This window comes from Clinocottus analis, unplaced genomic scaffold (genome assembly GCF_023055335.1).
Source record: "Clinocottus analis isolate CAN_PGR_092001 unplaced genomic scaffold, fCliAna1.0.p SCAF_17, whole genome shotgun sequence".
Classification (NCBI taxonomy): domain Eukaryota; kingdom Metazoa; phylum Chordata; class Actinopteri; order Perciformes; family Cottidae; genus Clinocottus; species Clinocottus analis.
The window spans coordinates 505,827-566,774 of NW_027175898.1; the positions used below are offsets into that span (position 1 = coordinate 505,827).

At 41.9% G+C, this 60,948-nt stretch overlaps 5 protein-coding genes across 9 annotated transcripts in view; 2 read left to right on the plus strand and 3 right to left on the minus strand.

The window, feature by feature from the left end:
- Positions 1–1,152, plus strand: part of daam2 (dishevelled associated activator of morphogenesis 2) — a 97,680-nt gene extending 96,528 nt beyond the window's left edge. For all 3 annotated transcript variants that reach the window (XM_068579760.1, XM_068579758.1, XM_068579759.1), the window contains one exon: positions 1–1,152. This exon is cut by the window's left edge and continues 2,478 nt beyond it. The gene's annotated coding sequence lies outside the window, so the exon portion shown is untranslated.
- A 792-nt stretch (positions 1,153–1,944) lies between these two features.
- On the minus strand, positions 1,945–12,994 carry mocs1 (molybdenum cofactor synthesis 1). Of its 2 annotated transcripts, none has more exons than XM_068580242.1 (11): positions 12,708–12,994; positions 10,806–10,917; positions 10,442–10,609; positions 9,575–9,739; positions 9,338–9,399; positions 8,304–8,415; positions 7,932–8,041; positions 7,540–7,650; positions 4,529–4,649; positions 4,389–4,436; positions 1,945–4,181 (listed from the first exon to the last, which is right to left on the minus strand). In XM_068580242.1, the coding sequence occupies exons 1-11, from the start codon at positions 12,912–12,914 to the stop codon at positions 3,115–3,117; spliced, it is 2,283 nt and encodes a 760-aa protein (XP_068436343.1). In that variant the 5' UTR covers positions 12,915–12,994; the 3' UTR covers positions 1,945–3,114. The 2 variants fall into 2 exon arrangements, with proteins under 2 accessions (XP_068436343.1, XP_068436344.1); XM_068580243.1 differs by having other exon boundaries at positions 4,050–4,181; positions 4,374–4,436.
- Positions 12,995–33,783: 20,789 nt separating this feature from the next.
- On the minus strand, positions 33,784–35,286 carry kcnf1b (potassium voltage-gated channel, subfamily F, member 1b). Its single transcript, XM_068580823.1, has one exon. It carries the CDS (start codon positions 35,189–35,191, stop codon positions 33,833–33,835), a length of 1,359 nt encoding a protein of 452 aa, XP_068436924.1. The 5' UTR covers positions 35,192–35,286; the 3' UTR covers positions 33,784–33,832.
- A 1,402-nt stretch (positions 35,287–36,688) lies between these two features.
- Positions 36,689–42,475, minus strand: LOC137787823 (V-type proton ATPase subunit C 1-B-like). 2 transcript variants are annotated; one of them, XM_068580560.1, is made up of 13 exons: positions 42,433–42,475; positions 41,985–42,188; positions 41,378–41,445; positions 40,817–40,902; positions 40,300–40,394; positions 39,361–39,443; positions 39,181–39,276; positions 39,015–39,083; positions 38,037–38,129; positions 37,848–37,935; positions 37,664–37,761; positions 37,449–37,578; positions 36,689–36,930 (listed from the first exon to the last, which is right to left on the minus strand). In XM_068580560.1, exons 2-13 carry the CDS (start codon positions 42,138–42,140, stop codon positions 36,841–36,843), a joined length of 1,152 nt encoding a protein of 383 aa, XP_068436661.1. In that variant the 5' UTR covers positions 42,141–42,188; positions 42,433–42,475; the 3' UTR covers positions 36,689–36,840. The 2 variants fall into 2 exon arrangements, with proteins under 2 accessions (XP_068436661.1, XP_068436662.1); XM_068580561.1 differs by lacking the exon at positions 39,015–39,083.
- Positions 42,476–43,064: 589 nt separating this feature from the next.
- nol10 (nucleolar protein 10) lies at positions 43,065–57,524 on the plus strand. Its single transcript, XM_068580392.1, has 21 exons — positions 43,065–43,240; positions 43,596–43,641; positions 43,738–43,836; positions 43,940–44,017; positions 44,105–44,142; positions 44,389–44,525; positions 44,635–44,700; positions 44,843–44,903; positions 45,382–45,467; positions 45,677–45,755; positions 46,408–46,557; positions 46,644–46,710; positions 47,919–47,971; positions 51,205–51,331; positions 53,156–53,235; positions 53,372–53,470; positions 53,642–53,734; positions 54,186–54,362; positions 55,148–55,455; positions 55,600–55,702; positions 56,827–57,524. The coding sequence occupies exons 1-21, from the start codon at positions 43,175–43,177 to the stop codon at positions 57,034–57,036; spliced, it is 2,223 nt and encodes a 740-aa protein (XP_068436493.1). The 5' UTR covers positions 43,065–43,174; the 3' UTR covers positions 57,037–57,524.
- The last annotated feature ends 3,424 nt before the right edge of the window (positions 57,525–60,948 follow it).

Here is a 60,948-nt window from a genome sequence, read left to right on the forward strand (position 1 = left end):
CACCAAATCTATTTAAACTTCCACACACAGCCCTGAGGAGGGTGAAATGTGATTGCCTATTCTTTAACCTGCATCTCGTGTATTTTAGGAGCTATTTGTCTTTACAATTAATCCTTTGCTATCGCACGAGACTTCTGCAGACTCCTGCTCCAGAGCTTTGGCCACGCAATCGCAGCACAGACTCGTCCCTGAGGGCCGGCGCCACATTGTCAGTATTATCACGCTTTTGTGTTGTTTCATGTTTGGATGTTTATTTCAGCCATTGACTGGCTGATTCGCAGAGTGTACAGATGGAAGTCCAGAGGGATGAAATGAGTAGCTTGTTTGATGCACTTTTATTATGGGACATTTTAATTTACAGCGCCACTATGAGGGTCTCAACCCCCCCACTCTTCCAGAAATGAGATGGGTACAACGAAACGAGTGGCGCAAACCAAAACCTAAAGCCCCATGGTGTGAAGAAGAAAGAAGGAAAACAGAGCCTGCTGAGGTTGGGACACGTTTCCTGTCTGTTGGACAGGATGGTACCGGTGGGGACGCTCCTGTCCTCACAGTCTGTGTCACTTGCTTCGTTTAAAAAGACAGAAATAAGGGGGAGGGATTTGAATCCACATTTCCGTCATATCATGCACTCTTCGTGGACCTGCACGTCTGCCGAGTCGTGCAGGTCGTGTGACGCGTTGACACACCTGTTGCAGGACAATTTGTCCCACTTGAGAGAAGCTGCACCGGGTCTCACAGGCTGTTAGTGCGAGGAGTCAGTATTTTTATGGTTGGAAAAAAAAGAAAAGAAAAAAGATCCGCCACCGAAAGATGTACAGTTTAAAAAAAGAAGCATTTTGTACACAGTTCTTGATGTTTGAGATAAGATTAAAAAGAAAAAAACAATTCAAACATTGAGGAATGTTCCATTTTCCTGTAAATTGTACCTCTATTTATTTGCCTTATTTACTTTGCTATATTTTGTATGTACACACAGCATTACAACAAGATGTTATATAAAAATATGAATAATTAAACTGTGGTCTGTGTGTGATGGATAGTTTTGAGATTTTTTTTTTCATTTCTATAACTTTATTTTAGTTTTGTATTTTTTTTTCTCACCCTTTGTCTTTTATAGGGTTACAATAAACTTTTGTTTCTTACAGCTGATTTTGTTCTTGCTATTGATATTTTATTGATATGCTTGGTGTTGGGGTCATCGCAGCTAAAAAACGGTTCGCCCATCACATGCAGACGCATGTTAGGAAAGAAAACATTCCGCTGCTTTTTCACTCTTTTCAAATCTTTTATCTACCAAACACTTAACTGCATATACTTTTTTGGAATATGTATTAACTAACTATTTTTAAAGGATTTTTAAATGAATTATAATTTTAAATGTATTTAAAATAAGGCTATTGCACCACCTTAAGTGCCTTCAAATACCCCTATTTGAGAACCATTCCATTATCCAAACCGACTTATCCCGATCCCAGCTGTCATTAACCGATGTCGCCAGCCTATCGCAGGGCCATTTGAGAAGCAATGGTCGAACAAATACTAAATAATCATTCAAATGAGTGTAGCTCGACCATCCCGAGGGTGCCGAGTCACCATTCAGCTTTCAACTTTCAACTTAAACATCTCAAATGTGTCCTAGTTTATTTTATATCTGAGTTTTTTTCCTGTTCTTTACACAACTTTATTCCAAAATGCACAGCCTGTCGGGCACAAATAAATACAGTGCTAAATAGTTTTAAAATGTATTTACCCATAAATGTTAATAAAAGGTTTAAAATCAAATATAACATGAACAGTAATTTAAGTAAATGATTCATTTAAAAGATGAGTTATTTAGAAAATGAGAGTAAATAAAATTACTTTGGGTTTAATTGACAGATGGTTCATCCAGTTCTGCCATGACAGACAAGTTAAAGACGACACAGGAGAAAGATTGCAGAATGTTTTAATTTTTATAAAAAATAAGTGCCACCAAGCCTCCGATAACCTGGTTGGCGTGTGTACTTTCTGGAAAAATAAAATAAGAGTATTGTAATGAAGTGAGCTATGATACAAACATAGCAATACAAGGACATCTGTTGTCATTTCACTAGGAAAGTCACATGTTCATATACATCTGGAGTCAAATCAACAAACGCAATCAACCAAGTTAATTCCTAGGGGAAACTGAACTTCACGAGTGTGACGAGTTGTTTGTTTTAGCCTGGACATGAATACTAAGTACATTTTTATATTTAAAGTGGCCTTCTGCTCATCCTCCGCTGGGACAAATATGCAGTGTTTCCAGTAAACTTTTACAAGGAAAACAATCAACGCTTAAGTGGAATACAGTAAATGCAGAACATGAAATTGAATTCTTCTTCTGCTGCTGATGATCTTAATTGTTGATGAACTGCATTAACCAAAACCTCAAACAAACACATTCAGAGTCATGGAACTGAAACCTCAGCACCTGGGCCTCATTCCACATGAACTCCTCTTAGAAGGTGTTAAAGAAAAGATGAATATCAGAGGTGTGAATAGCATTGAGTAAACCCTCAGTTTTGAGGCGTGAGCACCCTCTAGTGACGTGTCTTGTTCTAAACTCTTCCCCTTGGTGTGCTTCTGTCACATGTGTGCAATACACTGAACTCGGGGAGGGGACTCACATGAGTGAGTCCACACATAGCGAGTCCACACATAGCTGATACAAAGCTTTGGTAAAAGGCTACTGGAGGAGGTGTAGTGAGCTACTGCTGGAGAAGGTGTAGTGAGCTACTGCTGGAGTATGGGGGTGAGCATGAGACGGGAACCTTTCAAATAATTTGGGTGGCGGAAACTGTAAAATATGACGCTTTGGTGGAAGGGGTGTGGCCTACATTACACCGACACTTCATTAATGCCCCGTTCTTCATGAATGTTGGTAAACTGCAGTATTCACACATGATCGCTATCAAACCGTAGCTTATCCTTTATATTGTGTGGATATCAGATTTTATACAATTGTAAAGCTCACTGAAGCAAAATTAGTGATTATTTATTATTAATGATATTATTGCGACACAGTGCACCGCGATAGTTTGTGACACTGTTATCGTACAGGGAAATCTCATTCAACAACCCCAGTTGAAGTTAAAAAGGTGGGTGAGGGGATGACGTAGGACAATGAAAGTCCCTCTTCCCGCCCGTCTTGCTGAGCAGTTTCACATCTGTAATGATGATGTCATGGCTCACCGCCTTGCACATGTCGTAGAGGGTCAGTGCGGTGATGGAGGCAGCGGTGAGAGCCTCCATCTCGACACCCGTCCGGCCCGTACAGCGGCACGTTGCCGTCACAACGGCGGCGTTCCGTGGCTCATCAAGCTCCAGGGTGACGGAGGTGTGGTCTAATGAGAGCGGGTGGCACAGCGGGATGAGGGCGGAGGTTTGCTTTGCGGCCATGATGCCAGACAGCTGCGCCACGGCCAAGGCGTCACCCTTGGCAAGCTGGTTGTCCCGCAGCAGCCGGAAGGCGGTGGGGCCTAAGAGAACGGTGGCGCTCGCCATGGCCGTTCGACGTGTGGGCGCTTTGCTGCCAACGTCCACCATGGTGGCTCGGCCCTGCGCGTCTGTGTGCGTCAGCTGAGCATCAGCGATATCGCTGGGACGACCGTCGCAGGCGTCTGTGCCCGACGTTTGTGTCCGATCACTCGCGGGTTGCCCGGAACTCTGGTCATGGCACAGTCTCATGCTGTGCAGTTTAACATCTCTTTTGGCATTCATTAGCGGTGTGCAAAAAACAGGTGGGGTCCTGAGTGAGCGGCTGATCAAAGCACTAGGAGCCCTAGATTGTGGGTAACTGAGGCGGTCTTCATTGATGTGGCTCGTAAACTTTGTGCGTGCAGTCTTGGTGTGACCGCTGATCTTAAAGCAGGGATGGGCTGCTGCCCTGCGGGGGTCCGTGTCCTTATAGTGTTCAGTTTGGATATGTGACCCAACACGGGTTCCCTCGCTCTTTACGGGTCCGGAGCAGCGACCACGGGCAGCCTGTGTTGAACATGTGCAGTCCCAAAGGCACAAGAAACCCGCTCGGTGACTAAGGGCTCTGCCTGAAGATGCTGCAGAGAGGGAGGTGTCGGTTGTAAGAAGGGAAGCCATGGGGAAAGCTCTCCGGCTGTCTGGCAACCTTGCCGGAGACGAAGGCCTTTGGGGCGGAGCGCCTGATGGAGGAAGAGAACATTGGTCAGGGAAGCTGCCGATGACAACGGAAAGAACAAAACACATCGAGATGAAGATGCATTCTTTGCAGTTCAGAAGGAAGTTTCTAAATGTGCATCCAACAGGTGAACGCAGGACAGACATGATGAGCCTAACATCACAAATGGATCACGAGCAGCGAGGTCTGTACGTACAGTTAAGTCACCCACCAATGTGGATCATGGGCCTGTTCTTCATCTTCGCAATATTAAACATGCCTGAGGAGAGAAAACGGGAGAAGAAAAAGCCTCAATGATCTGCGGGAAACAAACAATGGTGTGCACGTGACCCGACTGAACACGCAGTTTACCTGCGTGCTGTTTCTTCTTGCTGCCCACGGCAACACCAATTATTTGCAGCAGCTCCTCATCCGATGCCCCCGAGCGCAAGACATCTCTCAGAGACACCTCCGAGTTCCCAAACAAACACACCTGAGAATACAAACAAAGGTCAGTGCTACACTACCAGTGTTTCCCCTACACAGTAAAATCCAGTCTATGGACTCTTTCAGAGTCATTTTAACAACAGCCACATGTACCACAGGTGGTGTCAGAAGTACTCCCGCCCTCCTCATTTCTAACCAATCTGGATTTTTCCCGGCGCCATTTTCTTAACGTTAACAGACTGCAGTAAGTGTCTTTTAATCACATAGCTAATATTTACAGACAAGCTAAGTACACGGTACTTAGTAGTAGTACAGTGTGCTTAAGTCGATACATCAGAAAACCGCCTTGAGAGCTAGAGAACAAGTAAGTGTGTTTACTTTAAACTTGCTCCTCCTGCTGTAACGTAAACCATCAGGCTAACTGTGTGAGCGGTGTGTGTTTAACAAGTAAATAACCAACGAGACTTTTAACTGGCAATTGTGCTGTTTACAGGGATCCTGCTGCTAAAAGCAAAACTTGGTGGTTTCCAAAAAATGTTGACCCTTACTCTAAGAATGGCTATGTGAATTAAACACAGTAATGCTTGTGGTTATGTTGAATGCTGTTTTGAAACATTTTTAATTCTACCAGAGCATGTTATTCCAATTTTAAATGTTACTACTGAAGTGTCTGTTTTGTTACCCTCCAGGAAGCATTATTATGATGGAAACAGTGAGACAGGGTACCTTGCCTGGAGGATTAAAACTATTCAGTGATGCACATGTAAAGACAAACGATCATCATTTGGAGGTAATTCTGTAGTAATACTGGAAGAATGTATGTAGAATAAAGCAATCATGATTGCCTTTTGTTGTACATGTTTCTCCAGCCAAAAATAAAAAAAACATTTTTCTGAAAACTTAGGTCAAATCTAAGTTACCTAAAGTGTTTTAAAAATGCACATGGTTGTGATCAGTATTGATAATAAAACTAAATAACTATAAATAACTAAAACTTTTATATTATGGAGAATCAGCCAAAGCAGTGGTCCGTGGGTCTCTTGCTACCGGTCAGAAAAAAGTTTTATTTTGAAAAAAGACCGGATACATCCGTCTGCGCGTAACCTCAGACGTAACCGCTTGACACATGTTACCCCAAAAATGAAACTTAAAAGTCTGTTTCAATTTATTGTTCTGGATTAAAACAACGCAGAGTATCCTTGAGATCACCACAAAACCTGCCTCCATTTTCAACATCCTGTCTTTAAGCAGGTTTAAATTAAGCAGTAGACTAGACATCAAGGTCTAATTTATGGAGTTAACAGGACATAAACACTCGTCGGGTGATGTTTTCTCCCGTCACACCGAGATGGGATTGGCTCGTAGCAGAGAAACCAGCTCAGGACTCCCACTAATTCGGCGTATTTTGTCCATCGCCGCAACATAATCCTTGACCCCCACCAATATTGCACATAAATGATCTGTTTTACTTTAAACTATTGGATCTTCAAATGCAGTATGGAATGGCAAATTCCTTCTTGTACATTGTGCCTTATTGTCATTTAATGCAGAAGATCATTGTTTTGATTGCTGGTCTGCACAATAAAGAGATGTAAGATGCATTATTTTGTGGTTACTGATGATTTTTCTTGTCAATTACTGGTATGTTTCAAAAAAAGCTATATTTAAAACACATTTGATGTAATTTGACACTGCAAATTTGTAAACTAATTGTACAATTACGATGAGTATTAAGTTCAAGTGACACTGCGCAGTATCAATGGATAATATCATTTTACACTATCAGTCCTGTGTTTTCACTGTCCATCCATCCATTTTCAGCTGCTTATCCGGGGTCGGGTCGCGGTGGCAGCAAGCCCAGCAGGCCAACCCAGGCTTCCCTCTCACCTGCAACATTTTCCAGCTCATTCTGGGGGACCCCGAGACGATCCCAAGCCAGCGAGGAGATATTGTCCCATAGAATAGAACATATTATCAACACAGTAGTGTGTAACATCAACACTCACCAGAGTTAGAGCTTTGAGTGTCAGCTTTTTACAACTCCATACAGTGTTAATAAATTGTGGAATTTACTTGATTAGAGTTGATTTGCTATCAAAAAAGTTAAATTATCAACACTAATGAGAATATTATTTACACTCTGCAGAGTTATTTAACCTGTAGTGTTAAATTTGATTAACACTATACAGTGTTAGGCAGTGTTACATTTTACTCTATATAGAGTAGATTTAACAAACAAAAAATTCAACACCTGAAAAGAGTTAATTTAACAGGGCGCCCCCCTGAAGAAACCTCCCCGTATCTCCACGACAAGATGTCTTTTCTGTTGGTCACACGTAAAGGGGACGGCACGCTGTGAGCTTGTGCATGGGCGACTCATCGATTCGTGGCATTTTGCGAAAAGCCAATTTCTGTGAAGGCTCAGTGAGGTCGTCTTTTCTGCTGTTCCGTCTCTCAAAACATGATACAGATCTATAAGCTCAACATTGAGCATGAATTGAGAGCGGCTGTATCAAGTCTATAACTCTGTGTTAAAAATATTTGGAGAGGAAAGCAGCTCTTTGCAGCTAATATGTATCAAACTTGATGCCTTACATATCTGCACTAATTGTGTTTTGTTTTGCAAAAAAATAATTATAATATATAGATAGATATATAGATAGAACTTTATTTTCATTGTTCTAAGTGATTGCAATTTTAGATTTTTGGTCTGATGGAGCAATCTGATTTACTTGAAAGTAATTGCAATATTTTTTATTCTGTTATTTATAAAAGCACAAACGGAGTCACAAAATGATCTAATTTACAGAAAAGGTTTGAGAACCACTGCTTTAAATGTTTGTGTTGGTGTCGTCGTCATCGCCATCCTCCCTGAAGTTGTAAACCTAGGGGAAACACTGACTACGTTTAGGTTAGAGAAGCGACTGTTACTTTACCTTGAGGCTGCCGTCTGCTGTGATACGCAGGCGGTTGCAAGAACCACAGAAGTGCTCAGACATGGAGGTGATGAATCCCACCTGCCCTTTGAAGCCAGGCACTTTAAACGTCTGTCACAAGACAGTGAGGAGAGTCAAACTATTATCCCTGTGAAAGGTTTCTTAACAAATTAAAAAAGGCACAAAACCAACGTCCAAGATCTTGAGTTAAATTTGTAAAAGTTGACTTTATGGTTATTTACCAACCACATCTTCAATACATTTCGTTTTATCTTCTTAATATGACAATAAACATCCTTATCCTTATTTAATGAATTGAGAATTCCAGCACAAGTAGCTGTTGAGCAACCGAGGTAACGCTTGAGAAGTATAGTGCAGGTGGAGATACTGACCTTGGCCGTTGTGCGTCCGTTTTCAAGCCTTTCCAGGTCGGGCCACTGCTGCCTGATGTCTTCCAGCATCTCCTGATAACTCACCATCTTCTTAAAGTTCCACTTGTTGCCTGCAGAGAGAAGCGAGGGGGTCAGTGGAGGTGCAGCACGACACTAGCTACGACACCTGTCCGCTCAGAGGCTATAATGATTGTTTATTACATGCATTTTATTTGTGTAACTGGATTTTTTTTAAAGTTACCTGGCCATCGTAAAAGATTTCCCTTTCATTTTCTCATTTGAACGTGTTTGATTGTCTCAACAAATTCCACATACTGCATGAAAATGGCCCAGCCGTGTAGCAATAAGGCACTGTGGGACGGAAGCACTCACCATCGAAGGGCATGTATTCGATGAAGCGCACCTCTAGAGGCTTCTTCTCCGTCAGCGCCACGAAGTCGCGTAGCTCATCCTCGTTGAGGCCTCGCATCACCACAACGTTTACCTGAAGAGGGCAGCAGAGCACAACAAAGGGACCCTGAATAGCGAGGAGAGTCTCTTCTCGAGCAAAACTGTGTAGTGATTAGTCACATCCAACAGATCAGGAAGCAGCTCCTGAGTCTCTAACATCTGTGGGCAAAGTGTCCGGACGTGGAGGAAATGTTACATTCAGCTGTTCAGTTGCAACATGGTGCTGCCACAGCACTTCTGGCATAAAGAGGAAGTTCACAAACATATCCAGAAATATTTTAAACAAAGCAACTATTATTACGATTATTCAGAGAGCTTTCTGACAGTCACTGAAAATAGTTGAATATAAAGAAGATAGAAACACAATATTAGATTTACACAGAACGCCTTAAAATGTAAGCAAAAATGACCCCAGCAGATCCGCTCTGTGTACCGAGTGTCAGTTGGGAACTTAAAGACACAGTTTTAAAGACCGTTCCAAAAATCGCTATGTTCTGGCCATGTATAGCAAAGGAGTCGAGTACATTCGTGAATTGTAATATCTATAAAAATGCAGACAAAACAAACTTTCCTTCCTTCCTTCCTTTTCTTTCCTCGGAAGAAAATGCATACTATATAACTGGATCCAAAAAAACAAACATAACATTGGTAAAAAGAACAGTTCAGAATACTTTTGTGAAAAAGACTAAAACACAAAATAAGAGCAGCTTCATACATGTACAGCAGACGCTGATAAAATCATTAAACCAATGATCCATGCGAGTTACATAGAAGTGTCACGTTGGACTGGGAAGCTCCAGAAGTCCTCGTACAATTGCCTTCATTAATGATTTACACGTAAACAATATGGCGAGAGGAGCACATGTTGGAATGGTCTGTCAAATGTCGGACTCTGAAGGCTCAGCTCTGTTACAAAAAGATGTTACTATGAAGATTTAAATATCATAAACTTATACCTTCACTGGATTAAAGTCCATTTCGATGGCCTTGTCTATGCCCTCCATGACCTTGTGGAAGCCTGTACAAAAAAAAGAAAAGATTTGAAATTGATGATTGAAATGTTTTGCCCTGTACTGCACTCCACTCCACTACAGGCTCCTCCTGTAACCGAGTGGGAACGGCCCACAACAACTGCCAGCACATTGATTTAGTTCGTCCACACATCCAAAATTGTACGTCCATACTGGTTTTACCTTTCCGCCTGACAATAAACTCAAACTTGGCAGGGACCAGTGAATCCAGGCTGATGTTAATCAGGTCAAGGCCAGCGTCTTTCAGCTTCGGCAGAAGTCTGACCAAGTTCATGCCGTTGGTTGTCACCGCGATGGTCTTCAGGCCCTCCAACTTTTTCAGTTCTTCTGCAGAGGGAGAAAGAACCCAAGACAAGGAATAGAAAGAAAGGGGGAGAGAGTGAGAACGGTAGACACGCACAGGAAGGTTTGAACAAATTGATGCAGCAGAACCAGAGGATTTTTCATTCTTCGCAAAATGTGACTTTATTGGTATGCAGCACAAGAGCTCATGATCAATGTGTGAAAAAGATTTACATGACTCACCCCACTAACATTATGAATTCACCATGACATTAAAAAATGGTACATATAATACATTCTTTTTAAAAACTTAATCTATTTTTGACAGTGAGCTGGATCCGGTTTCCACTTGATGTGAAGAATTTACTCCAGGGAACTCCAGTCAACAGAAACCTGTGAACTTTCTTTAATTGCGCACGTCGCGCTTTGATATTGCTCACACTGAAACCGAAGCGGTCCATCAACAAATCCGGCTGTAAAATTGAGTCATCAGACTGAGCACATAGCGGTAGGGTAGCGAATCATTTTCCCTTCCACAAGTGTGTCTGAACTTGAAGCCATGCATGAAAGACCCGTCCTGTTCCTCTCTTCTTCCTGATGTCATTAGCGCCTTGCTACAACACATTAGCTCTGATGTTTTTAAACAACCTGAAGAAGTAGTGGTCACACCGTGAATACCAGAATTACAAGGGACAACACACCGTAACAAACTTCAAGCTGAAACACAATCTTCCACTATTTCCTTACTGATGATATCCAGCACGTCAGGTTTGATGAGTGGCTCTCCTCCGGTGAGGCGGATCTTCTTCACACCCTCGCGGACGAAGAGGCGAGCCAGGGTCAGAACTTCCGGGGTGGACAGCAATTCGCTCCGTGGCGTCAACTTAACCCCCTCGTCTGGCATGCAGTACTGACCTGATCATGAGGGGAAGGTGATAGGTGAGATGGTTCACATAGTTTCTAACAGTCTGCCGCCAAAAAGAAAAACACGCTGAAGGGTGATCAAACATGCTGGCGTGACCGGTGGCGGCCACTAGCCACCATAGTAGCACAGGTTGCACAAACATTATCCTAGACAACAAGGACCCCTTTAATTTGTAGCTCTACTCACAGCGCAGGTTGCATTTCTCCGTCAGGGAGATGCGCAGGTAGCTGTGTCGCCGGCCAAAGTTGTCAGTCAAAAATGCTGAAAAGGGAAGTATGCTGTCATCTCTCAGCCTCTCCTGGGGATGAAGACAACAGGTCAAACGACGTCGTAAAACTGATAACTCACATCAAAACAGCCAATAATAACAGGGACATCTATGTTCTTGCAGAAACATTTATTCCATAAACATACCGGTACATTTATATTTCCCTATTCATGTTTTGTTGAAAAAGATAAGCACATTAGTCTCAGGCTAATTCGGTGTCCAGAAGTCAGAAAACAATTCAACCATTTATAATTTTTGGAAGATATTAAATGTGAAAGGTAGAGTAATTTGCCCATAGACTTCTATCCAATCTGACTTCTTTCTGCAATATATATATATATATATATATATATATATATATATATATATATATATATATATATATATATATATATGTATATATATATATATATATATATATATGTATATATATATATATATATGTATATATATATATATATATATATATATATATATGTATATATGTATATATATATATATATATATATATATATATATATATATATATATATATATATATATAGTGTTGAGGGTGAGAGGGAAGCCTGGGTCAGCCTGCTGGGCCTGCTGCCACCGCAACCCAACCCTGGATAAGCAGCTGAAAATGAATGGATAAAAGTATAAGCGCAAGCGAAACCCTCGGATACATTATGGAGAGTCATTGACGATAATACAAACAGTATTTAAATTTAGTATTTAGCCTGAAACAACACACACATGCCTGAGGGACCCGCCAGGGCCTCTCAGAGTGAAGTGCATAATGTAAAGTACATCATGTAAAGTACCTCCAGCATGCCGGAACAGGTTAGGGTAGCGTAACCAGCTCGGCGTTACTCTAACAAGGACATGCTTTATGTGTATCTGTAAGAAAAATTCACTCGACCCCTCAGAGTAAAATCATTAAAACAGAAACATTTATTCGTAGCAAAGAAAGAGCAGAGTCGTACTTTGAATACGTTGTACTCAAAGTGATAGACAAATTGCATATCCAAGACTGCTCAAAGATCTCTCAAAGAACCACCTCTTAAATACTCATCATGACCCACTAACAGGAACCCTCTTGACGTCTTCGGCCTAACCGTGAACCTTTCCCCTCGTCCCATAGAGCGGTTTGCAAGAAATGGTTTCTGATAACAAAGGAACTGCACGTTCTTTCAGACAGAAACATACACATTCCCCAGTCTCATTGCAATCAGGAGACATGCTGAGTTTGTGTGTAAGATTAAACAGAGACAGTTCAACGAGAAGTCTGAATTTAACAGTGAAACAGTAACTGATTAAGCGTAAGTATTTTTTTCTTCCAGCAGTGTCCTTGACGCTACAGTGTATGTCTGTACGTTAAGATTAGCGGGGCATACTTACGGAGGCTGTGCAGTTGGGTTAGGGGGACATGTATACTGTTTAACTTTGTGTATCAAGACAAGTTGTTACTAAATTTGGGGACTTTTTTGGTACATTTTAAGTGTTTAGGGACGTTTCTTTCAGAAGGAGGGGAGATATGTAAGCTATATGATATTATATCGTGTACATAAACAGCTCTCTAGGAAACAATATTTCTGGGGGGTTTATTGTAGAGGGGGAAACGGAAAGAGAGAAGAGGAGGATTGGTTCGAGTGAAGAGGGAGCCAATAATAAAGTGGTTGCCGTCTTGTCTAACCTAACGGAGCGTGTTCCTATTTTACTATTATTGTACAAGTATAGGCGCAAGATGAACCGTCGGCTACAACTATGTTTAAGTAGCCTGAGAACAGACAGTCTCAGTGGAGCAAAGCCTTGGCACCGAGCACACAACTTGTTACCTGTCTCGACCTGGTTTTCAGGGATGGGGAGAAGTTGGCGGCGGATGAAGTCGAGTCTCCAAGTTCAACCTCGCTTCTCTCGTGCGTAGCTCTGGAAAACAGTCGCCGAATGTCCCCGTTCACGCACTGGACAAAGAGTTTCCTGAAATGCGGTAAAGTGTTGTGTCTCTCAAACAGACGGCACCACGAGCCAGCGTGCGCAGCCATATTTGTTGTCCGCTGACAGCCCTCGAGGTTCACTGTACTTTACTGTTTTAGCGGCTCTTGTGAGCTCTGCTCTGCAGTATTATGTCATTCAAGCCGAAAGAGGTGGATATCAGGGGCGTGGTCATATCAACCAATCGTGCCGAAGTACGCAACCAGCGCTGGTGCGCCCTGGGTAGTGTAGTCCGTGGTATTTCGTGACGCTATTCAAACGTACAATGTTAATACGATGTTAATAACACATATAATAATATTGCGAAAATAATCCAGCGCCTCTTGAATCAGGCTTCTGTACAGGTGAGGTGACTCACTCCTCCCCGCCACAAAAAAGAAAAAACTAAATGCACAAAAACAAAATTTGAATGATGGCGTTAATATTTACATACATAAATACATTCATATTTATGTGCATACACATATACACTGCACATACTTTGCATGTTTGCAATTTCTTTATTTTTCAATTTGCTAAATGAATATGCCCTATTACTGTTTTGTTGTATATATTGAGTATTTTACATTCCTGATATTGGTTGGGTCTTTATTGTGTCTTCTATGTAAGTTGCTTGTTACTGCGACAAACTAATTTCCCCTCAGGGATAAATAAATAAATGTATCTGTCTATTTTGTTTTATTTAACATTGAGAGGATGACAACATTGATGTGGTGAATTGATTGGCCTCAATAATTGTGTAGTGAGATGCCGACAGCTCATTATCAAGAAGAAAAAAATACACAATATTATTTTCTGAGACATATGTAAATTGTCTCCTGACCCAGAAGCCTATCTTAGATATAATTTAAATTATGTATGTACTGCATAGTGGCATTTATGTGTACAAATATGTAGCCATTCAGAATGCAGGTACCATTTAAATATGATAGTATTGTTGGATAAGTTGTCACATGGCACAATAGAAACAATCTCCTTCAGGGTAAGTATCTCCGCCACCAATGGTTTAGATATAGTACACTTTTTTTTCCTTCCCAGACCTCAGTTTTTCCCCATGTATTATTTGAAAACAAAGCAAACCAGTCCTGATGTAATCCTGATATCACGTACATGAAGTATGATAACTACACATGACGTTACGTAACAATGACTGAACAGTCTCCATGACAACTCAGCAAACTCCTAATGCTGATAAAGGCCAAAACATGTGTTTTAAAACTGGTAGTAGTGAGTGGACCAAACTAAGGAAAATCTCTTCCACAACACTATGTTTTTTTGGGGTTTTTTTTACTTTGAAAGGTTTTCTCAGAGATATTCATGACTGTTTGTACTTCCTGCTTTTGTGTTCCCCACCTATGTTCTCCCACACCTGTGTTTCATAAAGTGACAAGCATCTTGTGTACCTAGTCCATGTGTTTCCATGTTTCAGCGTCAGCTCATTTGTCTTAGTTGCATGGTTTTTGCAGTCCCGCCAAAGTGTTCTTTTTCTTTTTTAGGGGATTGGCACCTGTTCCTGTCTGATTTATTTTAGACTTTCAGCTTTAAATTCTTCTCTTCATTAAATTCCTTTATACAAATCTAAAGATGAATCTAAAGATGGGCAGTTAAAGAAATTAAGGCTGCTAAAGACAACAAGCAAGGACTGAATAGTACGCAGACCCACATGCTTGTATCGCTAACTTGACCCACAATTCTCTGCAGACCAGATATACGAGCCAAAGGATCAAAGTTCAAAGCGCAATGTAGAGAGTCCCAACTGAGTGCATACTGCATGCAACTATATGTTCTCTGTCGAAAGCGGCAGACCCTTTGTGATGCGGAGTCTGTGTGCAAATATGCTCAAACATACAGCAAAGGTCTATTTTTAAATTTGGATGAATTTGCAAAACATCCTGGCACAAGCAGTTATTTCATTCTATAGAGGCGAGCCAACAAAAAGCGACTCTTCTACTGTTTGCAATGTTCAGTGTATCCACTAGATGGCAGTGCACTCTTGATTCTCTTTTTCTTGTTTAAAAGGCTCCAGGGAACGCCAGAAGAAACACATAAAGACTGCAGGTAATCTATTTGGAAGAACTCACATCCGTCACACATATTATGATAGAAAATGGTGAGGTGAATAAACATTTAAAAGAGGAGGACATCAGGCTGGGTGCTATGGCTTTTAAATGCTTTCATGGCAATTTTGGCAAACACAACTGCAGTAATCTCCCGCTGCGCAGAATCCAGTCCATATTAGGGGACAATAACAACTCTCTGCAGAAGCTATAAATAGGAGGACCAACTGTTGGTACTGCAGAGTGTTTTTTTCCTGTTGTGAGGTATCCTCATCAGCACGTCTCCTGAGACTAAACAACTTCACTCACAACTCAGGCCCATATCTCCCTTCTGTGGACAATAAATGAAGCTCTCAGCACATCTCAACATCTGGTGAATCTGTGTTGATGACTGATTATCTGCTGATACGCGATGTGCTTTCCACGCTGTGACCAGAGTGTGAAGGTGGAGTCGTTCTTTGATGAAGTCTTCCAGCAGCTGGGAGTGGGAAAGATATTGTAATTCGTGTCTCATTTGTGGTAATCCAGTTACTTTGACCCACGACAACTGTTTTTGTTTTGTGGAGCAAAACGTGGGCGCTCAACCTGGTTTTCTTTTGGCCATGCTGTCCAGAAAGACACTTCAGGCTCAGAGCTGGTGGTGAAATGGTAAAGACACTTTAACCGTTCTGTTCTGTTCGGTTCATATCTTGATCATCGAACAAGTGGAAATTATTTTTATTTTTTGTAGCAAACAGCCAAACAAAATAAGTTAAAAAAAATACATATATGACAAAACTATGAAGACATTAAAAGTGTTAAAACCATTTAAACATGACAGAATTATAAAAGGTTAATAAAGTCAATAAACAGGGAAAAGAACAATAGGAAGATAAGATGAAGTGCTAGAAGCTGCGCACAGCGTTTAGAAGCTGTTTACGCCTTAAAAGGTGAACAGCTGTAGCTCTGACCAGAGCCTCAGGGAGAAAACATGTACAGATTTTCCATGAGAGCTTTCCATTTCTGATGAAGAGGGCTTCTGGCTAAAGTTGCCTCTTTTTTTTCTACATTCAAATTCCAATATTAATGAACCAGGAGGTCTTTGTGTTAGCATTAAAAATTATTTAAATCATATTCTTTATTTGCCCTTTTTGCACATTGCCTATAAAATACTTCCCCTTACTGTGTGACATATCCCCTTCCATACTAAAGTATCAAAACGTTGAAAGAGATATCAAGGCTCACAAGATTTTAATAGCTACAATAATAACAATAAATCAAACAGCTAAAATATGGCCTTTCATTCAAATGATTATAGATTATTTTTTAATGAATATCAACATTGCTTTTCAATCCTAGCACTGCTTTGTGACAATATATGTAATGCGTGCAGGTGTTTTGGTTGTTGTTTATAAACATTATGGACTTTTGTTCCCCCACTGCATTCGAAATCACATTCCCTCAGCCCTCGCTATTAACTATTACTTTCTGTAGCATTGGTACCAACCCTGAACATAGCAACCCTGAACGTAATTTGTAGGAGTTAGGGTTGATTCGTACACATCTACAACTTTAATTTGTAATTGTATGTTACATATCCTAACTACATGCTGTTTACATATCCTAGCTACATGCTGTTTATGTGTTACATATGCTGTATACACTCATCCAGTCCATGTCTATCCATGTCCACTATATGTGTTTACAAGCTACATAACACTTGACTTTTATATAGATGTTTAAAACAAGCACATAGTAATTTAATGAACAGAGTAGAACATCTTAAATTACAGTCATAAATAATAATAACACATGTTTGAGTCACACGAGTCTAATGGCTCCTTTGATCGAATAAGCAAAACAAGTAATCTTCTTCAGTCGAGATGCAGTTTTTTTAAACCTTCATGAATTCATTTTTTTAGACTCAAGCAGCACATCAAGCTGCCAACACTCAATTGACATTATTGACACATTGAGTGTTTCTGGCTCGGGTGCAAATATTCTCTCTGGGTTTGTTGCTTCGAGCAATGCTTTTCACATTACACATGCTCCTTTGGTTAGATGTCAATATGAAAGTATTGATTGGAGCAGATTCAAAGGTTGAGTGTGAAGGATTTAAGAGGATATACTGGCAGAAATAGAACATAATGTATAATTTCATTATCAATAATGTATAAACACCTTAAACTAAGAATTGTTGTGTTTTTATTAGTTCAGAAAGAGCCCTTATAGGGAGTGAATTCTCTTCACGAAGTCCACTGTGTTGCACCGCCGTGTTTCTATTGTAGCCCAGAAGATACAAACCAAATACTGATTCTACAGAAAGACATTTGTGTTTTCTTTCTTTTTTTTACACTATGGACTGTACATAAAAACTGATGCAGTCACCATGACATCACACATTGGTTTGTGTACTGAGTTTTGCAGCCTTAAATTTGACATTTTGTCCCTCACCATCTTGTTTTTTTAAGTCCAGCTCTTCTGATCGCTTCGACTTGACAAGAAGAGCACGATGTCTCAGCCAGCCTTCTCTTCAGTCTATGTGAATTTATTTTCTGTCCTTCTTTTAGCTCCTTCTCCATCAAACCAAGCACCTTTTTTTTCAGCATATATCTGGGATTTGTCCGCAATGTGAAAGCAGGACAGCTGATGTTGATATGAGCTCATGCAGACTGCCACCCCACCTCAGCAATCACATTTTAAATGTGGGTTTTACACACTGCATTTAAAATATGTGCAGAGGTTCTCAAACACAGCCCCATGGCAACTGCATCAGTGCATTCATTAAAGACAAAATCACTTCAAAGAATATAATTTAAACCTCAAAAATCCCAATTCAAAAATACAGGTTTTGCTCTTACATGCAGTGGTCTTATCGATCAAAATGGTTTTGGTGTGAGTTGGCTAGTTTTGGTGGTAGCAGCCGTGGAGATGTCTGCCTTCTCTTCAATACAATGGGACTAGATGGCACTCAGCTTGTGGAGCTCAAAGCGCCAAAAAAATAAATAATTGAAAAATCTCAAAACAAAAACCTCTCTTGTCAGGAATCATGACCCGGTTTCTCAAGATCTTGTTGTGAGCACTTTTATGTGGGAACTATTTTCTTTCAAGAGAAACACTTGACGACTGCATCACCAGTGCAGAAGGACGCATGCACTTCCTCATGGACGAGAGGCTTGTGCTACGTTAGCCAGCTCAGTGTTGCTAGGTGAGTTAGCGGTATTGGGCATAGACACATGCCTTCTGCACGGTGATCACAAGGGCTCGCAATGCCTCGTATCAGATGCACAGGAGCCTTGTGATCTGAGTGCAACCCTAAACCTTGTGAAAACCATTTAAATGTCTGGCACATGAATCGTGTCAGCGCGCTCTTGCAAGGTGTGAGGACTACATTAGCACCGACGAACAAGTGTCAACCGAAGCTGGAACCAAATCGCTCTGAAGAGGGACACCGCTTCCTCGATTAATGTTCGCGGACTCTTGTGCTATCTTTTACTTTCTCATTGTTTTGCTGCCAACCAACAACCCCAATTCCCTGCAGAACAAGGCAAAGAGTGTTAGGTGCTCTTCCGGCCTGTTAGTCCTCTCCAATGGATGACAGCGGTAATTATCCTGTCGCGACACAGCAGTTAAACAGAGGTATATAAAGCCGGCGCCAATCGTGGAAGAAATTCCTCAACTGATTGGCTTACTTGCGCTCTTTCGCCCGGCAGTATTCTCTCCTGTTCTGTGTGGGCGTGAATTACTATTAAATTAGAGAAGACATAATTTTTCTTTTCGTCCGAGCACTGTGTGATGGAAGATTCAATTTGTGTCTTCTTGACCTTCACTTTATTGGTGAATTGCAAGAGGAAAATAAAGCCTTTTCTCTCTATTTGCTTTTGATACACATCATTAAACATGTACACAGTTTGAGTTACATCGACAATAAGTGAGAAAGATATGAGAGATTTTTAAAACAAAGCTTTTTCATCTGGTTGCTGTAAAACACAGTAATTAAATAAACAGAACATCTTAGATTGGAGTCATTATTCTGCCCTTGCTTCTGTAGGTTGGCTTAGCAGATAGCTAACAGTAGATCCAGGAAATAAAGAACCAGAAATCCAGGATGGCATTTAGGGTTGTTTTACTTGAATCTTTGTTTTTGTAAAACTGTAGAAACAGAACATGAAATTAGCTTACAAATGTGCCATAAACGCAGAGAAGAATACCAAGCTCAGAATAAACATACAATCAATATGCTGGAAAAGCCAAGTATTCATTAACACCAGACTCCCTGGGCTAATTAGAGTTTAAGCTAACTTTAACGTTGTCAACATATTAATGCAGAAGGGACATGTCAATATAAAAATGCTAATCGCGATTAGCATCGCGGTTAGCATCGCAATTAGCATCTACACAACAAAATAGCTGCAGCATGTATTGTCAGTTGAATCACTACAAACTATGGCAAGAGAGGAGGGATAAACGAAGATGCAATTACACTCTACGCCACTTGGCGTCTCGAATGCAACACAAGAAACTGTGGGGCAGAACAGTCATAAACAATATAAACACATATTTGAGTCAATTTAAAGGCTCCTTTAACCAAATAAGCAAAATAAGTCATCTTCTCAGTTGGAGAAGTCGGTTCCACAAACTAAATACCTGGTGATGTGTTTTTTTTGTTTTTTTAAAAGCTTTATGAATACCTTTTTTAGATACTTGCAAGCCACACAACATGCTGCCAACACTCGATTGACATGTCATCACCTGATGGAGTTGATGCCGATGGAGCACATTAGAAAACGGCTGCTTATTGACACATTAAGTGTTTCAGACTCGGGTGAAAAAAAAAATCTCTGTGGGTTTGTTGCTTCGAGCAATGCTTTTCACATTACACATGCTCCTTTGGACAAATGTCAATATGAAACTATTGATTGGAGCAGCTTCAAAGGTCGAGTGTGGAGGAATTAAGAGGATATGCTGGCAGAAATGGAACATGATATGTTCATCATTTTATTCTCATTAGTGTATAATAACCTGAAACTGAATTGTTATGTTTTCATTAGCTTAGAATGAGACCTTTATATCTAAATAGGGAGTGGGTGCTCTTCATGAAGTCCCTCTACAGTAGCCCAGGACAGACAAACTAAACATCAAAATGTAACTACCTGAACTGAAAACACAATGTGAAAAGGTTAAATTTGTGCGATGAAGAAAACAACCTGAATAACAGCATGTTAGCAACCTGTCAATCACAATGCAGCTCACCCTAAACTCTGCTTTATGGTCTGTTGACTCTAAATGGACCGTAATTTACTCTTTACTCTCTAAATTAACATCATGCTGTATTGAAGAAGACTTGAAACTAGAGATTGAGGCATGAACTCATGTTTACAATGTTTACTGAGGGAATAAATCAAGGGAGAAGTAGAGTCATTTTTTCTCAGAGACTTCTATACAATCAGACTTTTTTTTCCAGGGGAATCGCCCCATGATGGCCATCAGAGCGACTTCTGCATTGGTTTCACCTTTCAGATTGATAGTGATGTGAGTTCTCACCTTAACCTAACTGAGTGGTTTTGTTGCCTAAAGCTAACTTCTTGTAAAGACAAAGGTTTATTCAAAACAAATGCACTACATGAAATGAGCGGAAACTGGCACGCTGTCCCATCATGCAAAACTAACGCTAGAGGGGAACCTAGCCTACTGGACAATGTGGGAGTGAGAATGTGTTGGCTGATTAGCTAAAGGGTGCCAGTTAAAATAATTTCTGTCCCCAAGCAGAAACTAATTGTGGTGTTGGCATCAGTAATCCTCGCTCACGGTAAGCAGGTGGTGCAGGTCTGTGAGGCTAAATAGTCATTAGCATTTGTCATCATGCCATTTGGGATACATGGAGCCTCCACGTTTTTTGCTTATGTGGTGGAGGAAGTTGGGCCTCATTCAACTCAAATCTGGCAGATTTGTAGATTTGATGCATTCAGTACACTGAGAACAGTATATAATGGTGGTGATGGTAATTCTATCCTTTCAAGCTGTTTAATAAGTCATTTTAATAAAAAACATAGAGCTGCTTCACTCCGTCAGGTCAAGCCACGCAGCAATTAGATGCTTTATGGTGAGCTCATACTTTTATATATTTCTTTATCTTTAATTTGAATACAAAAATCCATAATCTGTCTTTGTCTAAGGAATTCCAACATGCTTCACTCACGTGGCCACTTACCAAAAAAGACTCCATCATTTTAATGAGAACACATTTTTGTGGCAGAATAAATTATTTAATTGTCCAAAGTAGAGCTCAATTTAACTAAAATCAAATTCCTGGCATCTTTAACAAGAATTAATAATCACCATCATCTTTGACTCAGATATGTGAAGAACACCTGCTTCCCCAAAGGTTGAGACCACAGAACAGCCTTTACTTGTTGTTGTTGTTGTTGTTGTTGTTGTTGTTGTTGTTGTTGTTGTCCTTGTTTTATATGATCTGTCTTAGTTCAGAAAGAAAGAAGCTTGTGTGGCAGCGTCTGAGATATAAAGGATGATGAATGAGTCTGACACAAAGTGTGCTAAATTATTCAACGTGGTTCTTCTTGCTTTAGCATTGGGACCAATGAAAGTGGACATTCACCATTTTCCAGAATGTCCTGTGACCAAGGGAGTCACCACGTTGAGGTCATTTGGACATTCACTTATGTAGGAAGAGATACCAGGATCATGTGTGTAATTACATAATATGGTTGCTGCAGAATGCATGGAAGGTGACTTTCATGTCCACACAGGGATGGAGAGGTCAAACAAACGCTGGACTTGAGACCGATGTTTGTGTCCCGTGCTAAACTAAATGTAAAGTTGATGTGTTGGTCACTCAGAAGCAACATGGCTTGTTAGTCAAGTTTATTTTAAAAACACACTCTGTGGGCACACGCCACCAAGTCCAAAACTGACACTGATAACGCATAATACATTATTTTAACGTTAGCTTTCTAATTTTAAGTTGAGGTATCCTGAATTTCTGATTGATCTTGCATTTGATAAAAACAGGTAACCAACTGGTAAAAAGTCAGTCCGGTCCTACCAAATTTCTGAAGTCAAGTCAAGTGTACTATCACTACGGCGGTCTTACTTTTGGCGTGTCTATTCACACCCTTTAGTCCATACTGACCTCATTGTAAACCCATCAACATTAATATGTTATGCTAATAGCAAGTGATGTGGAATAAAAAGCATCGCTCACAGCAAGTGACGCAATATCATCAGCCAGAAATCCTGCTTATGGAAAGTTGGACTGGTCTACACTATACACAGTTTTGTATCTGTTTTGCTAACAACCAGTGTTTAGTACAATAAGGAATAGCAACTTTAATCTATGGTGTGGCTAACAGGGGAATAGCAATGGAAATAACACTTATAGGAGGTTTTCCTGTTCTTCCCATTCTGACAAATGAAATGCAGAATTGGGGACAAATAGCTTTCTATAGAGAAATACTTTGAGCTATATTTTCACAGTATGTATTAGCTTAAGCGTCTCACATCAAATGCAATGACTGGGTTCCTAGTTTGTAAAGACAAACTAGAAAAAGTATAATTTAGAAAAAGATGTTGCCTAAAAGCAAGTGATCGCTATGTGTATAATGTGGTATATTGTCATTACATGTCAAGGCCAGGATGCAGCGCATCAACCGCTCTGTCGAGAGAGTTATTGGCTGCAATCTGTGTCCCTCCAGAACTTGTGCTCTTCAAGGACTCTGAAGCAGGCAAGGAAGATTGTGGCTGACCCCTCTCCCCTTGGATATAAACTCTTTGAATCCCTTCCCTCTGGCAGGAGGCTGAGGTCCATCAGAGGTCCATTATCTGTATATATATTTTTTATTTTATAGGTAAATGTCCATTGCTATTGTTTGTGTTGTGAAATGTTGAGCACCTTTTGCCAGGACAAATTCCTTGGCAATAAATGGTTCTGATTCTGATACTGAAACTGCATTTTACAGAGGTGTGGTTGAAGATAAAAAGTGTGTATTGTGAACTTAATGCAGTGGAAAATGAAATTCATCTTATACATATACAATACATAATATACATAATACATTCTCTGGGTTTAAGACAGTTTATTTTTTAAATGAATCAATGTTGAAACAATATTGTAATTGACATACACATGCATAAGGGGGTTTTGTTACTATTTTTGGGGCGACTGTGGCTCAGTGGTTAGCGTGCCTGTCTTTCCATGAGAAGAGAGGTGGTTTAAGCTCTGGCGCTGATAGTTCTTGTTGTTGTGTCCTTGAGCAAGACACTTAACTCTGAATTGCTCCCTGTTGCTGTGTCTACGGTGTCAATTAAATGTACTATCATTTTTGTACGGGTTTATATATTTAATTTATGTATCCTAGGACAATATATTAAGCCTGTTCGTATTTGTACGAGGACCATATATTGTGCTGTTACATGCTGTTTGGTTTTATAGTGCAGAATATTTAGTTGGTTGTTAATTAATGCCTCTGAACTGTTTTGTGAAGAATGAGTAAAGAGAAGAAAATGTTTCGTTCATTCATTCATTCCTACCAGAACAATTAAGGCCGTAATGACAACATACCTATGTGTTAAATCAAGATTTACCACAGAGCTGCGTTCTTTGCCATCCAGCAGCGTTCAATTCAATGTGAGCAAAGATTTGTCCTTTGTTGACTCTATGCTTCAGCTGAGGGACTTAGGGACTCACAGCACATGCGGTGCATCTCTGAAATTAATCCTCAAGCCCTTATCAATTATCTGCCAGAGTGGGTATTAGCCACAATAGAAAGCACTGACAACATTAGGACAAAAAGGGGGGTTTCAGAAATAAGAAGAGGAATACCTTTGAACATCAAATGATAAGAGGAATCTCATGGTTTGGAAAAAAAGGGTTTTCCTAGTGATGCAATGCTGCAAATGCACATTGATTATAAACATTGATTCTTTAATCACAGGATACAGTTTCCCAGGCACAAGAGTTTAATGTGATCATGCACACTAAGATTTACAGTCAATAAACTTTAATTTGTTTTATCTGCAAATGTAGATAGGGTCCTTCAGCTAGGGATCTTTCCTGCTTGCATCTTGAGTGCTATAATGATCAGGGAACTGCAGACCCGCAACAATTCAAATTGAATTTCTTTAAATGCATCAGAAGAAAACATCTTGTTCTGTATAAATATATTCTATATAGGTTGTTCTGGACTAAACTTTTGCAATCAAATATCTATGGAACTCAATTATGTGAAATTTAAAATGCAATTTCGAGAATTGATCTTGAAATTTGTATTGAATTACCTTGAAATTGAAACAATTTAGTTTTCACATGTACAGTATTTAAACACAGCAGCATGTCCCGGACATGTGGATGGATTACTGATCGGGCCTAGCGGGCACAGGCCCATGGGCTCTCAGTGTCAGGGCCCCTCCTGGCCTTCACCTCCCAAATGTCCCTTAAACAGATATGTATCAGCCATGAAGAGACTTAAAATGACCATAAAGAAACAAAAGACAAGTACAAAGAGATGAAAAACAGCTGCATAGAGACGGAGAGTCACAACAACTATGACACGTAGCAAAACAACTACAAAGAGACACTTAATGACTACAACAAAAGTAAAATTGAATAAAAAGAGGCACAAAGAAACCATAGAGTGTCAAAATAGCCACAAAGAGACACAAGGCAACTTCAGAGAGAGTTGATAAATTGACAAATGACCACAATAGGTAGCAGGGCCTTTTGTACCCAAGAGCCCATTATCGACAGACTCGTTTTGGTTTATGGTTCTAGTGCCTTTTCGATCCGCCAGAACAGTAGGTGGCGCAACGACTGTTTAAAGTCAACCTGCACACTGACATTCACTGATATCTTCCTCCAGGAATTTACCGCCATCTGCGTGTCCTTATACTCCGTCAAAGACGGGTTATATTAATGCTCATATTTGCGGAGCTCTGCAGCCAAACGTTCTTCAACGGGGTCTATTGTTCGTGTTTCTGCTATGGCTTTTAAAAATAGCGGTATTATGCTATGAAACCGGAAATGCAAGACACAGAAAGGATGCGGTAAGCAGACCAATTACAGTCTTGCGGGCTGCGAACGGCTTGCATAGCTTTGTCGGATAGTCAGAAATTTTGGGCGATGCACGCAAGCGCGCAAGAGGGCTGACGGGTCTATGCAAGGGGGCCCTTGCGTGTCTTGCATCCTTGTGTCTCTGCGTAAAACCCAAGTATAAATGACCCTTAACCTTTCCATGTCCTTAAGGTGAAGGGCCCTCGTTGACTGGTATTACACCAAACGTCAGCAGTTGGGACTCCCTTGCCTCTTATACTTCTTTAGAGGAACTATTATTAACTCATGCAGAGCTGAAGCACTTTCTACTCCTCAGAGATTAATGAAAAGGTAGTCAGCACATGCATAATTTAGGTTTGTCCTCATTTATTGCTGAACTTTGGACACCTAACCCTGCAGTTTCTCATCCCTTCAGATTCAATTTGGCCAGGGATTTATTTGTAATGGTGACATTTTCAGGACACAGATTGCTCTATTTGCGGTATTAGTGTGCTTGATGCACAAATATGAAGGTATGAATAAATTATGAGTGAAACCTATATGATAATGTGAGGGGAATGACAATTATGTGGGAGACAAGAATGCCAGCAGTTCAGCACTTAGAATAATTACTGAGAAACCGTTATTTGCCACTTGCTTGCTCCATTGCTTCTTTGAATCATAAGTTGTATAATATAATTTATAGAACTGCTTGGAATGCATTATGTTAATATTTGTAAGCACATTCAGCTGTTTTCTTAACTTGGTTACATTTTTCCTGGCGAACTCAGCACAACGGGTTCATTTAAATGCTGCAGTACATCGGGAGTCAAGCTTGTCAGAAAGTTTACGGCGCAGTCATCAGTTTTCAAAGTTTTCCCTCTGCAACCTGTTACAGCAGGTCCTCATGCACCCCCACAAGTAGTATTGAGACTGCAGGATCAACTCTCACCATAGATGGAAAGAAATGTTTTAAGCCTAACCCAACTATTATACTATTTAATAAAAATGTCTCCAAGTTTAAGAATGTCACAATTAGCGTGAATTCTGCATCTGTCTTTGATTTGAAGTATATTCCACATTTTAAACAACATTCAAAAACTTTTCACATTCTGCAGTTACAGCCAAGTTGGATGTAACATCTCCTGTACAGAGACATTTCAGGATGTTTTGAGTTTGAATGTGGGAAGTTAATCTCGTAGCTGCAATCATGAATATGTTATGTTCATGAATGAAATGACTATTGAATATGGGAAAGCAGTCACTTGCAGTGATGAACCGACTGACTGCAATTCTGTGTTTCAGTGTAACATGTAAAAGTAGCAAATGCCAGTGAAGAAATAACTTGTTAAAAGTAAAATGATTTATTATTAAGTATTTTAATTGAGCATTTGAATTAAAAATAAACTGTTTGAGTATTTTAATATTACTTCAAATACATCACACAAAATAAATCAATATTGGACTAAATATTGGGCGAGGGACTAAAATATTTCCTCCTTTAAGGAAACATGCATGAACTGGCTTTGAAGCCAGGTGACATTTTAAAGAACAATTTGCAAGAAAGACATGGACGTGACATAAGATTGAGTTTACCTCACGTCCTCAACAATATTTAAAAAGAAGTACAGACTAGTTGTGCTTTTACCACATTATCCTCAGTTGGTTTCTCCGACCGCTTGTCGAACCTCGGATTCAAGAAGAGCAGTCGGATTCCATCCCGGTCGTGTAACAGTGGACCAGCTCTTCACCATTGCAAGACTACTGGAGAGGTCCTGGGAGTTTGCCCAACAAGTCTACATGTGCTTTGTGGACTTGGAGAAGGCTTTCGACCGGGTTCCTCGGTGGGTTTTGTGGGGGGTGCTGCAGGAGTATGGGGTGCCAGAACCGTTGGCACGGGCTGTCCGGTCTGTGTACGCCTGTAGTAGGAGTTGCATTCGTATCCTCAGTAATAAGTCAGACACGTTTCCGGTGGGTGTGGCCTCCGCCAGGGATGCCCTTTATCACCGGTCCTGTTCGTGACTTTCATGGACAGGATTTCTAGGCGCAGCCAGGGCGCAAAGGAAATCCGGTTCGGGGGCCTCGGGATCGCCTCTCTGCTGTTTGGAGATGATGTGGTCCTGTTTACCTCCTCGGACCGTGACCTCCAGCATTAACTGGGGCGTTTTGCAGCCGAGTGTGAAGTGACAGGGATGAGAGTTAGCGCCTCCAAATCTGAGGCCATGGTTCTCTGCCGGAAACCGGTGGATTGCTCCCTCCAAGTGGGGACAACATGCCTGCCCCAAGCGAAGGAGTTCAAGTACCTCGGGGTCTTGTTCACAAGTGAAAGTAAGGTGGAGCAGGAGATCGGCAGGCGGATCAATGCGGCTGCAGCAGTAAAACAGGCGCTGTACCGGTCCGTCTTGGTGAAGAGGGAGCTGAGTCGGAAGGCGAAGCTCTCCATTTACTGCTCGGTCTACGTTCCAACCCTCACCAATGGTCACAAACTCTGGATAGTGACTTAAAGAACGAGGTCGCGGATACAAGCGGTTGAAATGAGCTTCCTCCGTAGGGTGGCCGGGCTCAGCCTTAGAGATAGGGAAAGGAGCTTGGACATCAAGAGGGAGCTTGGAGTTCAGCCGCTACTCCTTCATATCAAAAGGTGTCAGCTGAGGTGGTCCGGGCATCTAATCGGGATGCCTCCTGGACGCCTCTCATTAGAGGTTTTCCAGGCACGTCCAACTGGGAAGAGACCCCGGGGAAGATCCAGGACACGCTGGAGGGGTTATATCTCGCGGCTGGCCTGGGAACGTCTCGGGGTCCCCCAGAACGAGCTGGAAAATGTTGTGGGTGAGAGGGAAGTCTGTGTTGGTCTGTTGGGCTTGCTGCCACTGCGACCCGACCCCGGATAAGCGGCAAATGGATGGATGGTTTCTCAAGAATTACAAAGTTATGTGTCTATTATGGCTGAAGGCTGATTTGTTGATTGCTGTTTGGAGGTAAAAGCAATTTTACAAATACCACAAAAAAGGGTTAAAAAATATAACACCTATACTAGCTTTAAGGCCGCTGAGTCTCACCTTCGATAATGTGTGCCACAATTTAGAACCTATACACTGTATGTCAGTACAGGAGCCCTCCGCGCTCACATCACTCCTGGCTTTTATAGAGAAGATGTATTATTGATCATAAAGTGCTTTATAAAACTAAAACAGGTAGGCATACTGAGTCTCAGAGCGTTGGCAGGTTTTATACACATTCTCTAAAAGAGGTGAGCTACTGTAAAACCTAGACAAAGTTACCAGCTGTGAACAATGCGGGGGGCAAGGAAAAGTGCAAAACTGTCATTGACCGAGGCTGAGTGCTCCCTCCGCATCAGACCAGCAGACTAAAGAAAAGCGGATGTCTGAAAGGTCACCATCCTGCTGCTTTTACGGATTCATTCTCCAAATCAATAATTTTGCTGTTAGAAGGACTGTTTAACAAGTCATGACACTGAAGTTTTAAACTCAGTTTGAGCTGAGAAGTGACATTTAACCCGATAAAATGCTGTGCTTTTTAATAAACCATCTTTCAATAAAAACATGTTTAAAGTTGAGAGGGGTGACATCTAATAAGATGGAGCCGTGGCCTTCCTTTTTAAAGTCAGAGAGGGAGAGCACAGGTGTCAAATAAAGTGAGACAATCTTTTAAAAATCTTTTGCTTTATTCATTTCAGGCCACAAAAATAACTTATTAATATATGTCTACATTATATACTCGATTTGTTTAACTGACACAAATCCAATGAGCTTGAATAACACATCTTAATTACATCCTGCAAATTTCAGCTTGACAATCCTTTCCTTCAAAAGAGAAATTTACTTTTAAAATATAATTTGGCAACATTTTGCGCTAATGATTCCTGAATAAACTTGTCTGCTTCCACTTAAAGGTGGCATGTAGCGTATTTGACCACTAACAGTGCTGCCGAGCAGCGTTTTTATGAGTGCATGAGATGGCATGATGCAAATTCCTGCAAATGCTTTCACGCCACTCCACTGATCCTCAGGTGATGGCAATGTGTTAGCAATGTGTGAGAACAATGCAATGGGAGGGGGATGTCCAGTCAGTGAACATGGACGTAAGTGTGTGCAGTGCTCTGGTTTTTACAAATATTGCATGGAGAAAAGAATGCACAGTGTGTTTTGTTGGGGAATAATGTAAAGTTAACTTGTGTTTCTTTGAACTGAGGCCAAAAAGGTTGTACAACCACAGTGTTCTAACATTACCAGATCTCCTTATTTTAAACTTTCATTGATGATGTTTTGTTAATAATTAGTTGGTAATATGAAGCGACCTCTTACAAATTGGAGTGTCCCAACTTACAGGCTGGTCTCATCCAGCATTCGAAGCTATACCTGCAAAGAAATAATAATAATCCCCCGAAATGATTTTGTATAATTTCCACATAATCATGAACGAGGTAAACTGGAAAAGGCCTATCTTCATTTATGTTCACTCACAACAGGAAGAGAAATCAACACTTATTGCTGCACTTTTGTTGGAAAATGCACAAAAAATGAGCAACTTTTCAAGGGTTTTATAGGAGGCGTTGTATGAAAATACATTGCAAGTTAACATGCTGTCAGACTTAATACAAGAAGCATCAGGGCTAGATTAAGGTTTAGAAAGGTTCATTAGTAAATCAGCCTTTTGGGGACACTGTTCCATCACACCCTAACTTTTCAAACTCACCTGTGGTTTTCCAACCTTCAGACATCGAGCCAAGCATTTGTGTGCCAGAGAGAGCTTAGGAAATGTAGCAGATACACGTTTTACATGCAAAGCACCGCCACCACCCACCACACCAGATCCCGCTGTCGCTCATTAACCATGAAAGCGTTGCGCTGACTCAGTGATTTACATTCCTGATGAGAATCTGGATGCCAGCGTGAAATAGGTGTTGTTTCTGCGTGTCATAATCCGTCCCCAGTGCCAAGTAGACGGAACCTTATTACATGGGAACTTGATCAGATTCCAAATAATTCAAACTCCCTCCACAATTTCTAATGTCCGAGCCTCAATATATCCTTTCCTCGGATGTGCATAAGGTTTTAGAAAAGGCACCCAGTTGCTTTATTAAATCTATTACAATGAAAGTAGCCAAGTGCATTGAATGTGGCAGTCCGGTGTAAAATAAGAAAGGCTTTTTTTCCCGCAGAGGCAGAATAATGAGAGGAAGACTGTTATTTAAAGACTGGCGCCATGACAACAGAAGACCACTGCTGGTGGGGGAAATGTGTTCATTTTTGTTTTTTTTTAATTGTGAGAGAGAAAGAAAGAGAAAGTGGAGTGAGATCTGATGTTGTTTCTGTTATGGGGCAATAGGTTTGACTGACAGACGGTCTTAATGTCATGCTGTTTGCGCTGCCATCTGTTGCCAACACATACATTGCATCATATTATATGTCTCTGTTTTAGGAAGGACACTGCAGGCCGATATGTTGCATGTATTTACTTACAGGCATATGGCATGGAAAAGTCTGCTGCCATGGGCTGTGTTAAAGGGATTAATTTAATTTAATTAAATAAGGGATTTAATTGAAAGATCAAACCAATCAAAATATGGACTCTTTAGTCAGAATCTTGTATTTGAAACATTAGTTGTGATAAACTCTTTATAAAACTAGAGTTTAGGTGCTACAAAAAAAAAAGCCTTCGAGCGAGCCAGTAAGTCAACTCAGATTGCATGTTGGCCAAAATGACCTTTAAAACTGACCGAGGACTTCGAGCCCTACGCAGAAGGTGTTTCACTTTGTGGCGGCGTAACGACATCGGCACGTCACCCCAAAAGGTGCTACCCCCCTCCGTCTCGTGCTCGTCACATGTGACCAAACTGTTTAGTTATCTATCCATTGGTTAGTGATGTAGTAAAATGAGAATACTGAGGAATATGTAAGACAATCCTCAAGAGGACGCATGTGCTCCATCCCATCCGTAGTTTACATGTTCTTCTTCTGCCTGCTGCAGTCTATTTGAAATCAAAATGACTTCCTTTAATCATGTGTTGTTTTGTTGAACTATAAGCCATTTGCCAAATGAAGGACATAGAACCATGAAGCCAAGGTACCCAAGTGCCTGCATTGACTCTCACTCCGGACTCACTAACTACCGGTTAAGGAACTGCAAGGAATCTAGTCCCTTCAAGCCTGTCAATCCCTTACATCCAAACTTAAACTAGGAATAAAAAGTACTAAACATTTTGTTTTTTTAAAAGGCCCTTCTTAAACTCTGATAATCTTTGGCGGACAGGATTTGTGCTAGCTTTGTGTCGCGTTAATAGACTCCAACTGTATGTTTTGTAAATCCTGAAGATTTACAGCAAACCAGGATTATGGATTATGGATTATGGATTCCAATCCTTTGCTCACCTCTGGTGTTGTGATTTGTGATATTCTCTTTCTCATTTGTCCTTTTTGGACACATTATGCTTTAATAGATTATTTGGGCAGCTCTCTTGGATTCCCGTCTTTAAATCTTCCCCCACACACATCTTCTGTGAGCCAAAGCCACCGTCGCACCTTCTTTAAAAAAAAACAGATTGAAAACTTTATTTACTGAATTTGTTTTATTTTTGTCTGTTGCTTTCCACTGTGATCAAGAAGACAAGACTTCCCTCTAAACACTCTCAACCTTCCCATGCACACGCCCACGCCGCTCTAGGACCAGTGGGAATTATAAGAAATAACTAATTGTCAGTATTAAACCATGTACAATCGAAACCTATTCATCATCAAATCCTCCTACCGGACCCATGAGCTCTCTGGGATCGTGGGAGACCTCTCCTGCAAAGCATCAAAGCGCTCTGGGGGGAGGCCAGGTATCGACGAGGAGCTTCCTGCGACCTTGGTGCGTTTTTGTTTACAGGTTTACAGGCCCCTCTCTTTTCAGTTTTTTTTTGGGTGCATTACAAGTTGTTTCCATCTGCACACACCCTGAAAGCGTGAGGAGGTGTAAGGTGGTTGGAGGAGGGAGGGGTGCATCCTGAGCGTCTCAGTGTGTTGGTTGGTCCGGCCTTTTACTCTGGCGCGTTCTCTGCGCCGAGGACGGTTTCCTCTCACAGACCACCACCTCGGATCACATCACATGCACAGACTTCTGCTGGCAGCAATTTATGAAATTGCAGCAGACACTGAGCTCTTCTTGGTGGATCTAGTTTTCATTACAAGATGGCGGCAGGAAGAAACAACACAACACTGTGTTACTGGAAATGCAGCTCAGTGAGCAGGAAGGAACATAGGGAGACTCACTAGGTTGTAGTCTCTTGCCTTGCCAACTTAATTTTACTCCAGTGGAACAACAGCTACTTCGCCGTTTTAACGACTAGTTATGTTACAAGTTATTGCCCATAAAACATGAGGTTATGATGCATGTATTATGAACCCGGAATCACTGGTCGGATTAAGATCTTTTATATTACTTCTCAAAACTGATCTTCAAAAACAAAGAAGAAAAAAAGCTTTTTATAATATGAGCACATCATTTTATTTCAAACAGGTCTCCCATCATCGTCATCACTCTGAATATATTGTGGCAAGTAAATGTACTTTGGACAAAAAGTCAACACTGAAACTAAGTATTTTCATTAAAAAAATGAATTTGTTAAATGTGAGGTCTTATGAAGGTCACAGAGCTTGCATTCAAATATATCATATAGACCGTGTTTCATACAACTACTTGAAGTAAAGCATGCTGACTGGAACATTGAGAAAACATGTAAAGTACACTTTACTTTTGGACTTCAGCTAAAATATTGCAAGTGAATATTTGTTTGTATCTCTTGGATAGTGGTCATTGCAGCTGATAGTCCTGGTTGATGTCAGATTAGGTTATATATCTCCTGGACCAAAGACTAATAAATTACAAACCACAAAAAGGTCCCTTTGAGACCGTATGAAAGCCCACATGTTCTCATCATGAAGAAGCTTGCTTCTTTTGTTTTGAACTTGAAGTTGTTTTGATCTTTTTTTGTCAATTTGTGTCTTTTTGTAGTTGTTTTGTTTCACTGTGTAAGTCGTTCAGTCTTTTTGTTGTCATTTTGCATCTCTTTGAAGTTGTTTTGTGTCTGTTTGTAAACACTTTGTGTCTCTTTGAAATTTCTCTGCCCCCTTTGATAGTCTCTATGAGGTTGTTTTGCCTTTTTTCATAGTCCTTGTGTTGCCTCTTTGTGACCCTTTGTTCTGCTTTGAATCTATTTTTAGTTGTTTTGTTATCTTTGTAGGTGTATTATGTTTCTTTGTAGTCATTTTATGTCATCTTGGTAGTCAATTAAATCTCTTCCTGGTAAAAAATGCTAAATATCCTTTTGATTGGCGTATTGCAGCTGAAATCCCTGGAGGCACCCTCATAGTTTCATACGCCTGTTCAGTAATCCTATGGTCCTTAGGGAATTACTAATCACATCTGCCGTGTTGGGTCACAAGGGCACAGAACAACACAAAATATGAGCACAATATATTTACCAATTAGCATAATCTTTAGTAATGACTCTGTTCTAGTCATATTTATAACTCATCTAATTTAATGCATGTCTTAAAATGATGGCAGATAGAAACCACCCACCCTGGTCCAATCTAAATCCCTAGCTCATACATTTACCACCAAAGCACTGAAAGTTAATTATAAAATGCATCACCTTCATTTAACCTGTTTGCTCTCAGCCAAATGAAATTTAAGGGACTTCGGTCTGTTCATGCCCACGGACATTTATTCAATAATAACAACAGCTAAACAGCGAAAGTTATAGATAAAATAACAGAAGCGACCACACTGTGTAAAGACAACACACTGTACAGGTGTCACTGCACGTGTCCCAATGTGTGTGACCATGGAAATGTCTCATTGACTTAATGGCAAGGTCTGAATTTTAGAAGTCTTTATTCGACCGACAGAACTCTGCTGGGTCTCCGTCCTTGCTTTTCCTGCGCGCGTCGCTGTCCGACTTCAGTTCCATCAGCTCCACCTCGTGCTTCGCCGCGGTCTCCAGTACTTTCTGCTTGTTGTAGAACACCACGAAGTTGTTGATGATGGGATGGATGGGCAGGGCGATGGCAATCACCCCGCACAGGAAACTCACAGCCGCGTTGCACTTGCCGAGCGTGGTTTTGGGGTAGATGTCCCCGTAGCCCACCGTGGTCATGGTGATGATGGCCCACCAGAAAGACTGCGGGATGCTCCGGAAAAGCGTCTCTGGGTGGCTTTGCTCCATGGTGTAGGCCAACGCCGAGAACACGAAGATCCCCACGCCCATGTACATGAGGAGCAAGCCCAGCTCTTTCAGACTATTCTTTAGCGCGTAGGTCAGGGTCTGTAGCCCGGAGGAGTGGCGCGCCAGCTTGAAAATGCGCGCAATGCGCATGATGCGGAGCGCCTGGACAGCCTGCTGCACGTTGGTCAGTTCCATCATAGACGAGGTGCCGAGGTAGGTGAGGGACAGGACCACGTAGAAAGGCACGATGGCCATGAAGTCCACGACGTTCATGAAGGAAAGCGCGAAGTGCAGCTTGTTCGGAGAGGAGGCGAGACGCAGCAGGTACTCCGCGGTGAACCACGACATGCAGGCGGTCTCAATCGCCTCCAGGATCGGGTGCTCCACCAGCTTTCCCTCTGCGTCTTCCACCTGAAGCTCCGGGATGGTCCCCATGCACATCACCACCGCCGAGACCAGGACCGAGAGGAAGGACGCGATGGCGATGACGCGCGCCGGCCGCGAGGAACCCGGTTTCTCCATCAGCCTCCATAGGAACCTCTGCCACCGCTGGGTGCGCGTGATGCAGCGATCCACCTCCAGGTCCTCCAGAATCACTTTCACTTTATTCGCAATCTCCGTCAGCTCCTCCTCCTTCTCGCTCAGGTAGCTTTTGCAGCACTCGTCCAATACGGCCTGGTCAATTCTCCAGAACTCCATCTCCTTGATGAAACAGATGGGGCAAATGCCGGGTTTGATGTGGATTTCATCGAAGTAGTACACGTCAATTATGCACTTGAAGGCATCGGGATCTCGGTCGAAGTAGAACTCTTTTCTGCCCGGGTCAAAGTCGTCGCAAAGCGAGGAGATGACGTCATGGTTCTGAGTGGAGCAGTTCAACAACTCCGCCAGTCGGCTCTCCGGGTAGCGGTTCAAAACATCCCCAAATAGCTCCACTCGGACTCCGCCGATGTTCACAGTAATCTCCCCCTCGTCGCACGAACCATTTCTGTATTTGGGCTTCGGAACTGTCCACATTTTAGTCAAAATGACAGAATTAAATATGCAGCCTGTAATATTGGAAGTAAAAAGCTCACTAACCAGACGGCAAGTCCATTATTTCTGCGCGTAAAAGCGTGTGCTCGTTATGCTGTTCCGCGTACTGAATGGCACAGCTTGAACGGCCAGCAATCCCCAACATTCTCCCCCCCCTCCCCCCCCCCCCCTCTCTCTCTCTCTCTCTCTCTCTCTCTCTCTCTCTCTCTCTCTCTCTCTCTCTCTCTCTCTCTCTCACACTCACACTCACACACACACACACACACACACACACACACACAGAGGAGAGGGAACCGGTCTCATCTCACGTAATGCAATGTGTGACAACTTACTCAAGAAATATAAGAGCATGTGTAACCCCATGATATAGAGGAACGGTAATCCTTTCCCACAGTGGTTATAGCCATATTGTCCATTTGAAAGCTAAAAGGTAAACACATTATATATTATAGTGTGTATATATTCATTCATATAATCTACCAATATCCACAGATTTTCCGGCTTCAAACATTTTGGTTGATACATATCATTTGTGAAAGCAGAAATGCCGATTACATAAACAAGCGGTTAATTGGGACTCGTCAAGTTTCAGAGTCAGCATTATAATCTGATGGACAGTTTTTCAATAATGGGTCAACATTTCTTCAGCAGAAGTAGAGAGTTTTTTTTTTATTCGACACATTCTTTTTCTTTCCCACAAATACTCACAACGCAACTGACCCGTTTGGTCAGAAGCATGTTGTGCTATTAGCGGCTAGAAAACTCACTTTTCTTTCTGACAACACATTTTCCAACTCGGAATCTGACGCTGACTCAAGTGACATCACTTGAGCTAGTGTATCAAAACGTGTGACAATAATAAACGTTTATTTTCTAGAGTGCTATATTTTCTGCAATAATTCAAAATCCTGTGGACAAATCCCATTGACTGTTTGTTGATCGAACCAGTGTGACACTAACTTCTGGGTTGGCTTTCAAAGATACATCATCCCTTCAGAACTCTACTCCCCAGGACCTGTCATCAGACTCAGATGTGTAAAATGAATGGAGTTTCCTTCAAAACTAGCTGGAGCAGCTACAACCGTAAAATATGATATCATAAAATCTTCTGCAGTGTAATTGTGTTTAAATTTAAATCCTTAAGATTTAAGAGGTGCTTAAGCTACAGTTATGGTAGTAACCTTTTGTCATAAATATGATTTAAAAAAAAACATTTCTGATTTCATGAAGGATTTGAATTCAGAGGATTTAGATTGTAGTACTATCACTTGTGATCACATGACAGTATTTTACATATTGGTACTTTTACTTCAATAAAATAGTTCTACTTCCACCATCTATAGTGGTTAAAAACATTCGGATTACATATGAGGGAAAAGAAAGTCATGATCCACTTTCCCTGCAGAATATACTGTATAATTTGCTGATATATGTACAAGTCTGTTGTGTCAAATAATGTGCAGTCGGGCCAGCAAGGTGTGACACTGCTGTCCAAGGGAAGCTCCATAGTTTTTTCTGGCAGATGTGTCAAAAAAACCAAGCTATTCAAGTATCACTGGATGTTTTATTTCTGTCATACTGGTCCACAGAGCCCTCCTTCCTTCGTCATTGTGTTCTCTCTTTGTGGCCTGCTATGTGATCTCCAGCAGATTGGTGTTGATGTGGAAGCAGATGTAGGACAGGTACTCATGCTGACAGATTTCTGGGATGTCACAGCTTGCCTGCTTAGCAGAGGGACACAGAACAACACAGAGAACACACTTGAACCAGCTAAAAAACAATCATTCTACTGCAGGAGTGTTTGTCCGTGTACCGTTCTGATCAAGTTTTATAACCCAGGCAGTTGTATGTTTTGCAAACTGAGGCCTGGGTTACATACAATCTGAAAATCTGAGGATCCGCTGTGGACGAGCAGTCAATTAAATAAAATGCGCTGGAGTTGTCTTTGCCTTGTTTGGCATAAACAAGCTTGCAGTTCAGTTGCAAGCTTGTGCAACTTCTGTGGATGAATTTGTGTGGAACAGGTGTCATTTTAAGTATCGACAGCAAATAGTTAACAGTGCTTTACAGAATTACGACAGGATCATGACCGTTTCAGAGAATCAGGTGTTAACTGATCACTTTCACGTGTGATCTGCACGTGTTACTCAAGGTACACACAACAGATGTTGCATCTGGATTCAACATAGCAATGACATAATCAAAAGCAAAGTTAGAAAGCAGTGATTGGGCCTCTTACGTGTGTCTTGCTGGCGGTGGCAGTGGGGTCCAGGTGTATAAACAAGGAGCCAAGTTCTTCCTTCAGTTTCTTTGAGCGCTTCTGGTCCGAGCGCAGCACAAGACACTGATAGCTCACCGGTAATCCATACCTAACAGGAGACACCCTCATCATGATTCCACTCGCAGTGGAACGGAATCACATGCCGTAGTCCAGAGGAAACCACTTGCACTGACCTGAGGACTGATTCCACAAACACCCTCAATGCTTTTAAGTGAATCCAGGCGACGAACACCTCACTGAAATTCAGCTTCAGCCAATGCACAAAGATTCCCTATGGAGGAGGCAGTGGCTTTTATAATATGTGACAAACATGAGCACAAATTAAAAAAACTTAGCGACATATGATGTCAGACTCACGTATTGCTCCTTCTTGTGAACACTGTGCTGCCTCATCTCCTGCTCCTTCTTTGCCTCCGGATCAAAGCTGTACTCGCGCACGTTGAACCTGTATGGATGTAGGCTACAATATGGTAATTGATATCTACAACACAGCGTTGACTTGATGGAGAAGGGGTTGGGGGTTTCTAACACTCCTTCCTTGCTTACTTGCTCTGCTGGGCATTGGCTTTGAATTCACACACGGCTCTTTTGAAAAGTGTGACGGAGAAAATGCCTCCATCTCCATCCTCGTACAGCTTCCTGAGGGTCACACAAAATAATTTACAACTAACACAATATAAAATAATGCAAATTTACAACTAACACAATATAAAATACTTCACAGAATTCACTATACTGGGCATAAAATGTTTAAAATGGGATGCGCGACATCTGTTTACATTGCACTCAAAATAATCCGGATAGCTTCATGCCACCTGGCACTGCACACCAGTTCAACACTTTTGTTAAAAAATAACTGAGTCACTATCTGTCTTCCTGGGCTGCCTCATCCCTTTATCCCCTCACCGTGCCTACGAGGAGACATCACAACCATAAATCTAAACAAAACTAACCGCCAATTACTCCTCGTGGCCCTAACAATCGCCAAGAAAACTATCCTAATAAACTGGAAATTAAACAATAATATACATGACAGTGAAAAAACCTAATGATTCAACACATTTCAATGAAAAATCAAACCTCCTCCATAATTTATTATAGAGAACACCACTCCATTTGGTCATCCTTTACTCTGTTTTTACAAACATGACACCACCCATTCTAATACTCACATTTGTGTTTTGTTTTTAGTCTGAAATCCACATACATGCATACACGTATACACGCATACATATCAATCTTCCCACAACTATTAAATAATACACACACGCGCACACACACACACGCACACACACGCACACGCACACACACGCACACACACGCACACACACGCACACTCTTTTCTCTCTCACGGATAAACACCATACTTATATACACTAAATACATGATGTCTTGTTGGCCTGCGTCTCACTGTTTTGCCATCCCGTTGATGATATGTCTGTGGATTGTCTTTTTTGTTTTGTGTGTGCAATAAAAAAAGATTTTAAAAAATAAAATAAAAAACAGTCCAAACAGGCCGCTCACCTGCTGGACCGTGGAACCACAAACTCTGATAAAGACTCATATGTCCTCTCCCACTGCAGGTAGCGCCCTCTGTGACCAAAAAACACATTTATGAACACACACACACACACCCATGCACGCACGCGCGCACACACACACACACACACACATTTAGTGTGTCACTGACCTGCTCACCAGGACCAGTAGAGTGGTGAGGTACTCTGAGACCACCAGGTCTTCGCTCTTCACTATGGCATTCAGATTGCGAGTTTGCAAAGTCCCACTGGAAACATACACATTCCCGTTAATCAGTTCACCCGTGATACATTAAAGGTCTTTTTATTTATTTATTTAATACGTCACTCACTCCAGTCTGTGCTCCAGGCTTATTTTCACACTGTTGTATGCTGCCACTCGAGATTTTAACTCCGCCTCAATCTGGGACACCTCCTGACCCACGGGACATGAAAACATAAGGGTGACCACAGGGTTACCTCAAAACTGGTGTGTTATGTTGAAATACCTTTAATATAATTAAATGAGTCTGTATATATGCGGCTTAAATGTAGATTCAAATACATGAAACAAATTACATTATGTTATTTTACTTTTAATCTGGGTTTGTGAAAACTCGTTGTGATGTCATCAGTGTCAACAACACAATTTGAATACATTTATAACCATGTTTATCAGGCAAAGAGGCTCTGAAGCCGTCAGGCTGTGCGAGAAAAAGTACATTTCTCGTTATATGCTGAATATTTGATAGAGTCCTGCAGAAATGTGTCCCAAATCCCTGAAATAATTCACCTTATTTTTAAATGGGTTTTTAGTTAGATGCCTGAAATTAGATATATGGTCAACAGACTATTTTTTGTTCATCGTCAGTATTTATTAAAATACCCCTCCGGTGAACTTAGAAGCTTTTACGTGTCCTAAGAAAGAATTAGGACAGTTGCTAAAATGTTGCTAACCGCAGTGTATATAATAAATAATTAACATGAATATGTCACATTACTGAGGCTAAAGACGCTCTAAAGGCCTTTAGGAGGCGTTTTTTTGCTATAGTTGGTCCCTCAATATATTTTTTTAAACGTAAAAATATTACACAGTGGCGATTTTGACTGATTTCTTCATCTCAAATGAAGGCATTGACCATATCATTGTGTGAAAACAACATATTGAGAAGGATGTGTGGACCCAACCAAGACTACACTTATTATTACTTCCATCAACTTTGACAAAACACAAACTATGCGCTCATGTCTTTCTATGTGTACATAATCTCACTTCTAACGAGTCAGAATACCTTGTTGATTATGTCTGCCAGGCTGGACAGAGGAAGAGTTGTGGGATACTTGGCTTTGTCCCACTGAAACTTAGTTGTGTAGCTCATCAGGTCCACTGAGAAACATACAAAAGAATTCACAACCTAACCAGATACCCCCTCCCCAAAAAACACATCTGGAACTGTAAGCACACACCACACTGGGGAAATAAGGAGGGCAAAAGCACAGCAAGAAGGCACACTTTAAATCAGAAGTTTCATGGCAGCACTGCATTCTAGCAGACAAAACAAAATACCCCTCAGAGACTGGAGGTAAGCTTTCAGTGGCGACACGACGGCTGACTGACTCATGCCGTGGTCTGATGGAGGAAAGTGATCAGAGACACTGGTTAGTCTGTTGAAGAGGCAAGGTAGAAGGTATCAGTCTCCAAATATGTGTGTGGGAGCGGATGTATGTGTGTATACAATAGCTCCTCACACGTAACCCGGTTAATGAGCTTTTATGGCACAATGGACACCCTCAGCATGTGTGACTCACCTCCATTGGCTAAGGCGTTTTCCTGCACTTTGTCAGAAGTGTGCTCCAGCACCTCCCTCATACACTGATAGGTTTTTTTGATCACACTGATCAGGGCAAACAGGGAGAGAAAGAGTTGCGTTACTAAAAAAGGGTGCCTTGACTATCTTGTCAGTTATTTATTCAGATGCCAGTTAAATCATTTATTGGAACCCAGCTGGAAATCTTCTTCCTACAACTGTTGACATTGAGGCCCACAAATGAACTATTAATGTCCAACCAAGGGTTTCTACTTATCTGCGTACTAATCTGGTTTGATCTGCCATGGCTACACATGTACAGCTCAAATAGGCTATGACTTCCCCATTTACAGATGCACCAACAAGGAATTTAAAAAACAGAAGGGAAAGCTAACCCTTGCCCCGGACCATGAATTAATCATGATACAGACAAGCTTAGAGTAACATGTCTTAATTAAGGACAAAGCTGTACATTAGGCTACAAATGTGCAATGATCACTCAGACAAAAAAAAAAAAGGTTTTCGTGTGAATCAACATATTCATTTATTTTAATTTTTTTACCTTTCAGTCAGCGTGTCGAGCTTGGAGAGATCATCTGACACGCTGAACAGAGTGTCCAGTATTCCCACCTAGGTTCACAGTAGAGACAGTAGATACACTGTTATTGTCTCAGATGTGTCATATATTTGATATAGCCAAGCAATCTTAAAGGGAAAGGCGCTAAAACAGAGCGTTTCGGACAGAAGGTGAATGCAGGTATAGTCAGATGGACAGTGTGTGAAAAATTATGTTTTTTTTTAACATTAAAGCGTGCAAACAGCCTGAGATTCCGAGCAGCTTTTAAGATTCCTGGCAGCTGACGTGAATGTTGATCACGTTGAGTGAAATGGGTCAGATGGAAATGTTGCCTCAAACTGTAGAGAGCAACTTGAGCCTTTATTTCTTCACCAGAGAAGGACACCAAACACCATCATCCTCCTCAAGCGCACTGTACTGCACCGATATAAACGCAGAACTAACACACACACACATGCAACTCCTCCTGCTCTTTGTTTATCACCCTCCGGGTCTCACAAGTGGAGACTCTTCCCCATCCAGTCTCTGTGTACATATTTGATCTGTGTTGTTGAGCCGGCTGCCTCAGGTGTCTTCACTGGGACAGCCTCACCTTGAGATCTGGAATGGAGAACTTGAAGCAGGTGGCAACCTTAGTTTTGGTTAGGGTGCGCTTGAGTTTCTCCACACTGGTTAAAGTGGTCTCGTCCAGAGGGAGAGAGATCAACCATAAGTCTGTCATGGCTCCCAATAATTCACTTAGAGGCATCCCAGTCAAAATCTTCCCCACAAGAGCAGGCGTTTGGCACCAAAGACACTGTGACCCAAAGCAGATAAACATTCAGAATTACTCTATCATCACAAGCATTTACTTTAGCTTCGAGCTGACTTTGTAAAACTACATTTATTGATTTTGTTGTCACTTCTCTATCCTTCCATTAAGAAATTGAGTATCCCAGGATAGTATTACCAGTTTCCTTGGTTATGTTGAGGCTACTTGAAGTCAAATGAAATAAATTACAAAATTAAAAGAAGCAAGCTTTCAAAGGGATGATTCTTACCGTCAGGTCATCTTCACGGCTGTGCTGTGCCGGCCCCACTGTGTTGGAGAGAGTCTGAGCAGCAGCTCCACCTGAGCCTGTCTGAGAGGCAGCCCACTGTCTTCGAGGATAACAAGAAGCTGTTGCATCACTCCAGGTGATCTGACGTTACCAGAATTGGTTGGCCGTCACTTTGAAACTGGGCTGTCACTCTGCATAAAAACAGAATAATAAGAAGCAGTTCTAATTTAAAAAATATATTGTTCAGCATTTAAACACGGAACTGTCATGCATTGCGGCTGAAGATGATATACAGTTTAAGATTTCAAAACAAATATTATGGATCATATATCTATATGGTTCAGAGCTCCTAATCTGTTCAAGAAATAGTGTGTTGAGGTGGACGATGTTAAGTCTGAAAATACAGTGGATATTAAATTGGCCCAACAACGTTCATTTTCTATATTTCTGCAACTTCAACAAATTTAGAAATTAAATAAACTTAAACTAAGTAAATTAAATACTGTTAAAACACGGTAGGCCTATTATAAATATTTATTTATTTATACATATATTTATTCATACACGTAGAGTATTCGGGAGGAACTCATGTTCAGGCACTGTGGTTGCTACACGGACCTGTTTCGGGGAACTCAACTGGACTTCCTGTTTTTACTCCGAGGCAACAACGTGGATACGGTGCAGTTCAGCCGGCGTACGGTCTCTGTGTTGCTTTTGACCAGAGCCTTGCCCACTGTCCGCCATGCAGATATCCAGCGTGAACGACGTGAAGATCTACAACTTGAGCCACGGGAAGTCTCTTCCGGAGGTAAGAGTAGCGGCTGGCTCCTGATCCCCGATCACGTCTCATGGTCTCATAAAACCCACTGCCTGCCTTGAGGCGACCTAGCTCGCTAACGTGACACCAGTAGTCCTGACGTTTCGTAGTGAAACGTTAAGGTCTGTTTAACAACGTCCTATTTGAATACAACGTGCCATACACTAACATGAGCACAGCGAGCTAAACAGGAGAACGTTACTGGGGTCTCCTCAGTTCAGCCTTCACCGTGCACCAGAGATGTTATTTGACCGAGACGTATGTTCCCAACAGTGGTGAGAGGTGGAAGTACCGCTGTAACAAAGCAGTGCTTTAAATCCCATCACCTTGTCTCTCTTCTCCGCAGTGGCTGTCAGATCGGAAGAAGAGACAGTTGCAAAAGAGCGATGTCGGTGAGTTGACCGCACCAATTTCAGCACCTCAGACTGGCTATTCGTCTTTGAAATGAACGTCATTAATTAGACATTTCTTCTTCTTCTCCCTCCCAGACATCCAGCGCAGGATCGAGCTCATCCAGGACTTTGAGATGCCCACGGTGTGCTCCTCCATCAAAGTGTCCAGGGACGGTCAGTTCATCCTGGCAGCAGGTGAGACCGCAGGACAAGGGTTCCAGCAAATCTGCCTTTAATGTGGGAGTGACGTCTGTCAGTCGGAAAATAGAGCGCCATGATCATTCTGTTAATTTCTCAGGCACCTACAAACCCAGGATCCGGTGTTATGACACCTACCATCTGTCTCTGAAGTTTGAGCGTTGTCTGGATTCGGACGGTAAGCCGGTAGACGCACCGGCCTGTTGTTACGTTGCGTGTTGTGTGCGTCTACGTTGCTAAACTGTATTTTTTCTCTCTCTCAAAGTTGTGGCTTTCGACATCCTGTCTGATGACTACTCTAAGGTGAGGCACTTCGGTCCCCCACACTTTTCAAATGAAGTTGGAATTGTTTAGTTTTTATGTTCACACTTGACATTATCCATCATTGGGTTCTCTTACAGTGGATTTATGAATAGCACAATTGGTTATGCTTTTAATACACTTCACGGTAAACTTACAGGTGTCATCAACCTTTTGGTGTCTTTCAGTTTGTTTTCACTACACTTGCTTCAAATCTCCCTGTCTATTTTTGTCACTGCACCCTCACAGTTGGTGTTTCTGCACTCCAACCGCTACGTGGAGTTCCACTCCCAACACGGACAGTACTACAAAACGCGTATTCCCAAGTTCGGCCGGGCCTTTTCTTACCACTACCCCTCCTGCGACCTCTATTTTGTGGGCACAAGGTGAGCGTGTGATTGCGTCGAAGTGACCTTGTTGTTCTGGCATGTTTTCAGGTTCATCCTGCGCTCGACGGGCAACACCGTTAATGTTTTCTTTCTGTTTTTAATTCAGTTCTCAGGTGTTCAGACTGAATCTGGAACAAGGGCGTTTCCTCAACTCACTTCAGACAGATGCTGCGTAAGTATACCAATGTGTCGGCCATGGCTGTTGATGTGCAGCGATGGCCCAATGATGGCTAACTCCAGATTCAGCCAGGTGAAACTGTTGCACCACAATAAGTCTGACATTAACTGGTGCTTGTCTTCTCTTGACGTCTCAGGGAAAACAATGTGTGTGACATCAACCCCATCCATCACTTGTTTGCCACAGGAACCTCTGAGGTAACTGCCATGGCAGGCTGTGTGTGAAATAAAGCGCCAATTATTAGACACAAGTGTGACTATGTGTGTGTGACTGTGCGTGTGTGTGTGACTGTGTGTATGTGTGACTGTGTGTGACCATTCATTACTTCGACTATACTAAGACTTTTACTGTTGTTCTGATGCCACTTCGTTTATTTGATCGCTGCGTCTGAAATTGATGATTGAAGTAGATAGAAATTGTCAACCACGTCGACTTTTCACATAAATTATGACTGCACTTTTACTTGACATTGTTAGATTTATTCATCTGAGGTTTTTTATTTATGTTAGTTTCAGTTATAAATAAAATGATGGCATTAATTCTCTTTATTTTTTTATATGTGTGTGTGAGTGTGAGTGAGTGAGAGTTCAATTATCTGTGAAGGAAAAATACTAGATATGCTCATCCTCATCTCTTGCCGTATTTGCCTGACACGTCTTTGCTTTGGACCACCAGGGGCGGGTCGAATGCTGGGACCCTCGCGTCAGGAACCGAGTAGGCGTGCTGGACTGCGCCCTGAGCAGCCTCGCCGAAGGAGCAGAGTACGTAGCGTGACTTTGCATACGAGGCCACATGGCGCTTTTGCACAAAAAAAAGCAAACAAACATGCTGCAAGCTGCGCTTCATCGAGGCACACTTTAGTAATACCCAGCTTTGGTGTGATTCAGCCGGATCTCACCTCTAACGGTGTTTACCATCGTGTCACATTTCTCTCTTTGTGTCTCACTTGGGTTGTTTTTCTCATCAACAGAGTGCAAAGCTTGCCCTCCATTAGTGCGCTAAAGTTCAATGGCTCCCTCACCATGGCGGTCGGCACCAGCACCGGACAGGTGAGCCCAAAACACATCCCCACGCAGCAGCCGGACGCCAGTCAGAGTACTCTATGACACGGGGCCACGGCTTCTGTGTCCGCTTGCCACTGTGAACTATCAGCTGCCCACGCAGCGTGAGATTCATCCTCTGCTTCCTGAGCTGAGTCGGCTCACAAAGAGTTGGCTGATATCACTCCGCCTGCCTCTAATACTTGCACTGGTTTCAAAAGGAGCACAGTTTAGTTTTCTTTTTCAAGTTTAATGGAGCCATGTCAGCGCTCCATCGGTGCTCCCTACGGCACAACATCCAGGCGGATAACTTCATCAACATGCAACACATTTATATTTAGTCCTTCATCTTAAAAAATGTGGCTTAAAAAAACCCAAAACATTACATAAACACACACACACACACACACACACACACACACACACACACACACACACACACACACACAACGACTCTACCCATGAGAAAACTGTGAAAAGTCACAAAGGGAAGTGGTGCTTTTTTGACTACAGACACCAAATATTAATATTTTGTTGTTGAGTCTTTTTTAAAGGTACTATGATTTAATCCAATGTTCTGAAGTCTCTCCACCTTACAGGTTGAAATGAAATTCATGAATTGCCCGCGGTGTCCTCAGCCCTCTGCTATTTTGTCTTGAAGGTGCTGATGTATGACCTGCGCTCCAGCCGGCCGCTACTGGTCAAAGACCACTTCTACAGCCTGCCTATCAAGTCTCTCAATTTCCACAATCACCTGGACCTGGTGGTGTCCGCCGACTCCAAGATCATAAAGCTCTGGAACAAAGACACCGTAAGATTCAGTGAACAGACTTCACAGGACCCGCGCCGTACTCAGTCTGACTCATTTATCCTTTATTATTTGTCTGTTCACCACAGGGCAAGGCCTTCTCCTCCATACAGCCCCAGACCAACATCAATGATGTCTGCATCTACCCAAACTCAGGTGAGACTTCCCACACAGGATCCTGACATAGGATAGCGTTCATTGGTTCCACGCAGGCAAGTGTCAGGCAAAGCAGGAGAACAAGAGGAGAGCCATAGGAAAGTAGCTTACAAAAAAACAAGGATGAAGAATGACATCTGGTGGTGGGATAGAACCGTCTGTGACCTCTGGGTGGCGCCGTCCAACAGCACAGTTCAAACCGCTTGACTTTGTCCTGTGTCACTGCATGCCAATCGGTTTTCAGCAGCAGCGATACGATTGAACTTTTACATAGATGTCAGTGAAGTCACAATTTGGTCCTGACTCACTCAGATTGTTATTGTCTTTCTTTAAATCTAAGATTTTGTTTTTAATTTGCTGTTAAATAAGGGTCCGACCTTTTGAAGGAGTACTTCACCCACACAATTGTATCAGTTTGTGCATCAGTTACCGACCGCATTACTTTGATTTGCTGAAGAAAATGCCGATCGCTCAATCAAAAGCGGTGAAAAGTCTTTGATTTTATTTGAAATGAAACTATTGTTCAACAATAGTTTCACTTCAAATAAATATATCTCAATATCTTTTACAACAACTCAAGGGCCGTACAATCAAGTCTCATTTATGCAATTGTATAATCACGAGTGGTGCAACAGATCAATACCCTCACGTTTAAGATCAGAGTCACGGATCGGATCAGCACAAAGATAAAGGGAGCAAATATAACTTCTAGAGATCCTTTATCTAATTTTCCATCATTGATGATTATAGCAGCTGCTTTGCAAGTTTCCAGTCTATTAATTTTTTTATTTGGCCACCATCTCCAAAAAAATCTTTCTAAAGCCGCTAAATAATAAAAAAAAATTCTAAATGTTAACTTTTGTTAGAGAAATTCAAATAAGAAAATTAAAGATTGTATCTTGTTATTTAGTTTAGATGATGTATTATTGAAGAGGAGTGTAAAGAGCTGATAATTAATATATACTTATGTTATGAAAATATCTTAAAACAACTGAATTTATTCAATTTTCTCACTAACAAGATTTAAAAGATTACATGTGAATACATAACATTATAATTTACCTTCGCCCCAAGACGAACTTTAAACTTGCGCTGATGAGTACACGCCTGCACACATGTGAGATGTTGGTGTGGAAGTGTTTTAATTAACATGATGATGAGCTCCTTTTTTTAAAATATCTGCCCTCCTTCCGTCCTTACTTCCTCAGGTATGCTCTTCACCGCCAATGAGGATCCCAAGATGAACACTTTCTACGTCCCGGTAAGTGCAGAGGCCTTTCCACTCCTCACTGCAGTACTTTGGCAGCAGACAAGGTCACGTTCACATCCTGTCCCGGCGGAGGCTCAAGCCCACACGCACACGCTTTATGACGCAATAAAAGAGATTGAACTGCACAGCGAAGCTGTTTGTACAAGCTTCAGTGATTCAGAGAACATGTGTAGGAGAAAGCAATAGCTGGCGTGCTTGTGCTGTTTGTTTTCCCTTCCGTTAATGTGAAAAGTTCAAAATATCATGCAGCAGTCAGATTGAAGTCACTAATCGTATAACCAGCAATCCAGGACTGTACAGCTCAGCCTCGAGGCAACAAAAGACGTGAATCAACGTGCAGTCGCTTGGTGTTGGTGAAAAGACTATTCACAAAAGCGCACACACCAAGACAGTAAACACTACTACTAGACAGAAACAGCACAGTAAAGACGGTCCACACACACACAGATGACGCTCCCATGAACAATTCCGTGATTACCAGCCAGACGCTGGAAACATCAGCCGTGATGACCACCTGAACATTCATGGAAGCGCTGTACATCCAGTGGTTGTTTTAAGTCACACGGCCACATGAAACTACGCTGATGCTTTGGTGTGACTGCAGCCTCGAGTTGCTGACCACTTGCTGTCATCAACAAACAGGTCCTCTAACTCTGATATGAACCGACTGTGTTGTTATTCTCATGCGCGTGTGTACAGTAAACTAGACTTTTTGCTTTGTGTAAATGAGTACATTCCAGACATGACGAACACGGCTGGGCTGAACTTTCGGCCCTTCTGTCATGCCTTGGAGGGATTACACGACTCGGCTGTTGGAATACGTGCCCGCATTGCAGCCGAAATGCAAGATACCTTTTGAGTGAGACAGGCTTTTCCCACAACGCTTTCTCTCATTTGATTAACCGAAGGACGAAGTTTCCCCAGACGTGTACATGAAAATATCTTTTTCTGTAAAATACTGTGGTTACTAGGGCTGTGTTGAACTGATAATCAGTACCAACATAAAAATAGAAGCAAATGGAAAAAAATGCGCCAAAACTTTTTATCGGTTTTTCTGAGAAAGGCAGACTAAGTGCAGAGACGGTTCACACGTTTTTCATTTAGCCATGAACTTCCTGTCCTCAGGAAGACTTTTTATGTGATCTGTTCATGGTCTCGGGAAACGAACTTCTTGGAAAAATTTGCATTTTCTGCGAAAAAGCTGGCTTCAACCCACACGGCTGCGATCATTATCACTGCTGTTATCAGCTCTCAGCTCAGCAATAACGAAACTGAGGAATGGCCAGGATTGTGTTGACTTTGGCCTCAATGTGGTGCTCCATGCGGCGTCATTGTCCACATGGATTGAATGGATTTCTGAAGAATTCCATACTGTTGCGCGTGTGTGGTTAACGAGACACGCAAGATAAAACTGCAGGAGATTAAACCTTGTAAGATAAAACCTTCATAGATAAGATAACTGTCTGTCAGACGGTGATTTTAGGCCACTTTTTAAGTCTATCTTAGTACAACAGATACATGTCACTCCTGAATCTCTGGGAATGCAGCAGCTTTGTGAGAACCACAGTAATGGCAGGTAAAACAAACGGCACACACACTTTTGCTTGCTTTTCTCCTACACATGTCCTCTGATGACCCCCTTCACGGGGACCTGACTGTATGGGAGGAGGGACAAAGTGTCCTGCCCTCAAGTTCAACAGACTGTGTTTCCTTGAGACACAAAGAAGGGACACTTCCCTGGCTGTCGCGTGTATGTTAGCTGCCAGGACAAGGTCCTCAATCTCAGTCAAAGAACCCATAAAGCAACTGCTGTGACTCAGATAACCACTAGTTTCGTCCTGACGCGACGTAATACTTTAGAATGCATTTTTTGCACCGAGTGACAATTGTGTCCCGAGTTGCCCACACAGAAATCACTTCTTACAGATATCTTTTTCCAGCCAGTACGAAGAGGACAAATGATGACATTTCAAGCAGTTTCCTTGGTTGACGACTGAAAGTGTTGAAGCTGTTTATCAAAATGCACAAAAGCCCGTTGTCCTTGTTCGAGAATCATCACAAACCCGTTTAATGCCTTCACTCAAGGAGCTCTGTCGCCACCGGACAAGTTGTGAATATTAAGTGTGTAGCGAATAATGCTGCACAACTTCCAGGCTCCATTGGGGGATGGATGCAGGGCGCTGTGATGAAAAGTCAAGCCCATCTTTTTCTGTATCGACAAAAAACTGTAAACGTGAAATAGGTTACATCTTATTTTTAGACAAACATACCATAGCTACATGATCAGCGGTTGTGGTTACACTCCTCTTTTCAATGTGACTTTAGTCATCATATGCCAGGAGGCATTAACTGTCAAGTCTGCCCCCCAACCCACCAGATCAGATCTTGCATTGGGATCCAATCAGCCAGACCACATGCTAAGGTGTCCTGGGTAGCGTTTTTCCTATCTCCATCAGGTGTGGACGGCATGGCGACACAATCCCTCTAACGCAGACGGGAGATGGAAACCCGTTACTGATTTAGCTGTTTTCAAATTAAAGTTTGGAAGAATGTGTCTTATCACAGAATTAGCTGAGCTTTGTTAGTCGCTATTCTTCTTTAAAACAAGACTATTAATGGAGCAGGCAGCAAAAATACAGAAGAATTTAGAAGTATAATAATTACCCACCGTTTTACAGTCGCTTCACATGTGTGATCACTACTCGATCAGCCATTGAAGGGTCAAATGGGGACGCGCACACATGCGATCACAGAGACGCATTGAAAAGACGAGTGTAGCCGCGGCCAGAGTTGCTGCTTCATCGCTTTATCAAGTCCAGCTTCAGACAGATGTCCCAGGAATGCACAAATACTGCCGGGGCCAACTTTCTCAGCCCAGGGAATGTTTCTGCATTTTCCCTCCACTAATCAATTGGATTTACAGCCCAAGACTGGGGAAGGTCGCTTGGAAACTTGGCAACGGCGCCTTAATTCCCTCGTGGGTGAATTTCTAATTAACCTTTTGCAGTTCCTAACCAGTTCTGTGACCTGAAGTCCCTGAGCAGCAGTGACACTGTACCAGATTGTGGTTACAGAGAGCTCAGTGATTTCTAACTGGAATGGAAACATGAGCATGGGCAGTCCTATTTCGTTTTAAACAAATACATGACATGTTTTGTATTTACTCAACAGTCTAATTCTAAACCTGCTGTGTGTGTGTGTGTGTGTGTGTGTGTGTTTTCTAGGCCCTGGGTCCTGCACCTCGGTGGTGCTCCTTCCTTGACAACTTGACGGAGGAGCTGGAGGAGAGCCCCGAGAGCACTGTGTACGATGACTACAAGTTTGTGACCCGGAAGGACCTGGAAAATCTGGGTGAGACCCTGCTGCCATGATTTTCTCCTCGCAAAACTCTGCCATGTGGTAACAAATCTCAAAAGTTGTGCAACCACAGTTGCATGTCGAATATCTCCTCTGAAGCAGGCAATCATTACATCGTTGATTTACTCTTTTAGTTTGAAAGCACAGAGGATAAAAGAGATCAATCAAGGAGCGAGTTTAACCCCAGCACTGAAGGAAACCCCAAACTATGAATCAGTCTGAGCCACTTTGCCGAGGTGGAAGTTTTCACTGGTGGCTAGTCTACCTAACTAGAGGTCTAGAGAATGATTGAGAGGTTTTAGGTAAGAAATGGTGTGTGTGTGTGTGTGTGTGAGAGTGTGAGAGTGTGTGGAGTCGGGGAAGCGTAGACTGGAGAGGTTGAATGAACATTGGAATGCAGGCTCAGCAGTAAAGGGATCAAATGACAAGAAGCTGAAAGGTGGTTGGCTGCGGCGGAATAAAAGGCGAGGAGGGGACCGGCGGTGTTGACTTACAGGAGCTGTGTAACGTGGCCCAGTTATGTAACATTTGAGGCGGCGTGGGCCTGTCACGCTGACGCGGGTTCCTGGGAAGAGCGCTGGCTCAACGTTCCCTGCGTCAGTTCTCATCTCCAGCCATCCTGCTTGTTTCAAAAGCATTGACGCCATAAATACCTCCTCGAACAATCATTAGTGCATCCCGCTGCTCCCTTTCCCACCTGGCTGTGGGTAATCTGAAGGCGGAGGTTCTCATGCTCACAAGGTTGTTGTTTTTTTATTGTCATTTCACAACAGGGTTGCGCAATGACATGCAGTTTGTCGTCCTGTTTTTGTTACATAATGTAAAAAAAAATAGCGTGAAGATGGCAGCTAATATTGTGTATCTCTTGCCGGACGGGCTGCACATTGTGTCTGTGGTGGGTTTATAGTCTATTTAATGTATGGTTTGAGCTCTGTGGAACCACCTCTCGTCGCCAACATCACAGATGCTCAGCGGGGGGTCAATGAAGTAGTTATTGTGTAGAGCCCTCCTGTCCTGTGCCGATGCACATCCTATGCCATGTTTGTAACGTTCTATTGTGCTTCTGTTAAAGTTTCCCCATCTTAAGTTTCCTTAAGAAATGCATCTGTTCATGAACTTTCCTCACCAGCGTGGCGAAGCGTGCTGACCATCTGATATCTGTGTGATGTCAACTCAACCCCATTGTTACAGACCTGCGTGCTCGCCTCCTTTTTTTCTCAACAATCAGATCCTTTTGTTTACTGACTTTGAGCACTCGGTTGTTCTCTGAGCATTTGAATCGCAGGTTGTCACCCTTGTATATTGAATTGACTCACTCTCGCAAAATAGTTATTTTTTTCAGATTTGTTTTTGAGTTAATCTTAAAAACGGATCTCCAGCCATCCTAGCGGCTCTATGTACTTCAGCCAAGCAGTGTTTTGAGCTGAATGCTAACATTTGCATTAGGGCTTACTCATGATTTATTTTCTATTAATGTGCCAATTATTTTCTTGATTAATCATATTTAAAATTGTCGTCTTCAAAACCCTAAGATACTGAACTTAAGATTATATAAAGTAGAAAAAATGCATGGTGGTGGTAATGAAAATGTCAGTAGCATTCAGCCTCTGGGGATCATAAATGTTTGCGTAAAAAGGTCTTTGAAATTCATTCAATAGTTGTTCAGAGATTTCACTCTGAACCAAAGTGGCGACGTGGTTCCTCCTTTCAGAATTCTTCTGATAAATTGTATGTTCTCTCACAAATGGCTGAATTATTATGAATCTCTTCAGCCAAGTCCAGACTGTGATTTCTGCATGTTTTGCTAATTTGTGTCAGGTTTGGCTCACCTGGTGGGATCATCTCTCCTGAGAGCCTACATGCATGGCTATTTCATGGACATCCGGCTTTATCACAAGGTAAAAAAAATTAAATATCACCTTTCTGTAAGCACACCTTCAAATAATTAGCTGAGTTGTCCCGATTGTGATATAACAGGCAGCTGATCTGTCTCAAATAGGGGTGTTGTTTAGATTTTATGTTTTTCTTTTGCAGGTCAAAAGCATGGCCAATCCTTTCGCATATGAAGAGTATCGCAAGGATAAGATTCGCCAGAAGATCGAGGAGTCAAGGACCCAGAGGGTGCCGGCCAAGGTGAGCGTCTCGTCTTGTGGTGCAAAGCATTTAAATATTTTTTAACGTATCATAGTTCTACTCACGTCCTTATACTTTTTTCCCCCCATACGTTGGCATGTATGTCTTGAAAGAAGTAATTCCTTGATGCTGTCTGTGAAAAATGTACATTGTGTGTCTTGGCTGAGACAGAAGCTGCCCAAGGTGAACAAGGAGCTGGCCCTCAAGCTGATGGAGCAGGGTGACACCGAGGCGGCGTTGGCTTCTCGGAAAAAGAAGGGCAAGGTAGGAAAACACAGATTAACAAATCTCTTCACAAAGACAGAGGGTCATACTCTAAAGACAATAGCCACTGGAGTGGAACACGCACGCGCTCGCACTCACGCAATAGCTTTCCGATGTCTTCACATTCCTTGACAGCACATATACCCACTATAAGACATGCCAAGCTGTCACGGTGCTTCAGCATAACTCACGGGAAATAGGGTTAGGCTCAAACTGACACCTGGACAGAATGCTGGTTGCATGAAGGATTTGGAGTGAATGTGACAAGGAGGCACTTTCACACAATACAAAGTCAATACAGAGCTTGATGTCCTCTACGGTGTGGGCGAGACTTAATTGCACTCTCCCTCAAAGGCTTTTTAAAATTTAAATCAACTACCATAGTTTCTTTCTGGACCTCCTCTTCACCGACCCTAATCATCTCCCATTCCCCAACCTTTTACACATCCAGACTCTCCCCAGCGTCCTGGGAGACGACCGCTTCAAGGTGATGTTCGAAAACCCCGACTACCAGGTGGACCAGCAGAGCGAGGAGTTCCGCCTCCTCAACCCCATCGTCTCCAAGGTGGGAGAGAAGAGGCAGAAGAAGCTGCGTCTCCTCGCCCAGCAGGTCGCCGCTTCCCAAAAGGTAAAGCACATGAGCGGCAGAACCCCGCTTCCAGACTCTGTGCAAACTCAAACAAAGACGTTTGCGGATGATTAGCTTTTTAGCCGACTTTTGCGCTGCATGACGTCGGAGCTTAAACAAGAGCAACAGAGGACATTGATATTGGTTGCCTCTAAAGTGGATTAATATTATAAATATAGATATTTGTGGTTAAAATATTTTTCATTTTAAAATAAGTAAATGTTTGGTGTTCAGTAAGGAGAAACAAACCTTTTTAGAGGTTAAATGTTTTAGTTTTGTTTGATGTCTTTTACTCAAGATCCTACTCCAAATGCACCAAATTGGACCATTTAAAAGAAACTGTATCTTAGAAAGAGAGTAAGCCTTAATTTACTAGTTAACTACTAGTTTGGTCACTAAATAAATACGAGATCCCGTATCAGTTGTGTTATCAGCTTGCAAGGTTTCCCACGCGTTGTTCTCTTGACTTAGCATAAGATGACACAAATCAGAATCAGCTTTAATGGCCATGTACATTCTCACATACGTGGAATTTGATGCCAGATTCTGCGCTTCGTACTTCTTTTCAAGCTAGATATGAAAAGATAAATATAAAGAGAGACCAGGCCAGTGTATTGACGGAAGTTAAGAGTTTCTCCCTGCTGAAAGTGATCAGAGATGGAGAGTAGGAAACAAGACAAATAAACAAAAACATAAAAAGTATTAGGGAGCGCAGTACCGAGGCTGCCATCTGCGGCGCCATCTTGCTCCAATTGTGTACAAATTGGCTTTTCGTCCCCATCCAGGAGGATGAGGAGGAGGAGCTCGAGGGGCGAGTGAGCTCCGAGGAGGAGAGCTCCGATGACGACAAGAGCTGGGTGGAGGAGGTGAGGGAGCAGCGGAGGCAGATCTGGGAGGAGGGCCGGGACCGCCGGAGGCAGCAGAGGAAGGAAGGAAACCGCAACACTGTCCTGCTGGAGACGGAGGAGAGCGGAGAGGAAGCCTCAAACATGGCCGATTGCAAGAAGACAAGCCGGCCTCAGTATTATCAGATCAAAGCCGGGGAGGAGTTCAGAAGCTTTAACGACATGGCCCGCAAGCAGAAACTACAAAAGTATGTATTTCGGATATTAGAGGGGACGCTTCTAAATGAATAGATTTACAAACAAAACTCAACAAATAAGAATTATAATGATAGACAGATAACTGTACACTGTGTGGTGTATTGTGTCTAATGATTGTGTGTTTTTGCTTCCAGGGCTTCTTTGGAGGACCGTCTGAAGATGGAAGAGCACTCAGGAACCAGCAACGTGGCTGACACCGCAGTCGGCAGCAAGCAGCTGACCTTCACCCTCAGAAAGGTAAGACAGTCATGTTGTGCACCATCCTCTGACTCTCGCGTACCTCACTCCCCAATATACACCCCCAAGAGGCCTATCTGCTAAAACACGAAATGCACGAGTGCAGCCAGGTGTCCAAGCTGCTTTGCAAGTGGACTGGAGAGGAGGTTTAACTTCACATAGTCTTTAAGAAGAATGCCTAAAGCCCTACGAACACCCACTAATATCTAGTCTTTTGTCAACTGCCTGGCCCAGTCGATGGAGAAACACCTGGCTGTCGCCACATCAGAGAGCTGATTGGCTCTGAGATCTGACAGCAAATACCACGTGTTGTAAAAAAAATCTTATTTTATGTGTAGTTGTAAAACACTTGATTGTTGACTATTATTTTCATGTTTAATCTAAAAACATATCTTGTGTGGTTGATAATACAACATTGTTTTTATACAACACATAGCAAAACCACTAGTAATGTATTTCACAGACAGACAGACATAAAACATAACAAAGGATGTAGATACACACACATTTCTACATAAATATATATTTATAATCACATATGAATTCCAAACGTGATCTGTAAACTACAAGAAGCCTAAAGATAACTAACATTGTTAAAAGAATTGTTAAAAGAAAAAGTTTACATTTTGCCGGCTGGTGGAACTGTGACCTCGAACATGATAAAACCAGATTTAAAAAAACCATAGTGCTATACGACTGACCATTGGAAAGGAGTCTCTCACCTAATTGTCATTAAAAACCCACATATCTTTACAAATGTAGGTGTAAAAATTGTAACAGTAACCAAAAGCACCTTTTCGCACAATGTGTTATAAATTATTGAATATCTAAATCTGATAAAATTGAAGGCCCTTCATGTAACAAATGACAACATGCCAATATACCACCGATAACATAGTTCAACATATTTAAACATGATCAACTAACTGTGATGTCAACAACTACAACCAGCCACACAGAACAACTTCATACAAATAAGTAATTTCTTACCAACGTATACAAAATAGAAAAGAGCATATAGAAAAGAGCATTAATGCAGACCTTTGTTTATACAAAAATAATCACCTTACTATTAGGTGGCGGAGACACAACTGGACAATATTTGTGAAACCTGTGTTTTGCAGTCGGAGCAGCAGACGAAGCAGCAGCAGGCGGAATGGGAACACCACGAGGAGAGAAGGAAGCTGAGGCGCTCGGCTGGACACCTGAGCAGCGAACGTGGGAGAGGACGTGGCGGCAGAGGGCGCGGCGGCAGTTTCAGTAGAGGACGCGGCGGCAGTGGCGGGAGAGGACGCGGCGGCAGAGGAGGGAGAGGAGGGAGAGGCCACTACTAAGATGGGCGGCCTAGTAGCTGACTCACGTCAAGGCTTTCTAGGAGCTTTTATGACCTCAACTTCCAAACATTCTGGTTTTTACGCTCCAGAGACAGACTGGAGATTCTACACAAAGGGACAGAGACTGACATTGATGAACACACAACCTGCTCCTGGGTGGTCTGTGTTTAGCTGCTCTCTGCAAATTCAGAGCACCTAAAAATAAGATTACATACTTCACTGCCTGTGTGCCTATAATGCTTATGCCATTATCCAAAAGTACCGTGACAAGCTTTTTTCTTTTAAGCGGGGACGGACCCAGACATTAGAGGAATGAAGAGCTGAAAAGACTTGACATAACCTGCCTTGTCTCGGCGTCTGTAGTTTGAGCCTTCCCAAAGAAAACGTGTGCTTGTGCAAAAAAACAAAAAGTTTGTCTTTTTAATGCTCTCTGATATTACTGTAGATTGTTAAACCAACACCGTACTAACACCACTCAGTACATTATATTATATTTGGTACAAAACTTTGCTCGTCTCCTTTGCTTTTATTGCCAGAATGCTTTGATCAAACTAAAGCAGCAGCTCACTCCCTTCATCTATCAAAGGAAGTCAGAGACGGGAAAGAGAAAAATGTGAATGAGGAACTTTTTTTCTCTCTTTTTTTCCCCGCCAACAACGGCAGTTCTTGGAAAACGAGGGACTGCCTGAGTGTCCTCCCCATCCCCCAGTGTGCTGATGATGTGAACCCCGTCTGCTTCACCATTGGTCATTTCAAAATGTGAGGGAGGGGCGTTTCAGCCCTTAGCATGCCAACACTGGTCCCCAGGCTCATTTGAACTCATTTGATGTCGCCACGCTTTTGCACCATGACCCATCCATCTGCATTTTGTGACAGGGTGAACAACGACTCATTGAGAAAAAAATCCATTCAATTAGCATGTTAGTAACAAATGCTGCAATAATCGAACTTGGTTCCTTTACTGGAACAGCCTGACGGTTTGGTCAATGCACTATTTCTTGCTAAGAGTTACGCAAGAACATTGATACCACAAATGTCTGTAGGTTAAATAGGAAGCTGAAGCTAGCAGCTGACAAGGTTAGCTTAGCTTAAAAACTGGAAATGGGGAAGCAGCTAGCCTGACTCTGTTCTTTCAAGGGGAACAAAACTTGCATATCATCAACTTTCTAAAATAATGGACCATGTTAGTTTTTCAGAAAACACAATTAACTAAATGTAAGAGAGGTGCAGAAGCTGCATCTAGACACAGCACAACAGGCATACTGTAATACCGGTCAAATTATGTTATGATTACTAATATTATGTTCGAGTGAGATTTTCATTGATAAAAATGCTAACTAAATTGCTAGCTTAAATAATTAGGTTCATGCCATCTTAATTAGCTTGTAAAATTGCCTAAGTCACGTTGTCTTTTGACTTATAAAATGACCTAGGCCACACTCTTGACATAGGCCAGAATCAGATAATCTGTTCGACTGAGGTTATAGGCAATTTTATTAGAGGTGGCCAGTATCATGAGAAGTTGATTTAGGCAAGAAAATATTTTTTGTCAAAAAATGACTTGGGCCGTTATTTTCAGGAAGGTAGCGATATAAAACTTGCATCTCTTAAGCTCACTGACGAACACATTGGGTGTCGTTTGCTCTAATCTAAATCTAAACTGAACTAAACATTTTTAAAAAGCAAGCTTTACCCATCTGTGTCCTTCACATGAGTCAAGAACTGTTCATTCGTTCTACTTCACACTCGGCTTGTGTATTGCCGGGGTCCTGAGGAAGTGCAGTGTCGAATTTGGTGAAAATCAGACGCTCTATATTAATGAACTTGGAATAAAGAAGCGATAGTGCTGCTTGTAGCAGTGGGGGCGGTGCTTCAGATCTCCACAGAATGAGTCGAGCATGTCATCCGCTTCACTTTAGCTAGTGGACGTGCTAATTCTAGCTTAACTTGTCTTCACTTCCCCTGCAGTTAACAAGGTATGGACGGAAAGCAGCTCTTAAACCGTTTTCCAGTCTTTGTGCCAAGTTAAGCTAAAAGACCGTGGTCCCCAGCTTTGTAATACCCATACAGATGTCAGGTTGGTATCACCAAACACTAACTCTCAGCCACAACTCTCCAAAACCAATCCTTTTATCTTGTACTTAAACTTTTTCTTTGTGTATCTTCATATACAGCTAACTAGATCTGGATCAGGCTGTTGTCATACAATAAATCAATTTATTTGGTACAAAACCTTTGGACGATGAACAGTAAGCTTATTATTCAGGTATTTATTGAGAGATTTCCTTCAGTTTGATAGTCGGTTACTGAGGTTAAGTGACAAAGCCCCAGCCGATTGCCCTGCTTGGTGTTTTGACACCATTGACACTGTCCCACTGTAACAAATAAAAAAACATTTAGCAAAGTGTATAGCTCCTTAATCTGGGTTCCTTTCCTTCTCTTTTACAATCCTGTGGCTTCACCATGACAACTGGCAACCAGGTCACAGGAAGTGGGTCAATCAAGGCTGACAAAGAATAAGAGACCTTTCCACAAAGGCTAGGCAGTGTGACTTGATATATTTTACCCTGTGTGCCAAACCATTGCGTAACCATTGCGTACGGACCAGTGGTTTGAGACTTCTGTTTCGTGGAATTCATCAAGTCACATTTATTCATTGCAAGCAAATTAGAGCTTGATTGTAGTGCGGACAACTCACGGTGTGTTTCAGGTTTTTATTCTCAAGAAGCAAAAAGCAGGGATCAAGGGATATCTTGTGGTTCCATCATGGGAACTGGGAACACTTTCCCTGTTTTTCTCAGAAGGGTGGGTTGTGAGGCAGTGTGTCCGTTGCTTTGGATAATTCACAGAAGACACTGTCAATTTGTTGTATTGGTTTATTTAAGGGAGTGCCGTTGTGAGGTCTCTTCAGAGTAACCAGCACATTGTTTTTTTTGGAAAAATAATTCTCTGGACAGTGACGACAGTGTAACTCTAAAAAAAATAAAACTAGCAAAGATGTGGGTCATTGGTGGAGTTGAGGCGTGTCCCGGTAACGCGGCTGACTACACACTCGTCACTCAAATATGCAACACTTTAAACCTTTATAACACTATACCAATGCTTCCCATTGTAGTTTTTTTTTTTTTAATCATATAAGGTCGTTATATTGTAAATAGAAAAAAGAAAGGTGAGCCCGACTATTTAAGGAACTGCAGTTTTTTTTACACTTCGATGTGTTAAAATGAGACTCTGCTGTGAACAATGTGCTTGATATATCAGTGTGCAACTTTGATTACTTTTATGTATTGCGCCTATCATGTTCTTTTTTCTCTCATGTTGTGAATGGCCAACCAAGCTTGCTCACTTGGTGTCCGTAAATGCACCTTTTTAGTCAATCAACAGTAATATGAGTTACCGGTTGAACCGGGACGCCTTCGATGTGAAGTGGTGAGCCTTCTCCTTGGTCCATGCCAAAGGATCAAAGGAGGAGTGAAATGTGCTGACGCAGCCGGCTCACCGAGCGTCAGGCCAATCCAGGGAAGCACAAAAGATGGCACAGTGAAAAGATGATCCGGAGCCAACCAACTCTGGGAAACTCGACCTTGAAAGAAGAACAAATGATGAGTCAGCAGAGAGCCAGATTAAACATCTCTCCTCTCATCACTCCAGGAACAGGAACTGACAAGTGGTCAAGTGGGGTCAAAAATGTCATTAGAACAACTGGGGCTGAGTAATATACCAATATTATGACTTATGAAATCCACACCATTAGAATTGATTCGTGCTAATATTTTGTGAAAGACACAATTGTCAACCCTACAGTACTTACACAGTATAAATATAAAGGTATTTGGTAATGATATTTGATTATTATCCATATTGCCCAGCCCTTTTGATATGATATATGTAAATAAACTGATAAATAGGCTT

Excerpts from the sequence above, each read along its gene's own strand:
- mocs1 (XM_068580242.1), bottom strand. The coding sequence starts at position 12,914 with ATGGCTGCGCACGCTGGCTCGTGGTGCCGTCTGTTTGAGAGACACAAC. Across the intron at positions 4,437-4,528 it reads CAAGAAGAAACAGCACGCAG|GCATGTTTAATATTGCGAAG; the intron begins GTAAACTGCGTG and ends TTCTCTCCTCAG. Across the intron at positions 4,182-4,388 it reads CAGGCCCATGATCCACATTG|GCGCTCCGCCCCAAAGGCCT; the intron begins GTGGGTGACTTA and ends TTCCTCCATCAG.
- kcnf1b (XM_068580823.1), bottom strand. The coding sequence starts at position 35,191 with ATGTGGACAGTTCCGAAGCCCAAATACAGAAATGGTTCGTGCGACGAG.
- LOC137787823 (XM_068580560.1), bottom strand. The coding sequence starts at position 42,140 with ATGCCTCTAAGTGAATTATTGGGAGCCATGACAGACTTATGGTTGATC. Across the intron at positions 41,446-41,984 it reads TCTCCATTCCAGATCTCAAG|GTGGGAATACTGGACACTCT; the intron begins GTGAGGCTGTCC and ends CTGTGAACCTAG. Across the intron at positions 40,903-41,377 it reads CTCGACACGCTGACTGAAAG|TGTGATCAAAAAAACCTATC; the intron begins GTAAAAAAATTA and ends TGCCCTGATCAG.
- nol10 (XM_068580392.1), top strand. The coding sequence starts at position 43,175 with ATGCAGATATCCAGCGTGAACGACGTGAAGATCTACAACTTGAGCCAC. Across the intron at positions 44,701-44,842 it reads TCACTTCAGACAGATGCTGC|GGAAAACAATGTGTGTGACA; the intron begins GTAAGTATACCA and ends TTGACGTCTCAG. Across the intron at positions 46,711-47,918 it reads CTGCATCTACCCAAACTCAG|GTATGCTCTTCACCGCCAAT; the intron begins GTGAGACTTCCC and ends TTACTTCCTCAG.